The sequence below is a fragment of the Primulina huaijiensis genome, chromosome 1, assembly GCF_012295235.1.
Source record: "Primulina huaijiensis isolate GDHJ02 chromosome 1, ASM1229523v2, whole genome shotgun sequence".
Lineage (NCBI taxonomy): Eukaryota > Viridiplantae > Streptophyta > Magnoliopsida > Lamiales > Gesneriaceae > Primulina > Primulina huaijiensis.
The window spans coordinates 940,115-1,007,850 of NC_133306.1; the positions used below are offsets into that span (position 1 = coordinate 940,115).

Below are 67,736 nucleotides of genomic sequence, written 5' to 3' on the forward strand. Positions count from 1 at the left end.
AGTGCCTCCACGAGTAAATACATATCCAGTTTGAGAACGTGCTTTGTGTGGATCAGATAAGTATCCAGCATCGGCATAACCAATTATACTTGGATTAGCATCTTTTGAATACAAAAGTCCCAAGTCTGTCGTTCCTCGTAGATAACGGAATATATGTTTAATTCCGTTCCAATGTCTCTTTGTTGGATATGTGCTAAATCTTGCCAATAAATTTACGGCAAAAGATATATCAGGCCTTGTACAATTTGTAAGATACATAAGGGCACCGATAGCACTTAGATATGGTACTTCTGGACCAAGAATATCTTCATCATCTTCACATGGACGGAATGGATCCTTTTCTATGTTTAATGATCTAACAACCATTGGAGTACTTAAAGGATTTGATTTGTCCATATTAAAACGTTTAAGGATCTTTTCTGTATAATTTGTCTGGTGAACAAATATTCCACATTCTTTTTGTTCAATTTGTAAACCCAGACAATACTTGGTTTTTCCAAGATCCTTCATTTCAAATTCTTCTTTCAAGTATGACACAACTTCTTGAATTTCCTTATTTGTTCCAATGATGTTTAAATCATCAACATATACAGCAATAATTACGCATCCGGATGTTGTTTTCTTAATGAAAACACAAGGGCATANAATGAACCCTTCTTGTCTTTGGGTATTAATATTATTTACTAGATCTTACTTTTATCATTAGATGGGAAATACATCATATATTAGTCGACGCGTACAACTGTTATAAAAAAATTGGACAAAATAAATTAATTGGCGGCCATGATTCGACAAAGTCAACTTCAAATATATAAATATATAAAAAGAACATGCAAACACGCATATGGTACGTATAAATAAAGCTGGAAGCTAAATATCAAATTTGACCACGTCTGTTAATAATTCGGACGATACTTTTTCGATGAGTACTATCTCTATATAAGAACCTCCCACCCATTTCTCTCAAATTTTCAGAGCTTAAAAGCCAAATGGGTCAATTCAGATTTCTAATCAAGCTATTGTTACCTCTTTGTCTGAGTATTATTTTATTCTCGAGCTCCATTTCAGCACAGCTGAGGCCAAATTTCTACTCAAACACTTGTCCTGACGTTGAGAAAATTGTCCGAACAGCTGTGAAGGCCAAATTCCGACAAACATTTGTTACAGTTCCCGCAACCCTTCGTCTATTCTTTCACGATTGTTTTGTTTCGGTACGTCCAATTTGAGTTAATGTTTCTTTAAACTTCAATATTTATAGACGCATTAGCATTTAAATCCGATACGTGTTTATGAATGTATAGGGGTGTGATGCATCGGTTATTGTAGCGTCTACACCGGGGAATAAGGCTGAAAAGGATCACCCGGACAATTTATCATTGGCCGGAGACGGATTCGACACAGTGATCAAAGCCAAAGCTGCCGTGGATAAAGTTGCTAGATGCAAAAATAGGGTATCTTGTGCTGATGTTCTTGCATTAGCCACTCGTGACGTCATTGTCCTGGTTCGTAAAATTGGAGCATTGTTATTACTGTTACTATTACTACTCTAGATGTTATATACATTTAGATTCAATAATATTCTAAATTTTTGCTAATTTTATTCTGATATATGAATAATCATTTCTAAAATTTGTAAAACATAGGCTGGTGGGCCTTCATATACTGTGGAGTTGGGGAGATTGGATGGTTTGAGTTCAACTGAAGCAAGTGTTAATGGAAATTTGCCTCAGCCAACTTTCAATCTGAACCAGCTAACTTCCATGTTTGCGACAAGAGGCCTAAATCAGACAGATATGATTGCTCTCTCAGGTAATCAATTTCCCATGTAGAATAATTAATCAATGAACGAACAAGCATCATAAATCTGTCTTTATTACATTAGAGTAGTAAATGGTCAAAGTTTTGGAAATATTTCAAGACTAAGTTATTTTATGATATTCACTATTGTTCCGTGCAGCTGCCCACACACTAGGATTTTCCCACTGCAGTATATTTTCCAACCGGATATACAGTTTCAACCGGACCAACCCTATCGATCCAACCCTTAACCGGCAGTATGCGACCCAGTTGCAAGGAATGTGTCCCAAAAACGTTGACCCGACGATTGCAATTGACATGGATCCGACAACACCAAGAACATTCGACAACGCGTACTACAAAAATCTTCAGATTGGAAAGGGCCTATTCACTTCGGACCAAGTCCTTTTTACTGACACGAGATCCAGACCCACTGTTAACACATGGGCCTCCAATACTCGGGCCTTCAATGCTTCTTTCATTCAGGCCATAACTAAATTGGGACGGGTCGGAATCAAGACCGGGAGAAATGGGAATATTCGGTTTGACTGTGGAAGATTTAACTGAGAATTAGGGCTTCCTATATGGGTTGGATTTTTTTTTATATATCGGGTTTCATTGATTAAATGTATAGGGAGTTATAATGATTTAATAAGCTGAATGGGTCTGTGTTCATTTTTCTAATTATTATTAATAAGGGTTTTTCAATAGAACTCATGGCGTGTAGATTCAATTATGAAAAGAAATAATGATTTAGTGATATTGTGCAATACCTTGTAACTAAATTTTTTTTCTTTTTGACCCTTTCCTATACTTGAGCCTGAGGTGATTGATTCACTCGACCCATACGAGAATATATGATATACACATTTCTTTTTGCCTTTACTTTTTCGTCGACAATTAAGAAATAAAAAAGGGATATTGGAAAATAATTGTTCGAATCTTTTGCCAAGGTAAAAAAAATATCAAGTTACGGATATAAAATGAGTTTATTAAAATTGGAAAACAATTTTCCAAACAAAGCGAGTTGGTAGTCAAGTAATAGTCTCTTTTGTTGGCTGCAAATAAAGAATTTTGCCAAATGCGGAGAATAACAAATTTTAATAAATTGTTCATCATCCATAGCAGCTGTCTAAATACACTGTCAATGGACGGCCTTTCCCCGTAAATCAGCAAATAATCTATATAAGAGCATGCTTCAGCAATTTCATCGCACCAAATTCATCCTATAAAGAGAAATGATATTAAATGAATGCCATAAAAATATGATTGTATCGATGACAGATGACAAGCATTAGACAAAAATTTCTAAATCTTGATCCATTATGCTCAACAATTTCACAAAGATAATGTTGCAGAAAACTTCCACTCTCCATGTCATTAATTGCAGATCGAATAACCATATCAATATTGAACTCAACCAATACATGGATGATTCGGTCTCAGTCACTGACTCGATATCAAGATCTGCTATTTGAAATGAGTTTGGAGAGTAAACAATAAACTTTCGTTTGTTCGCAATCAGTCGATCAATCTTGAAACCAGTCCATCACAGGATCTATATTGATAATCGATCCCATATCAAGATCCTGCTCCTTTTCATCAGGAATTTGACACGAATTTGTAGTAGGATAGCCGGTGCTGTTCTTCATGTTATTGAGTGAATCCTCCCCCAATCCATTATCCAGCTTCTGATCAGAAAATGTGAAGAGCTCAGAGCTGAATAGATCGGAAAAGAACTTGTCGTCCAGTTTGAAATCCACCATGCCAAACTGATCAGATTCTAACTTTGCCGCCTTATGATTTTCAACTTGTGACTGTCCAAATGCAGGTGTGGATTCAACATTTTCAACATTTTGGGACGGATTCGTTATGACGAAAGCCTCAGAAGTCCTTTTCGCCTTCGTACGAATTACATGTGATACTACGCTGTTGGGAAGTTGAGGTTGGCTTGCTGATGGATTTTCTTTCTTCGTTGTGGATTGTTTAGCCAGTTTAGGATCAGCCATAGCTCGCTTCTTGGCAATGTTGGTGTTCCAGTAATTCTTGATTTCATTGTCTGTTCGCCCCGGAAGCCTTCCAGCTATTAAAGACCATCTATATAAAATTAAAAGCACATTCAAGAATGCGACACAATAAAGCTTCTATATAAGAAACAAAATGAGGTAAACAACGACCTGTTTCCAAGGAGCTTGTGAAGTCTGATAATAAGATCCTCTTCATCTGTACTTAGTTGTCCTCTCTTGATATCCGGTCGTAAATAATTCAACCAACGAAGCCTACAACTTTTTCCGCATCTATTAAGGCCTACATTTTCACCAAAAATGGTTACTTCAGTTATAAAGAAAATCATATTTGATAAAGTTGAATTCCAATTTTTACCAGCTTTCTTGGGTAGCTTTCGCCATTTTCCTTGGCCATGTATCTTAACATAATCTGTGAGAATTTTGTCTTCCATGGCAGTCCATGCCCCTTTGTTTAAGCCTTCTTTGGAACAACAAGGACTTCTCCCCATTCCTTATTTCAAAAATCTTGATAGTGTGTGTTCCAAGTTTGAATGTGTCTCTTCTATGCCATGAGACAACACAAATTGTCCCTTTAAAGGTGTTGAAGACTTGTGGGGACTTGTTATTTTCTGGTGGGGTGTGAACTAGATGTCATTTGGACATCCTTTTCATGTAGCAATTTGGGAAATGCTAGACACATAAAGTTGTTTCACACACGAATTTGTTACATATACGGGAAATTGGCCTTCAGTTCACAGCCGTCGATTTTTTTTATGTTCAGTCCCTGGGTACTTTTTTAGTACCACATTTCCACATGAAGTGTACCACATTTTGTATGACATAGTACCACAATTTTGTGGGTAGGGAGTGAACTTAAAAAAATATTTTGATTGGGGATTTTTCACCAACTTCCCCTTACATATATCATTTGATTAGATTATATTGAGTAGCGTAAACGTAAAAAGTAATAGAAAAAATCGTTCTATGGAGTCATAGGTCAGTGCATCGAATCAATATGATGGAAAAATATTGGAAGTCTTAGATGGATCGAGATTAGGGTTTGCCAACATTGGTAGGGAGTTTGGAAAACTAACTGAAAAAATCACAGAGAAACTGCAACCTTCCAAGGCTATGTGTGGTAAGTCGCACAAATTGGGCACGATGAAAAGTTGGATCAATTTTAGCAGCAGTATCCTCTGTATCATATGTTCATACAATCATACACAACATTTACATACGTGCATACATGAAACTAAATTTACTCATAAAAATTAACCAAAAGGCAAGCAACAAACCTAGAAAAGGAAAAAAGCATATGAGATCGAGATTTTAACAAAGTAGACTGTATGCTTAAAGAATTGCAAAAAATGCCCTTATGGTGCATTTGAATAAGTAAATACCGAGATTCGACTAATCAAAAAGCTATTTTCTCATTTTTATGATATATATTGCACAAATTAAAATCCCTTATGATTAATTTAAAGGGGTTTGATTTCAAAATGGATCGATTCAAATTTCTATTCAAGCTATTGTTACCTCTTTATCTGAGTTTTTTTTTTATCCTTGAACTCCATTTCAGCATAATTGAGACTAACTTTCTACGTAAACACTTGTCCTGACGTTGAGAATGTCCAAAAAGTCGTGATGACCAAATTCCGACAAACATTTGTTACAGTTCCTGCAATCCTTCGTCTCTTCTTCCACGATTCATTTGTTTCGTAACCCGAATTTTAGTTGATGTTACTGTTTCTTTAAACTTCAATACAGACGCACTAACATTTAAATCTAATACATGTTTATGTATGTGTACGGGTGCGATGCATCGGCTATGGTAGCGTTCACATCGGGCCGGAATAAGGCTGCAAAGGATCACGCGGACAATTTATCATCGGCCGGAGACGGATTCGACACAGTGATCAAAGCCAAAGCTGCCGTAGATAAAGTTGCAAGATGCAAAAATAGAGGGTATCCTGTGCTGATATTCTTGTAAATTTAAAGTTCTAAGCAATGTATTGGATCAGTCAATTTGTTTGAATAAGCCGATTTTTTTTGGTTCAATTTGTGTATGCAAAAACACATTATTTCAAGAATTCAGTGAAATCAACTAGCAAAGTAAACGCGTTGATTTGAGAGTGTTCAATTTATATGATAAATATTTTACATAATTAATATTATCAAAAACGAAGTACGTACTAATTATTTGAGAAGATATTATTACATTATAATACTATTAATAACATATAATAAAACTAAATAAATCCGTATACAAATTCAAGATTGACGCGAGTTATTACCTTGCCAACCTCTAGCACCGAATATTCATTGGAATACTTTCTGGAACAGGAAGAAAATATAAAATAGGATTAATTTTCTCATGAGAATATTACTCACATGACTTCCAAAGCAAATTTTACAGTTTCTTTTTCGTTATTGAAGAAAAAAATTCTTTAGTTCTCGATGAAAATTATGAAATGTTGGTAATGTCCTGTCGCAGTTAAGCTAACTAATTATTGGGTTCTAGATATTGGTACTGGTACTTGAGATTCCTTTTTCTTTTTCTTTTTCTTTTTCTTTCCCCCCTCTCTTTTCAATAAAAATATTCTTTCTTTTTAATTTTTCTTTAAGAAAAAAAGCAGATCGAGATCATGCATTGCCTAATTGAGGACAGCTCCAAATGATGTTGAAAAATAGGAGGACACGTGAAGTTCATGTGTTGCTGACCCCTTCCTGTCGGGGTTTTCGAACGCTTTAGTCATTACTTTTATTCTAATAAATCTATCGATTTTATTCTTCCATAATTTATAAGGGATAAGTCATTTATCATACTATATATAATCTTTTATGAGACAATCTATATTTATAAAAAAAATATTTTTGACAAAAAAATTATATTTTTTTTCTTGAAACAGGTCGGATTAGAGTTTTTTTATCACAAAATTGATTTTATTTCCGTTTATGATTCCCTAGCTTCCTGTTCGTCTATATCTTCGTTTAAAAATATATTCAAATCAAAATTATTATCTCATGTTTAAATAATTTAAAGGTTATTTATTTCCATCAAAATTAGTTGAGCTTCGGCCAAGCATAAAATAATATCATGTTATTTATTTTTGAGTCCCCACCAATTTCAAATCTGACATGTTTTTCATATTATAAAATATCTTTAAACCATTCGATATATATATATATATACACACACACACACACATGGGGAGGGGCAGAACCCGAGATTAAACGACCTTGAAATCTATCGAAAAGGCACGTTCCTCCCAAGTCTGAGACAAAACTTTTCGACTCTTAAGTGCCCATAAATTTAATAATTTTAAAGCTAAATTAATATATTTATATAATAATAATAATTAGCAGGCAAAGGACGCCCAGACATTGAGAATCTCAAAACTCCGCCATAGCATAGAAAATTATGACGATGATAACGTCACACCATTCAATTTTGTGCAGCCAACTTGCCTTAAAGCAACTTGCAAAAATAAAATACGAATCGTACATAAATTGTCACAAATAGAATGGGCCCCGTCAAGTACTACTTTCTGATATTCTTAAATTAAAATAACATTTCAAGATAATTCAAAATTTCAATGATTTGAAATCAATTTTCAGTTCAATTTACAATAGACAATCGGGACCCAACTACGTTCCCCAATTCGCGTCGTATTGATAACAGAAATTGAATTAAAAAAAGTGAAAAAAAAAACGCAAATTTCAATTTATACGAGTTAAAAGTACATCGGATTGTATTTTTTAAAAAGAATACACACATTTTTTATATTATATACTGTTTTTAATTAATTATTTAATTGTTATTGCCAAGAAGAATGGAAAATTTGTCGTCATTGGCCGAGTTCAACGAAAAGGAGCGTGGTGAAACCCTCGTCACACTTGCCACTTGTCTTGATTTAATATTACAATATACAATGATTTCATTCTCATGATCATACATCCCGGGTTTTTTTAAAAAATATTATAAAATAATAAAACTATTGTAGAAATGTGACAATTTCTAAAAGTTTGTAAAACTAGTACAATCCGGGACTTACTGTCCCGGATTCAAATTTATTATTATTATTATTTTTTTAACTTTTTTAAAAAAAAAATAAAAGNACTAGCAAAATAAACGCGTTGATTTGAGAGTGTTCAATTTATATGATAAATATTTTACATAATTAATATTATCAAAAACGAAGTACGTACTAATTATTTGAGAAGATATTATTACATTATAATACTATTAATAACATATAATAAAATTACATAAATCCGTATACAAATTCAAGATTGACGCGAGTTATTACCTTGCCAACCTCTAGCACCGAATATTCATTGGAATACTTTCTGGAACAGGAAGAAAATATAAAATAGGATTAATTTTCTCATGAGAATATTACTCACATGACTTCCAAAGCAAATTTTACAGTTTCTTCTTCGTTATTGAAGAAAAAAATTCTTTAGTTCTCGATGAAAATTATGAAATGTTGGTAATGTCCTGTCGCAGTTAAGCTAACTAATTATTGGGTTCTAGATATTGGTACTAGTACTTGAGATTCCTTTTTCTTTTTCTTTTTCTTTCCCCCCTCTCTTTTCAATAAAAATATTCTTTCTTTTTAATTTTTCTTTAAGAAAAAAAGCAGATCGAGATTATGCATTGCCTAATTGAGGACAGCTCCAAATGATGTTGAAAAATAGGAGGACACGTGAAGTTCATGTGTTGCTGACCCCTTCCTGTCGGGGTTTTCGAACGCTTTAGTCATTACTTTTATTCTAATAAATCTATCGATTTTATTCTTCCATAATTTATAAGGGATAAGTCATTTATCATACGATATATAATCTTTTATGAGACAATCTATATTTATAAAAAAAATATTTTTGACAAAAAAATTATATTTTTTTCTTGAAACAGGTCGGATTAGAGTTTTTTTATCACAAAATTGATTTTATTTCCGTTTATGATTCCCTAGCTTCCTGTTCGTCTATATCTTCGTTTAAAAATATATTCAAATCAAAATTATTATCTCATGTTTAAATAATTTAAAGGTTATTTATTTCCATCAAAATTAGTTGAGCTTCGGCCAAGCATAAAATAATATCATGTTATTTATTTTTGAGTCCCCACCAATTTCAAATCTGACATGTTTTTCATATTATAAAATATCTTTAAACCATTCGATATATATATATATATACACACACACACACACATGGGGAGGGGCAGAACCCGAGATTAAACGACCTTGAAATCTATCGAAAAGGCACGTTCCTCCCAAGTCTGAGACAAAACTTTTCGACTCTTAAGTGCCCATAAATTTAATAATTTTAAAGCTAAATTAATATATTTATATAATAATAATAATTAGCAGGCAAAGGACGCCCAGACATTGAGAATCTCAAAACTCCGCCATAGCATAGAAAATTATGACGATGATAACGTCACACCATTCAATTTTGTGCAGCCAACTTGCCTTAAAGCAACTTGCAAAAATAAAATACGAATCGTACATAAATTGTCACAAATAGAATGGGCCCCGTCAAGTACTACTTTCTGATATTCTTAAATTAAAATAACATTTCAAGATAATTCAAAATTTCAATGATTTGAAATCAATTTTCAGTTCAATTTACAATAGACAATCGGGACCCAACTACGTTCCCCAATTCGCGTCGTATTGATAACAGAAATTGAATTAAAAAAAGTGAAAAAAAAAACGCAAATTTCAATTTATACGAGTTAAAAGTACATCGGATTGTATTTTTTAAAAAGAATACACACATTTTTTATATTATATACTGTTTTTAATTAATTATTTAATTGTTATTGCCAAGAAGAATGGAAAATTTGTCGTCATTGGCCGAGTTCAACGAAAAGGAGCGTGGTGAAACCCTCGTCACACTTGCCACTTGTCTTGATTTAATATTACAATATACAATGATTTCATTCCCAGGATCATACATCCCACTTCCCAACCATGCGTATGTTTTCTAAAAAAATTAAATAAACCGACCACATCGTTAAAAAAAAATTAATGCTTTAATTGCCATTACATTTTTTTCCTGTCACAATTTTACCATTGCATTTCATTCCTAAAACAATTTTAATTTCTCTATAACTATATTATTATACACGAACGAGCAACTTACGTGCTCCCATTTTGTAGATGATGCTCAACATTTTCAACGAAAAGTGATAATATATATGTTTATAGGATTCAAGTAGAATCGATCCTAACAAATTTTAGACATGAGTCTAACTTTAAAAGAGTTCTCTAAATCATAACGTAAATTCATATTTTTTTAGACTCATAACAATTTTTTTTCGTATTAAATCATTATCTTCTCGGGAAAAAGAAGGAATGAAACATGGATTCTAAGAGTTAAACTACACCATTTTGGTGGGTCCACACAATAACAATTAAGTAATCCCTCATTAAATTTGTGTGTGTGTGTGTGTCTATATATATATAGACACACACACACACACAAATTTACTGAAATAAATTTATATCATATTTATTGTACTTCACAAGTTACAATGTCCACATTNCCTAACAATTTGCAACTGTGTCTGGCCCTTTAGCTGTTGTATAAACCGAAAGGTCCACAAATTTACCCACCCGTTATTAATTACAAAAGCCAACGAAGCCCATACCCATTGATGCATTAAAACTAAGAGTAAGTCTAATGTGAGACCGTTTCACGGATCTTAATCCGTGAGACGGGTCAACCCTACCCCATAGTCACAATAAAAAGTAATACTCTTAGCATAAAAAGTAATACTTTTTCATGGATGACCCAAATAAGAGATCTATCTCACAAATACGACCCGTGAGACCGTCTCATACAAGTTTTTGTCTAAAACTAAATATATATTTCATAAAAATACAATATATTCCAAACAACATTCTTGTTATGTGGATAAGTTCGAATGATACATATTAATAACACTCCCTTTATTGAATAATCGCATTGAGTACTCTAATATTAGCTATTAAGAAGTTATATATATTTTTAAACTTGTAACCTATGCCCAGAAAAATTAATTTAACATGAATTGATAGATAAATTAACTATTGCCACGTAATTTAAATAACCACCATGGGTGAAAATTTTAAATTAAGTCAAAGTTTGACCCCAAGCAAGTAGGAACTGGCTTCCCTCCAATGTGATTGGAGTTTTGAGATTCCTTTCTTCATTCCTTTGCATCATAAATGTTTATTCAGAACGCAAACCGATAGTCCATTTCACATTTATTACTTGTTTAATTAATTCAATGTCCTTTTCCTTCTAAAAATTATTTTATTTACGAGTAAATTTAATGATCCATTATTCAAAATCACAAAAACACTTTGTGAGAATTTATAATAAGTTAATTTTGTGATATAATTCTTCTATTTGAGTCACAAATGAAAAAAATGATTTTTATGTCAAAAATATTATTTTTATTGCAAATATGAGCATGGTTGACCAGTTTTAAGAATAAAAATCTACGAAACCGTCTCATAAGAGACCTACTCATTGCAAACATTTTGAAATCTTTAAGTCATGTATGTGTGATATAAATAATTCCCTTATATATTACTTGGTGAAAAAAATTAAATATATTATACAGTTTCACATATGTTATAATTAAGTTGATCTATCATCTCATTTCACGAAAGTAAAGAAGGACGCAAATTAGTCATTAATTGGCTCAATTTTGCATATCTAGTCAATCCACATTCATCTATAGCTAAAGTAACCGATGCATTGCAAAAATTGTCCAAATACGTATCTTAATTAATTCCTATACAATGAAACACAATTGGTATTTATAGACCATAAAAATATCTCAATTAACATATTACTCTTATTTTCAGAGTAAAATTCTTTTAGATTTAAGTTTTTATTTATTTATAATGGATGTGTTGAGATTATAATACCATCACTCCCATGTGCAAGAAGCATAATTAGCAAGTAAAATACCACTATCATGTAAATGAATGACATGCATATGAATCAAGATATAGATGTGAACCAATGGAAAAGGGTCAAAATGCTCGTCAGCGTGTGCCAATAATTCAAGTCCAACAGTCATTAGACACGATTCAAGAAATTACATTTATGAGGAAGAAAGTAATCGCTAGCGAAACTTTCTTTTTCCTTACTAAGATAATTACTACGAGGGGAAAGAGGGGAATCTTTCGCCGCCCGTTAGATACAATACCTCGCCGGAGTAAAATTCCCGGAAGAAAACTTACCACTAATACAGGAAAAGAGCTAAAAATAGTTGAAGATGATAACCAGAGTTTACTCCCTCTTTTTTCTCGTTACCTAATTAATTGAACAAGTTCAGAAGTTTTATTTCGTTTTTTGTTTGATGATCTCCACAAGTTGTCGTCAGAGATTCCTCGGAATTCATTGATGGGCTCCCCAGTCGCCGCGTCCTGGGTAAAGGGCTCATCTTTTTGCCATGGAAACCCGGTGTTAAACTGAGATCAAGATCAGATAACTGCATGATCCGAACCGGATCCTCCGGGAGACGGTGGCGCTTCTGCAACTTTGATCGTGAAGTCAGGGATGGATCTCGGAGATTGAACATATTCGTGCAGTCAGACAAGTCGTCGGGATCGGACGCACCGCCGAGGAACTCCGCTATCGGCTTTAACGCGCCACCACGGAGAACGGTCTCAACCGCCGTCTGGCAAACGTGCCAGTTCCCGGTCCAGAGAAGCCCCACCGCCCCGTTTACAGGGTTCACCGTTCTTCCTGCAGCTTCAAACAGCAGAGACTGGAAGAGGGCTGCGCAAGTTTTTCATTTTAGTTTCAATTTAGATTATCAGCTCAAGAATACGGGATGCTAAATTTTGAAAAAAACATATTCACCAGGTCTCTGATTTTCCGGGACGGCGGAGATGAAGGACATGAGGCCGGCGCGGCCGAAGAACTTGGCCACAAAAACGGTGGCGTGGCCTTGTGATTCGGGGCTTTCAATCCACTGTAAACAGTGCCTCAAAATACACGTTTCGCTGCATCCCTTCCGAAGAACCCGGCATCCATTGCAACTCATCTCTCCAGCTAGGTAAAAATAAAATTCTCCTGGTTATTCCTCTGGATTACAACACACGAAGATCTGTTAAGTGCTACCCAGAAGCTTAAGAATCAAGAACCAGAAGCAGCAAGAGAGAGAGATCAAGATTAGGTTGTGAAAAGAGGAAAAGGTTGATATATAAAGAGAAGTGGAGAATGGAAGTAGAGGAAGAGTGGGGTTAAAGTTTAGAGTAGGTTTAACTAGGGTCAGGTCAGTTGAGTGGGTGCGACTGGCGAGTGAAGTCTTGCGTGGTTGGGTTAGATTCCAAAGTGCTGGGCGATAGCGGCTCCGTGTTTCCGCGGATAGGAGTCCCTCAACCGTTGGATTCTGATTGCCTTGCAGATGCTCAGATTCTTGATGATAACCGAACACTTTATTTTTTGTACTCGTACATACTATTATATATACAATACAAAACTCTAGTTCTATATGCTAGTTGTGAAAGGGTCCACCCTTCCAATTTGGAAAATGAGGTCAGCCGTATTTTATTTTTTTATTTATTTTTGTAATAGAGCTTTCATTAACACTTCATCTAATCAAAGTTTATAGTTTTCTTAATACACAGCAGAGTAGCATTCTGATAAAACACATTTCTGCCATTAAGAAAACTATGACGAGTAAGTTCGTGTGCGACTTGGTTGGGATTCCAAGAGCAATGCTGAATCCAAGTTCTTGGTGAGTTGGCACACATCATACGGATGACTTCCACAATATTGTTTTACTCATAAAAAATATCGTGATTAATCGATTAGATTGTCTCGAGAGCATTGGACTCAGGTGCCAACATGGCCATCCCCCGATGTTCGACCATCAATAACCCTTTGTGCGTAGCTATTAAATTCTGCCATTAGAGGAGAATTGACCTGTCAAAATGCGACCTTCAACAAAAAAAAAAAAAGTCCATTGCTCTCTTTTCCCACTATGTCAATCCCAAAATGATCAAGAGTCTCTTAAATAGAAATATCTACATTCACCTTGAAAACACCTGTAGGCGGTTGTTGCCAAAATAACAATTGGGGTTGCCTATTCTTAATCAAAATTTCATAATAATAAATTCAGGGGATAAATGTGTACTCACATCCAAATTTCTTGTTCAGAAAATTATCATCGTCGTTATCCGATTGACTACGGCGGGCGTGGAGTCATCCTTATCCTACAACCTAGCCCTTCCATGGTTCCATTCAACACGCATTATTTAATTTTGTTATCCAATAATCAGATTTTAATGTTTTATAATTTAATCGCCATTTATAAATTATATATATTATCATTTAATCGCCATACTTCATAATTAAAATGCGTAACTGGCCTACATGTTCATCTCTGGGGATACAGTTAACTATTGGGGAAAATATTTAAACTCAGCTCTACGAAATTTCACGTAAAAGATATCCATGACATAAGAATGAATGTCAAATAAAAAGTCCATTACTCCATACCACTAATTTCAACGTGAAAAAAATACATTTGACCAAAATTATTAGTTTTTTTTTTCAAAATTATCCTTTTGACATACTGGTGAAATTACATTCCCTACAGATATCACAAATTGATTAAAAAACCTCGTGTATTAATTGCTATGAAATAAAGGTTGTACGAATTAATTAATAGATTAAGTTGTTTATAAATTGATGTTGTATTTGGATCGATGGATTTGAATTCTTGAATCTATAATAACAAATCAATTGTTTTTTTGTGGACAAATCAACTCCATGATGAATTCAAAGTTTCAAATATTTATTTTTTGAGTTATTGTTGTTGATTTCAAATACATCTCAACATGAGGTCATTTTAAATCATCATTTCAAATATATTTTTAAATCTAAATCATTCACTCCAAAGTTCAAACACAAACTTAATTTCAACATTGACTTTAGATACAAAAGTTTAGTAAATTTTTGTTAAATAAAATTGAACCGATGTCATATGAAATAAATCTATTTTCACGATCTTATTTACATTTTTAGTAAAATATTTAACTTGTTGATTTTAAAAATTTAAGAGATAATTACTATGCAAAAATAAATAACTTTAATATTTATAAAAAAATATATTTAAGGTTCTCACATGAAATTTATATTTTAGACTAAAAATAAAAACTTAATCATAATTCTAAGGAAACTGAAGTTTTAAAATCTCAAGTAACAATTGAAGAAACTATTCACCAAATCTCCATTAAGATATGATGGTATTCAAAATTTTATGCAACTAGTATTCGGTCTTGTGAGCAAAAATTACTCATGATGGTTGGCCTAGACCAAGTGATCTGGGAAAAAAAATCCTGATCGGTAGATGCCGAGCTGAATTCTACGTAGAGGAGTAAACGTTATAGGTCATCGAAAGTACTCGCGACATAACTTTTCTGATGCTTAAGTTGGTCTAGATATTAGAATTTAGTGTGAGTATAGTAGTGTCAGTGATAACAGTATGTGACTGTGTGTAACAATGTGGACTACATGGTATTCATAGATTACACAATAGATATACGGTGCGAGCAATGCTATTTTTTTTAAATGAGATGGGAAATTGGGTCGGTGGTTTTTAAAATTTCGACTTCTTGTTGGGTCCATAAAAAGTGGGCTCGCCTAAAGGCTTTGGACTTATAGTAACTAATACAAAAGCTAAAACACCAGTGAGGTGATAACATGTGAAAGGCTGAAAAGAATAGATGATAAGCTGGGCCTCGTCTTGACACTTTGGATTAGCTGATGGACACAGGTGAGTCCAGAGGCCCAGTAAAATGCCACTGCGTTTATTCGCTGATGTTAAATTTGCTTGGAAAATGTTCAAATTTCCCCCTCGAAGACGAGATTCAAATATTCATCTACAAATGCAAATTCCGCAGTTAGATTCACATAGTTCCATTTATTTATGGAAAAAAGGCTCCGGTCCTCGCCGCAAACCTCCGCCGAGGAATTCCTTTCCTCCGCCGCCAATCTTCCCTACAAATCCTCCAAAACCACCGTCAAAGCCCTAATCAACACCCTTGCTCCCTCATCTAACTTGACGTCCACTCTCCCTGTATTCCTACGCAGTTCAATTTCACAATCCATTGCCAAATTCAAAAACCTAGCTGACTCAACTTCCAATGCATCGCCCAAAACTCCTCCTGCTAAGCGCCTCCGAAGGTCCTCTAGAAATAAGCAAGATGACGAGGCATCTCACGCCACCAACTGCGAAGATGAGAGGCAGTCTATTGCTGAGAAGCTTCGGGTTTTTGCACACATTTTGCGCCTCTGTGTTTTCCATCCTGAAAATGTGTTTTCCGCTTCTGATTTGTTGCCTGCTGCTCAAGAGTTGCATGATAACTTAATTTTTTTCGAGTCTGACTCGGGTTTGCTTTCTGAAATTGCTACTTTATGTGAAGATTGGTGGAAGGGGAATTTATCAGGGAAGGAAACCCTGATAACTCAGTCGCTGCCGGTTATTTTGTCACGATCATTGACTTTGAAAAAGAAGGTGGACGTCCACAGAGTGTACGCGCTTCGGGATGCTTTTGTGTTGTTTGATTTTGAAGATGACAGCATTGAGGACTTGAAGCATTTGTTAATTCGCTGCGTGATTTCACCTTTGTATTTGAAAACAGAGGACGGCCTCAAATTTATAGCTTTTTTGTTCGGACTAAGTGCGCAGCTTGCCAAGGAGGTGTTTGCAATGATTAAGTCTCAGATTCCTTATGGGCGCAAATCAATGGTGCAGGCATATGGTGAAATTATTTTCAGAGCATGGAAAGCAGTGGAGGGGTCAAGTAAGGAAGAGATTGAGAAAGGGTTCTTGCAGGGTTTGATTGAAGATGCGATATGTGCCAGCTCGGGGGCATTAGCTGCATCAGTTAGGCGTATTTTGAGAGTTTTTGTTAGTAACCGAACCATAACTGGTGTGGAAAAACTGATTTTTCATCTGACAGAGCCCGTGATTTTTCGTTCACTTCAGGTATTATTTCTAGCTGGGAGTCTTTACTGAGATGAGAGTACAAGATACTATTCATCCAGATCATGCATTTTTTTTTAGTTTGGTCGGTGTTCGTATATAAATTTTAAGTACCTAAATAGTCCACAGCTATGAAATGCATGAATCAACTTGTTGAATATGTTAGTAGAACCTCTTGAGATTTGAAAGAGAAGTGATTTCTGGAGATCCTCCATTGGTGATAACTTTGTTATCCAACTATATAGAAGCTAAAAAGTGACGTAGAAATTATAAAAAACACGCAATGGGGAAGTTTGTTTGCGATTGATGCCCTTTTGTCATGCTAAAGCATAATTTGCAGCCACATAACCTGCTTTGCATCAAGAAGTCAATTAGTAGCTGTGAACCTTTCATATTCTGTTTATTCACTGATATATGAGGTCAACTAATTAAGCATTTGGCAGGTGCTGTTTTTACTTGTTAAACCTGCTTGTGATGGTTATCAAACATCTTGGAATTGTGGCATGTTCCAGCACTTCGATATTGGACGCTGAATGCCCATTTATCTTCCCAAATCTAGCTTGGACTTTGAATTGCTTATCTTAAAGTGTTACCATTCTACGTGCATTTGGTACCATTATATGAAGGAAACAGAATATAGAACAACAGTAATCTGGAAGCTCCTTGCCCTTGGCCCCTTTAATTCTTTGCATCGTGAAAGATAATAAGGAGCTAGATATTGATGATGAATAGAATAATAGTTTCCGGAAAATTTTATTCACCACAGCCTGTGCAAATTTCAGTATTTTTCCTTCCTTTTATTTGATATAACTAATTCCAGAACCTCGGATCCAAATAGAAAAAAAAATCCAAAAAATGTGAAATTAAATATAAAATGATATTATTATACCTGTTTTGTTCTGCATGGTAACATTATTTGTATCTTTAAGGTGGAATAGTAAACCTTAAGGTTGTGTTTTTAGCATGTTTCTTTTTCGTAGTAAATATGTGGTTCTGGCATTACATGAAGTTGAATCTTGATCAATTACAAAGCGGTGGAAATTATACCTAGCTACCTTTTCTGAACTTTAAATTGAGAATTGAAACATACTTGTTTTGTTTTTCCTAATGGAGTTATTTATGCATTTAATAATTATCGAGATACTCCATGAATTCGAGGAGAATTTTTGACTGCCTTCATTTTTGCAAAATATTCATGACATGAATCACGATCCAATTTACCACCTACAGGTAATTTTGGCTTCTGCAATGCTGTGGATAATTAAATTTTAGATTATGTGTACTGACTTAATGATGTATTTGCATTATATGTTCAAAAACTTTATCGTTCCTGATTATGCAGGCTTCAAACTCAAATGTTCGTCAAAATGCATTGCACTTACTTCTGGACCTGTTTCCGCTTGAGGATCCTAATGCAACTAAGGAGGTCAGGGATACACTACTTGAAAAGCAATTATTTCTGTTGGAGAAACTGCTCGTGGATGAATGCCCAGATGTCAGGGTTGTATCAGTAGAAGGCAGTTGCCGGATTCTTTGTCTGTTTTGGGAAATCATTCCTTCATCAACCATTACAAAGATAATTACAATAATTTTCGACCATATGACACATGATGCTTGCACAGAAGTCAGGCTCTCCACTGTGAATGGTGTTATGTATTTGCTTGGGAATCCTCAATCTCATGAGGTTCTTAAAGTGCTTTTACCTAGATTGGGACATTTGATTTTAGATTCTACATTAGCTGTACGTGGTGCTGTCATTGATCTCCTACTTCTCTTGAAAGACATCCGGAATTTTCATTTCCACAAGGTACAGATCAGACCTTGAAATTCAACCCCATGGTATTTACCCGTCTATGATTCTCTTTCTATGACCTATATTGTTTGCCCCTTCAGGTAGTTTCATTAGATACATTGTTTTACACACTTGCTAATGACCAACCACTGGTAGCAAGGAAAATCACTAAACTTCTTGTTCCGTCATACTTCCCATCTAAGGTTACCGAAGAAGAAGCATGCAAACGTTGTATCACTTTAATTAAAAGGTCACCTACAGCAGGAGCAAGGTTTTGTGAGTTTGTGGCATCAGAAGGAGCATCTCGTAGATCTCTAATGAAACTTTTTAAAGTTTTGATCCGTTTAACTCTGTCATCTGTTAAATTGGAAGAAGAGCAGATTGTGGGTTTACTTCTTGCTGCATCCCACCTATGCAGCAAGCTTGCACATGATGGTTCTTTCCTGACAGCTCTCAAGGAAGCGTTACCAAGTGACAAACTGAAGCGCCTGTTTACTATTGCTTCCACTGCACGAGCTCAATCTTCTGTCTGCAACATGGTCTCAGCCACCTCTCCGGGTGCTGTAGATGACCTTTTTGAGGAGTGCCTGGGTTTGACCACAGAATGCAGTGATTTATCAGGTAATGTTGAGAAGCAAATTGAAGTGAGGTCTGCCCACAAGATGATCTGGTCTTGTGGTTGGTTCAATGACATGTTTGAGGCTCTAGTTGGATTTCTGCAGAAAGCTGCTTACGGATGTCATGTTACCTTTGCTATAGATCTAGGTAAAAATGGTAATCATGCAGCAAAACAGAGGAAGAATAAATCTTCCATTAAAACATCATTACAATCCAGATATAGCAGAGGAAAAAAGTCATCTAACAATGCTAAAAATAATTTTTTTGAGGATTATGCAATTGCTGCTGGAGTGTCATGGCAAATTACAGACTTACTGCAGTCTGAAAATTCAAGACAAGCTATATTAGGATCTCGAAATTTAGAAAACGCATTCAATGCACTGAAGGTCATTTCTGAGGCTAGTATCCTGAATTCCCTGAAAAATGATTGTATGGACACATCTCCTGTTGCTGCTTATACGACTCTTACTCTTTTCATGTCTCTTCATGACATCAGAATAAGCGGGAACAAGGATCCTACACAGGCAAGTGATATTTTCTTCTGCTATGATTTTAACAAAATTCCGTGGGATTTGGTCTTTCGTTTGTTTATATGATCTTTCACTGGTTTTATACAACCCCTAATCATGGTACATTTCCTGACATTCTCTTAGATGTTTAAACTGAATACTTGTAAAGCCCTGAGCCTGTCCTCAGACCCTGCAATCACAGTTCTTGGCACTCAGCTCAGTTTACTTTACTCATTGGACTCCTCCACGCCAGGAAAGTGGAGTTTGTGCCTTCCCAGGATTCGACCCCTCAACCTCCTGGCATATAGGTATATTGGCTACAACTTTCTTGGCGTGGAGGAGTCCGATGAGTAAAGTAAGCTGAGCTGAGTGCCAAGAACTGTGGTTGCAGGGTCTGAGGACAAGCTCAGGGCTTTACAATAAAAGGCGCCTTTTATTGTAAAGCCCTGAGTCTGTCCTCAGACCCTGCAATCACAGTCCTTGGCACTCAGCTCAGCTTACTTTACTCATCCGACTCCTCCACGCCACGCAAGTTGTAGCCAATATACCTATATGCCAGGCGGTTGAGGGGTCGAATCCTGGGAAGGCACAAACTCCACTTTCCTGGCGTTGAGGAGTCCGATGAGTAAAGTAAGCTGAGCTGAGTGCCAAGAACTGTGATTGCAGGGTTTGAGGACAGGCTCAGGGCTTTACAATACTAATGAGTGCTGGATGTATGAGTGAAGGATAAGAAGAAAAATAAAGTTCAAAGAAATAACATGAAGGAATTTTTGTGAGATATTTATTATATTATATATGCATAAGCATGAAACATGTTTTTTAGTTTAACAGCCATATTCATATTATGTACTAAATGGCGCACAAAATTTTGTCATTAGGCTTGGCATTGGTCAATCTTCCTCCGTTAAATTTAGGCCTGAACCTTCAATCATGACGACCTTATAATTTCGAGGTTAAAAAAAGCAGCCTTTTATGTAATTCACAGCCAAAGTGAGATATTAGTGGCCAAAAATATAGACAGTGTCCCCTTATGATTTACCCCAACCATCAGCAGAAAGCCTTTTATGGCTATCATCGCCATTAAACTGGCAAGTACGACATGTGTTATTAAAATGCGTGCAACATTTTGACATTTAAAACCAATTTCTCGTCTGTCTCTTGTTCTATTACAGGCAAGTATCACAGACTTGACAATGGACCATTTGCTTCACTGTGCAAACAAGCTATTCAGAACAAATGAACATAAAAGGCCAGAAAATCCGCTTTCTGTATCAATGAAATCCAGTAAGAGAGCGCCTGTCTGTGAAACAAACACAAGGGAATCTCAAACAGGTACGTCTTACTCGCCTACGACGGCAGCCTTCCTTTTCCTGGTCTTTTCAACTTTTTAAGGCAGATTGTGCAAATTATGGAACATTTTGTCGACTTCTTGGGTAAAAATGGCTTTTTAATTGTGAAAGCTGTTAATTTTGTGAATTATTTGATTTTTATTGACAAGAAAGATGACATGAACACTCTGGGTCTACTTCTGATTGATTACAGTTGTGTTTTCACCTGCATTTTTATGATTCTAGATAGTTTTCCTTTTCCTGATTCCAGAAGCATGCATTGAATCTGTCAGCTTTGATACTTCTGTACAGGTGCCAGTTTAAGCGAACACATGAGGATATTGAATGTGGAGAAGATGCTACTTGCAGTTTTAAAGTTTATCGTTGATGCAAATGCAATGAATCTTGTTCCAAACTGTCAAGAAAGATGCTTGAATTTTGCACTGGAAAAATTGAAATTCATCATCTCCAATTTAAGGCGACACTTCATTGCTCGGACACAGTTCTTAGAAGAAGACCTAAAGGAAAATTTTCATTGCTTAAAAAGCTCGTTTACATATGCAGCAAAGTTACTTAATTTAGTGTTTAAAACTTGTGAACCTTCAACACCACAACCAAGAGCATATGATCTTGTCAATGAAATGTTTAACCTCGTTATTTCGATCGAAGAGTTTTACGGATATGGATACGCTGCTCGTTTTGCTGCCATTGTGGAGCCATGGATTCCTGATCTGATTTTGGCTCTCGGATCCTTCCACTTGAGGAAACAGACTCAAGAAGAGGGTATTGGTTCTGTTCTATCCAGGAATGACACATTACCTCTTTCCTCATGGAAAAACATCCTAGCAGTTATCGAGGTTCAGGAACTTGTAATCTTAGAGGAGGATACTGAGTTTATTCCAAACTCACGGTTTTCTGCTTTCAAGAAACTTGTGGAAACAATGACTCAGATGTTGAGAACAAACAATAATGTGCTAGATGCTGTTGGAGCGATTTTATTAGCTGATTCACTACAGGCACTACAGAGCAAGAATTACAACATCGTCTTGGGTCTTTTGCATTTTGTCTGCGTAAAGTTAGTCAAGTCAGACGACCTTGAACTGAAAGAACTAAAGTTTATGTTGGCGTCCTTTGAACATATACACTCTAAATTGGAGACTGCAACGGAGGAGCTAGGTGATGGTGATCACGACAGACAAAAGTTGCTCAAAGCTATAGCGTTGCTTGAGCCTGTTTTCATGTCTTCGGTGTTTGATTGACAGAGGAGATGCTCAATGGAAGAAATGTAAACATTGTGTGGGTTCACAGTTTACATGACCTAGTATTATTTTCATTAGTTTGTGTAATTGTTTTATATAAATGGATGCTTAAATGTTGTGCAGCCACCGATACATTTTAGTGATGAGCTACAATTCCTTATGACCTATTTTGTAAGACAAGCTTAAGTATTGTTCGTGCACTGAATGAAAACATTTCCTGTGACTGCACAACTGATTTTTTTTACATTTATACTCGTATAGAATAAGTGAAATCAGTTGATTAACTAAAAGACCTACACCATTTGGCAGTTTACATGCCAAAAAGCCAAAGACATCAACTGTTTCACAGACTATTTGAATAAGAATGAACAATTTCCCTACTCCCTTTACCTACACTAACTACTTCCGTGAAATGGTTAGTCACAGGTTTTACTCGATTCCTCTGGGAACTCCATAAAATCCACAAAAAGGGTAGGGAACTTCTCGACTTTCATTACCATATAAGATTTCTTACAGTCCCAGCCGTCAATTCTTATTCTTGGGATGATGTGGCGAGCTATAAGGACCATGTCAAGAATCTTATATCATTCATCTATTAGCTCTCTATAGGAATTCTCTTCAAACCTACAGCAATCGGCATGCCCAAGAATCCAATGAATATGCTGAAAAACCATTGCAAAAAGGTAAGTGGAGTTGTGTTTGCAAATGTGCCAAGGTATTCAACGATTATGATCTGGAATAGCACTGTAGAACCAAGAACTGATGCAAAAACATAGTTATCAAGAATTCCTTCGAGCACATCGATTTTCTCCATTTCTCTGGAGTTCACCTCATTGAAGAGCTGCGGCAAACCAGAAGTGTTTAAGGAATATAGCACAATAAAGAATCTGTGGACATGTTAATGGACACCGTTTAAGAAAATTTTAGATATCAACAGATACCTGACAGAAAACAAATGAGTTGAAAATAATCGTGTTGAGGATCAAATCAGAATCAGGGCAACTATGAAGCATGAATATTGTCTTTCCACAAGCTTGAAGAAACCATATGACCAAAAACTGATACAAAGATTGCCCTAGGATGTTCCTCCACATAACAGCATTAATGAAGTTGCCCTTCCTTCCAACAGGAGACCTTTTCATTAGCTCGTCGCTAGGAGGCTCGGTTGCCAGTGCGAGTGCACCTAATGTGTCCATAATCATATTTACCCACAGAAGTTGAACTGCAGTCAGAGGAGCAGTTCCTGAAAATTCCATTTCGAAGTATGAGAAAAAAATATCTTTCCCCAAGTACAAAAGGATGGAATCTTATATTTGCTTAAAAAGGCTTTGTTACCAGTCAAGCAGGCAGAGGAAAAGTTTACGACCAATGCAACAATATTAACAGTCAGCTGGAACTGCACAAACTTCTGTATGTTAACATAAACTGAGCGTCCCCATTTGGCAACAGTCACAATTGTGGAGAAATTATCATCCAAAATTATGACATCTGCACTCTCTTTTGCTACCTGATTTCATCACATTATAATAATTAATCTCATATATGCAAAAAAAATTCATTGGACAAAAGGCACATCATTTTATTCAACCATCTCGTTTTATTAAATTACCTCAGTTCCTGCAATTCCCATTGCAAGTCCAATATCTGCTTCATGTAGTGCAGGAGCATCATTTGTCCCATCACCAGTCACTGCCACAACCTCGTTAAATGTTGTTCTCAAGTGCTTAACCAATGTGTGCTTGTCTAGTGGCGAAGACCGAGCCATAACCTGAGATGCATGCAGATGACCATCAACCAAAAGCTGTGTGTGATCTGACCGTCATGTTTCATGAGGCCTTATTGGAAGGTGACAATTCATATTTCCTAGTTGGGAAAAACTAGTATTTTTCAGACGTAAACGCGTAAGTTACCTGAATCTTGGGAATTAATTCAAGCAATTCCTCCATACTTTTATCGCGAAAAACAGGACCTTCAATGGCTATACCATCATCAGTAAGTATCCCACACTCTCTCGCAATAGCTTTTGCAGTGTTGATGTTGTCTCCTGTAACCATCCGAACCGTCACGCCAGCTGAACGGCAAAGTGCAACAGATTCCCTTACTCCAGGACGTACAGGATCTTTGATTCCCACGATCCCTATACAAGTATAACCAGATGCTGGAATAGCATCGTTTGGGGAGAACCCGTTTTCGAGTTCTACATAGGCAAGACATAGTGTCCTCAGAGCCTCACTCGCAAACTGATCAATGGTTTCTTTAAGACGACAAATGGATGCTTCATTGAGGGGGACAACTTCACCATTCGAATCAATCACCTTTTCACATGCAGCAAGAATAATCTCTGAAGCACCTTTAGTATGAGCTCTAAGTCCGCGTCCTGGAAGCTCCAACACAACACCCATCCTCTTCTTTGTGGAGTTAAATGGTTCGACCTTCACTAATTTATTCGCTTGTCTTTCTTCCCGAAAATCGCCTCCAAGAGACAGTCCAAACTCCAAGATAGCTGTCTCAGTCGGAGTCCCCAAAATCTCTCGTTTTCCTTGCTTGTTAACCACAACTTCTCCACCAGTATTGTTGAAAATTGACTGCAACAGAGTTTTAACAACTGTTTCAGGAAGCTCAGAGCGTAGAGCAGACGTAGTTCTTGGTTCGCTCAGGTCCTTAACCTCCATACAAATACATGATTTCACCACTGTCATGTGATTAGTCGTCAACGTCCCGGTTTTGTCACTACATATGGTTGTGGCCGACCCCATTGTCTCACAGGCAGCCAAGTTTCGTACAAGAGCTTTATCATTCATCATTTTTTTCATGGCAAAAGCAAGGCTCAAAGTCACGGCCAGAGGGAGCCCCTCAGGAACTGCAACGACAACAATGGTAACTGCAATGGCGAAGTATTCTAATAACTCTAAAGCATTGTCTCCTGACAAGCGAAAAATTGTTCCCTCATGCCATTTAAGGCCAACCATTTTCTGAACTAAAACAGCAAATGTCACCACAGCAAAAAAGAGGCCTATCTTTCCGATAATAGTCGCCACCCCATTTAGTTTAACTTGCAATGGTGTTTCCTCGTCCCCTCCTTCACTTAGTGTTGCCATTAACTTCCCCCACTGAGTTCTCATGCCAACAGTGGTAACAAGCATCTTGCACGAGCCATCTTGGACCTTGGTTCCAGAGAGAAGAAATGGATTCTCAGAACCAACCATGACCGGCTCACTTTCTCCGGTCAGACTAGATTCGTCAATCAAAACAGAGAATCCTGAAAGAAAAAGCCCATCTGCAGGGACTTGATCACCGATTGAAAGATGCACAATATCACCTGGAAGAAGCTCGTATATTGATATCTTCTGTCTGTACCCGTTTCTTGTAACCTGGATGGCAATTTTCTTCTTTTCCTTGTCCAAATCCTTGAATTGCAAAGACTGACGATAATCACTTGTAGCTGTCACAAACACGACCAACAAAATACTAGCAACGATCCCGAGTCCATCATGAGCTCCCTTAGGCCATCCCTCAGTGGCAATGCCAACCATCAAAGAAATAAACGCACATACACCAAGGATCATGAGGGTCATATCTTGAAGGGCTTCCCAAACAAACACCCAAAAGCTCCGAATTTCGCTTTCTTGGAACTTATTGATGCCGTAACTCTGTTCTCTTCGACTAAGAGATTCAGTATCAGTAGAAAGCCCATCTGTGGAGCTTGTGGCGAGCTTTTCTACAAGGCCAGATGGCCCCCCATGAAACTTTAGCTTTTTAACATCGTGACCTTCGACTATGGACCCTAGTTCATCAGCACAAATCCGAAAACCAGCAGCTTCAACTTCCTTAGGTACAGTGTAATCACTCGGCTGCACACCTGTACATAATTTAGCAACAGAGGTTCACATTTAAGAATTCATGAAACCAAGAAACCTCTGTTCAAGCAATTTATCAGGAAAGTTACCTTGTATGAATTGGAAGGCAGCTTTTGAGACCAGGACCGCTATTCTCAACTTCTCCTGACACACACACACACACATATAACGAGATATATCTACAATTAGCCACATTTGCAAACTATGTATAAATTATGATCACAGACAAGGACTGGAAAACAACCCGAATTTTATTTGATACAACAGCAAGAGTAAAGGAATTTCACTGAGAAGAGGAACAGATTGACTGCGGGTAATCACATTTTTCATTATCCAATACATTTGAGATTCTCCGACATTTTAAAGATCAATCAATGTTCAAAATTGTGACATTAATTTATGACCAATCAAGAATTCTTGATTAAAAATCCGTCATTCCAAGAAGAATACATCCAGTGCATAGACCGAGAAGAACGAAAATCTAAGAAAGATGTAAAAATAAAAGAAAATGCTGAAAGTGAACAACACATTGAAAAAATATTGGTTAGAAGAAGGGAAACCTGATTAGTTTTGCGCATGGCAGCAGCCTCGTGGCGCTTGGATAAATTAGCAGTGAATCTGAACCGTCGTTTTGGGTTCTTAACGAGCCCACAGAGATCCCTCCATCGCTGCAACGCCTCCGCCGACGCATGCTTCGGCTCCACGTCCCATTTGTCACTCAATAAACTCTCCATTTCCCCTCTCAACGAACTAGCTATCTCTTACACCTTATTATTATTATTATTCCAAAATATTTTGCACTATATTTCTCTTGGACGCTACAAGCTTCTATCTTTTATAACTACTCGTTGCATTTCGAATATTTTAAAGCCAGGGGCCCCATCAAGGGACAAAGCTCTGCATAATTGGTTTCGGAAAGAAACGGGCACATCCAAGAAATTTCCAAGAACTTCCCTGAAAGAAACTTCCCACTAAACTTATACTCAGCATCCGCCAAAAGAAAGAATGATGTTAGAGATAAATTTGTTGGAGTAAAACGATGATCCGATTTCTTGGCAGGGGAAAGTAGAAATCTGTGGTTACAGATTAGCGAAATTTGCAGTAATGCTGCTCCTATTTTCTCGGAAGGTTGAACGAAAAGTGCGAGTCAAGATGATAATTTTCATGTTGACTTCGAGGTTGGTTAATGTTATTATAAATTACGTTGTGTGTCTCTAAACGTGTAATAAAAAAGTATCGTACAAAAGAAATATTAATTCACTAAAGATTGTCTAGCGCGTTACTTTTTCTCGGTCTCTATTCACACGCACACGCGGAAACGAGTTAAAACGTCACTTTGTGTGATATATGATGTCATATTTTATTTTATTTTATTAAAATAATAAGTTTGGTAGAGTCTTATCATTCAACATAAACATTGCTATGATGAGTAGGTCTCTTATGAGATGATCTCACGAATCTTTATGTTTGAAATGGTTCAACCCTATCGATATTCACAATCAAAAGCAATACTCTTAGCATAAAAAGTAATATTTTTTCATAGATGACCCAAATAAGAGATACATCTCACAAAATACGACTCGTGAGATCATCTCACACAAGTTGTTGTCTACTTTGATAATAATTTATTGAATAAATCGGATGGTTCACAAAATATTTAAAATAAAAGGCTTCTGCTTGAGGTCAAATCTAAACCACGTTGCTTAATTTATTTAAAGAAATATATGTTGAGTCTATTCAAAGTTTACTTAAATTGATATATATTTGATTTAGTATAATGCACTCTAAAGATAGATTTATTTTTTTGCCTTACCAATATAAACGCATATAATAAATTTAATACAAATCCATGAAACTTAAATTTTAATGAATTTGGATCGTCAATCATTATACAAATGCCAAGTGAACTCAACTTAAGATTTTAGATAATTTTCTTGATAATAACAAATTATTAAATAAATTTGTATCACAATATTGCTTCAAGTAATTAATTTAACAAATTTCGGGTTATATTTGTATTTCCTTAAACATAATAATAAAAAGTCTAGTACAAGAAATGTTACACACTATATATGTCAAGATTTTTTTAGCGTGCCAAACTAGTATGTTGGAGTGAGTTAATATTTCGTTAATTGAATACATAATATATGAATGATAAATCGATATATAAAAATAACAAAATGATATAAAACTTAACTCTAATTATTTGTAAAATTAAAACAAAACATTTAAGGAAACAAATATATGATACATTTGAAGTCCTGTTGTGTTTAGGGGATACAATATGATGTATTAAACGTAATATTTGTCATCAAAGACAATTTTATGATACTCAATTGATATAATTGAAAGCAAAAGAAATTTTAAAACATGGAAGCAATCATGTGAAAATAGCCACTCGCTTTCAAAATGAAAATAATATACTGAAAACGCTATATCTTCGTTTCTTTCGGGTTTGGGAAATCTTCGAACTCGAACCTGTGGAGATTATATCCATATTCATGTCCACATTCTCAGTTAAAAAATAGTAATGGAGCATGACAGAACGGATTTGAGAAATCATCGAAATTACTATTTTTATTTTTATTTTTATTATTATCACAAGGATGAGTTAAAAAATAAAGATAATATTCTCATATCGTCCTGAACTATTTCGAGAATTAAAAAAAAAATCAACGAATTCAAAAATTAGTCCCCGAACTGGTCGGTCCGTCTCGGATTTTTACCACAGGCCCCAGAACTCTCATCCCTGAACATGGCCCAACCTTGACGAATACCAGATCACAGTATTTTAAATCAACGGTCCAAAACACAAATCCTCTTTTTTTTCTTTTGCTATCATTTTGTGTTGAGTTGTGTGTGTTTCTGTTTCTCTAAAATTCGAGCTTCAAAATGAGCAAGGGACCGGGAATCTTCTCAGATATTGGAAAGAAAGCCAAAGGTAAATGTTCGATCTAAATTTAATTTAGTATCTGTTGTTGTTTAATTTTTAAGATATTTTTGATTAACTTATTTACGTTTTCATTTGTAGATCTGCTGACGAAGGACTACTTTTCCGATCACAAACTCTCTGTATCCACCTGCACTGAATCCGGAGTGGTGCGATTTTCCTCTCCTTTTGTTTTCCGACGCATGAATTTATGGTGTTTGTATGGATATTATGATAAATTTGTGTGTGTGATTTCTATTATTATTTGATTATTCAGGGATATTATGATATATATATTTGTGTGTGGTTTCTGTTATTATTTGATTATTCGTGAAACAATTTGTCATGATTTAATAATTTTCAATTTTTTGATAGTAAAATACTTTTCCCCGTTAACTTAATGACCACTTTCTTTTTTTAATTATGTATCCGCTTTGGATATTCCTGTTAGCTACTCTATATTTAATTATTGGTTTGACTTACCTGTCAGCTTGATTGTCAATGTCCTACCTTCCTCAACAGCCAACTGCTGTCTCCATATGTTGTTTTTTTAATCCTCGTACTGCACCTTTTTTTAACTAGTATTTCCTGAATATATAGGCCTTGACCACGTCCACTGTGAATAAAGGAGGCTACTCCTCTGGCGATGTGGCAGCACAATACAAGTATAACAATATCTTTGCTGATGTCAAAGTCGACACGGAGTCAAATGTTGGATCCTTAAATCTTTATCTCATCGAAACATGCTTATCCCATTTGTCACTCATATAATCCCTCTTCTTTACACAGATCTCAGCAACTCTGACTTTTTCTGATATCGTCCCCTCATCAAGGACCATTGCCATCCTAAAATATCCCAATTATGAATCCGGCAAGGTATACATTCTTTATATTTTCTGAACAATTTTAATCTCTCACTGGCCCTTCTTTATCTCACCCACTGACATTTTGCTTCTGCAGCTGGAAATTCAGTACTTCCACCCTCATGCATCCCTCACTGCAGCAGTTGGTATGAATCAAACCCCTCCAATTGATGTTTCATTGACCCTCGGTACCCCCATGATTGCTTTGGGTGCTGAGGCTGGTTATGACACCACTTCTGGTAATTTAACAAAATACACAGCTGGCATCTCTCTGAATAAACCCGATTCTTGTGCTTCAATACTTCTGTAAGTCCGAACATCGTTATATCATCCAATACATATATTAGATTAAAAACACTCGTATTTCTTGTTTTGCTTGTTATCTCGCTGACTTGCTGTCGTATTCTTTTAAGATGAAAGATTTAGACCCTTGTTCAATTCTTGATAGGAGTGACAAAGGAGACACCATAAAGGCATCGTACGTACACTACATCGATCAGTTGAAGAAGAGTGCTGCTGTGGGAGAGATTGCCAGAAATTCTCAACGAATGAGAACACATTTGCATTTGGAGGATCCTACGCCATTGACAGCCTGACTCTTCTGAAAATGAAGTTTAACAATCATGGCAAATTGGGTACCGTTTTGCACCATGAGTTCATTCGCAAATCTTTGGTGACTGTATCCAGTGAATTTGACACCAAGTCTTTGGATAGAACTCCAAGATTTGGTTTATCACTGGCTCTGAAGCCTTGAGAACATCTTACCAAAGTATGCTGCTTCTTTTATGTGGAAGTTGCGCTGGAAGGAAACGCAGAATAATTAGTTGCAGAATGAAACTGTTTACAGATTTACCTCCTTTGTGATTCTTGTCGAGGGTTTTTTTATATGAAATATTCTTTAGAGTTCTTCGGTGCACGTAGAACTCATTTTGTGATTAAATTTTACTCATACCGAGCAGAATGCGTGTATTTCTTTGTGCCAGTTGCCATCAACTCTGTATGCATGCATGGGAGGTGCTTTTCCAGTTTGTCTATTTTTCTTAATTTTGACCACATCGCATTTGCCTTCGCCGTGTCTAATATTTTCCAACTCTACCAACCGCAAGATTCAATGATAGACTTCGTCGTTGCCATAACTAGCATTTCGTGCATTTTTTTACATAAATTTATATATTTTATTTTCAAACATTTAAAAAATGCGATTTCACTATCTGAGTTTCCAATTTTCGTCTTGCCCCCTATGCCTAATTCATCGGATCTTTGTCTCTTCTCTACTTCCAGTACTGTTTAATTCCGATCTCGTGCAACTACGAGGCATCACAAACAGACGGGTACTATTTATCGAGACTAATAGAAAGGGTTCAGTGAAAGAAATGCATGTGATGACATGATCACAATCTTCCCTGTTAGTCAGATATTTGGATTAAAAGTGGTGAGTAGAACAAAATAGCGTGGCAGCAACCCTACATATTGCGAACCATGGGTAAATCCATCCCAATTAATTTATTTGTGGAATGCCAACGAAACTTGAGACATTGTTCCTTTTTCACACGTCTAACCAACTCCAAAATTAAGATAAAATTTAAGATTGAACTGATGTTTGTAAAATTTAAAGGATGATTCATAGAAAAAACAATGATAATCATGTTCTTAATATTTTATTCGATTTGAACAAAAAAAGGCCATGGGAACCAGAACCCCGAAACCTCTTCCCACAGCACCTAGCGTGTAGTAGAGTCCAAATGAGTCGCATTGGGGGCTTTGGCGTGTACTTTGAAGGATCGTAAGTTGAATATCAATTAAGCAAATGAGAAAACATGCACGTTAAAAAAACTGAGAAAACATCCATGGAAATCCAACTGAGCACACCAAATGTACGGTCCCGTCGAAGGCCTCGTAAGTCGTAAACATAGAATTTCAGATGAAACAAGATTTAAGAGACAAAATCAAAATACCACGAAAACATACATAGTCAGCGACAAAAATTTTCCCTCTGATAAATCCAACAATTAAAATAAAACATAATAAAATAGAAAAAAAACATCAACGGATTCACCTATTAATCGATGGTTTGCATAATATCTTCAGCTGTGAACTTAGTGCCCTTATCCTTATCGGCGGCGGCGCGTCCCTTTGCCTTGCGATCGAGGAGCGACTTGCGGTCCTTGTCGATCCGTAGCTTGGTAATAACAACCTTCGAAGGGTGAATTCCGACATTGACTGTGGATCCATTTACCTTCTCACGGGTAATCCGCTCCACGTGGATGACCCATTTCTTACGGTAGACCTGGACAACTTTACCCTCGCGACCCTTGTAGGTGCCACGTACAACCTGAACTTCGTCGTCCTTGCGGACAGGCATAGACCGTACGTTGTGCTTGGTTCTGAGGTCGCCGGAGAGCGGCGCGCTCATGATGACACGGCGGAGGCTGGACGGCGCAGAGAAGTGAGCCTTTCGGCTCTTGCGCCGCGAGGAAGACACTCGGGGATTGAATTTCATCGTTAGGCACTTCTTCTCTGGCTCTCCCGCGTGAGCAGCGGCTGATATAGATTAGAAATGGTTAGGGTTTGATTTTTATATAGTGGGCTTTATTATAGCTTCTAAGGTTCAAGTTTCTTATGGGCCTGAAGGTTTGGTCCAGTTTGTTTGTTAATTTATATTGGGCGAATTTTTGGGCCCAAAATGATGTAATTTTAATATGTGCTCAGTTCTTCAAAATATATGTCATTTCATTCTAAAAAATGTTATTTACAAATATTTATAATATAATTAAATAATAAAACCAATATATTCAAAATAATAACTAGGAGTGGCAAAATACAACGAGACCTGTTAATCCGACACGACCCAACACAAAAAAAAAATCAGGTTCGGGTCGTGTTCGGGTTGGGTGGGTTTGGGTTAGTGTCGGGTTAGACGGGTTTCGGGTTGGATCACGTGTTTACGCAAAAACTTTTTTTTTGAAAATATTACCTATATTTTTATATATTGTATGTTTGAACAAAATTTATTGTATATTTATATGATAAATTTCATCATTTGATATTTATTTTGTATATTTTTTTATATTTTTAACAATTGTTTATTTGATTTAGTAAATATACTTTTAATTTTCTACAATTAAACTTTAAAATTTAAATCAGAAATTTTGTTATTATGTGTTTAAATTAAAATATTATTATTATTATTTATTTTTTATTTTTTCGAATTTTTTTCATTAATTTTTTTAAAAAAAATAAATAAAATTCGGTTTAGGCGGGTTAGATGGGTTTGTGTTTGGGTTGGGGGTTTTTGGGTTGGTTCGGGTTCAATACGAAGTAAAATTTCGCGGGTTGACCCGAAACCCGACCTGTGATACTTTTGTCTCACATCAAAAAAATCAAAGATTTTAAAATGAGTTTATAATGGCTTACAATGAATTTCTATAGCAACTTGGGTTAATCATTTTCGTAAAGCGAGGACGAATACGAAGTAGTTGCTATAGGGGCCCATTGTCCAGTCACGCAGGCGCGGGCCCGGGCTCGGAGCGTGACAGAATGGTATCAGAGCCGGTCACCGGCATGGAACACCGGGAAATAAGTGCTATGCAGGGCAAAGTGCTACGTGCATGAGAGCCACCTCTTGAACCTGTGGGGCAAAGTGCTACATGACGAGAGCAACCTCTTGAACCTATAGGAACCACCTATAGATTCTCGGTGCTGGTGGATCGAGGGGTCAGGCCGCGACGAGGACGTCGCGTTCTGAAAGAGGGGTGATTGTGATACCCTTGTCCCACATCAAAAAAATCAAAGATTTAAAATGAGTTTATAATGGCTTACAATGGACTTCTATAGCAACTTGGGTTAATCATTTTCGTAAAGCGAGGACGAATACGAAGTAGTTGCTATAGAGGTCCATTGTGCAGTCACGCAGGCGCGGGCCCGAGCTCGGGGCGTGACACGACCCGATTGACATCCCTATATTAATAACTTAAAAATTGATATTGCCTCGTTGAATCGAGTCGAATATATTGAAAAATTTAAAGCTCATATTCGGCTCGAAACAGATATCTTTAAGCTCGACCTCGATCCAAAACTCAAAAATTTAAATTTTTTTGTTTGAGTTCGGATCGAAGTAAAACTCGGATTCGAGCTTGGATCGAAAGATTCGAACATGTTCACGTCCTATTCAGATTGTTGCTCGAAATCTATTTATGTAACATACATTATGCTAATAAAATATCAAAACTCGCGAACGGCTCATGAAATATCAAAAAATATAATTTGGGCTCGAGTTTGATTTGGAAAAAAAGTTCGAACATGTTCGAGTTCAGGTCGAATTCGACAAATTGGAATATAAATCAAATATTTTTCAAGCCGACTCGAAAAATTCTCTAACCGGTTCGGTTCTTTTATACGACCCAACGTGGTTTTGAGTTCAAATATAATTTATGTAGATAGTAGTAATATTAGATAAGAAATTTTCTCACCCCATTGTATATAAAAAATTAGAGGAAAACTTTTTTTTTTTTTGGGCTTATGTTAATACTAATTTGATGCCCAATAAAATCTATTATTAACTTGTTTTTGGATCCTGAATTTTTCGGGAACTAGGTTTATTTTTTCAGTTTGAAATTAATTTATTTTTCTATATTTATTTAATTAAATATAAAAATAAATAAATTTTTGAACAGTATTAGGAAAAGTTGTAAATAACATGTGATTCATCATATGACACACTTATTATCATACTTACAAGGTTCAAATTTTAATTTAAATCGACAAAAAAAAAATTGAAGCTTGTCATTGTAAACCTTAAAACTTTGGTTCTTTATTTTTTTTTAGTTAAAAGCTTGTACATATAAATACATGGTAATTACTTGTCACAGACAATTTTCGAGAAAATGAATGAAGTTCCATTTTCTTGGTTTTCCGTTAATGCTTCTTAAACCAAGTTACTTTAAATAAATAAAAATAATATTAATGTAGTTCTCATTTTTAGAAGATGGGAATGTTACTTTAACAATATTAATATTCATGTATCAAGTCGATGTTTAATAATAAATAATAGGTCTTTACTGTGAAGTGATATCACATATCTTTATCTGTTAGACCGGTCGATAAACGTTGCTCATATTTACAATATTAATAAATAATATTATTGACATAAAAAATAACATTTTTTCGGAGGTGACTTAAATAAGAGACAAGTCTCATAAAATCGACTGATTTGGGTGTTTCACAAAATTTTTTGTGAATAATAAAATTATAATTGTTCAAATGCTATTACTAAGCTAACACGTGAAACGTAAAATTATCTATAAATATATGTATGCATGTATTTATTAAGAAAAGTCCGATAAAATATTTGCATGTCTTAAATGCATTGCTCGCTGCATTATCGATATGCCTTATCTCCTGTAGAAAATGACTAATCCAATAATTTGGACGAAATTGTACTTTTTTTAAAAAATCGATGAAATATTTATTTGAAAAGAAAAAGAACAAGAGAGTAAACAAACTGCATGCTTGGCAATTTATTTTAAATGATGTATTTATTTTATATATGCATCATATACGTACATATATTTGATAAATGATGTACGTATACACAACAAATGCTTTAAAAGGGGAATTAAAAAATATAATCTGACAATTAATTTATCTACATGTATAACTACAGAAAAATCTCCCAAAATGGATGGCCTCTTGAATAGCCAATTGATATAGCATTCGATTTTCCCGTGAATGCATGTCTTAATGACGAATATAATATCAGTTGAGTAATTCGATTTTCTACTCTTTTCACCATTATATATATATACACACATGCGCGCACACCCACACACACACAATGTGAATGAATGAAATGTATCACAAAACGCAGCATTTATGATTCTTCACATGCCCACCAATTAATGCACCAACCCCAGCTCCCCAATCTAAACCAAACAGGCGCTCAATATCTTCTTCACGCTCTCTCATAAACCCTTCAAAAAATACATATACATTCTGTTATCAAAATCTCTCTCTCTCTCTCTCTCTCTCTATATATATNAGATGCAGATTCGACTATACCTTCTCAGGAAACTACCCCTTCGCCTATCCTACATGTTTCTACCCAGAAACCTTGGTAAAACAAAGTCAAAACAACGAATAATTTGTCCCTTTCACTTCTTGAGCCTCACTTTTCGATGATTTGTTATATTTTTTCTTGTTTACTGTGTTTTGTTTTTGTGTCAGCTCATTTGGTAGGGTGAATCAGCATCCGGATGTAGTCATACATGTCCAGGATTCTTCTTTCCGCCTCCATAAGGTGTGTTTTTATTACATCCACCAATTAACAAAGGGAGTAATTTTTTTGGGTTAAATTGTAATGAATTAAATCATTGTGATCTTTTGAGGTTGTGTTTAGATGGATTTATTTGAATTTGTGATGAAAAAGTTTTATACTACATTATATTTATTAAGTAATTAATAAATTAACTAAATGAAGGGAAACATTTTGAATTTAACAAGTCAAATTTTTTTAAACAACTTCAATGAATGAATTTATATTGCAGATTTGAAATCAGTCCTTCCCTTTATTTATTTTTTGACGACATATATTGATTTTATGACATGATGTAAAGGTCAAATTATTTATTTACGTAAAATGTGATATTAATTTAATATAAATTAGAGTTGTATAAATAAATAAATAACCCTATGTAAAATAAATTAATAACGTAGAAAAATTGGTTCGTTAACCTAAGTAAGTGTGCCATTAATTGTCTTATATCGAATTAAATGCGGCATATTTACTCTTACTTCCCCGATGGCAGCGAGTCCTGATACTGAGGAGTGGCTACTTGAAACGGCAGCTCGGCAAATTGACGGAAATAACCCTCAATCCGCCGTTAAACATAACGCCCGAATGCTTCGCCTTGGTAACGGACTTCTGTTACGGATCTTACATAGCCATAACGCCCTTCAACGTCGCCGCACTCCGTACCGCCGCGGAGTTGCTGGAGATGACGGAGGTTTACGGCCCGAGGGACGAGAATTTGCAGCAGAAAACGGAAGCCTATTTCTGCCGTGCTGTTGCCGTTAACAAAGAGTACGCCTCCATCGTGTTGCGGTCATGCTTTCCGCTGCTTCCGGAGGTGGAGATGACGGCGGCTCTTGTTAGCAGATGCATTGAGGCGTTGAGTTTGATCGGTGAAGTTGACGGCGAAGAGGCATATTTGGATCACGTTACTAGATTGCATGTTGAGGATTTGCAGTTGGTTTTGGAGTCCATGAGTCAACGCTTGACTGAAAGTCACGATCTTCTTTACACAATCATTGACCTTTATATCAAGGTATAGTTACAATAATTTATTTTAAATTTTAAAGAATATTTAGTTCTAATTCCTCTCGAGAAACAGTGAAACAAATTTAAATTGCCCCCATAGATGTTTGCCGTGCATCATTTTTCTCACAGCCTAAGCTCTGCAAACAACAGTAACCGCTTTAGTCGTACATTATTGTTTGCATGTGAAGTAACTTAATGCGAAGTCCCGAGCTTGAACTAGTAGTTTACCACGCAGGAGAAGGATAGAACAGCATCGGAGGACCAGAAAACCCGGATGTGCAACTACATAGACTGTAGCATCCTATCCCACCGAGTCCTCATGAACGCAGTCCAGAATCCCAGAATGCCGCTCAGATTTGTCGTCCAAGCCATGTTCGTCGAGCAGCTGAACACTCGGCGCTCCATCTTATCCAACCAAACACATAAAAGTCACCAACCAAAAGACCCAGTCACGCTTGGCGCCATCCTTAAACGCGATGTGGCACTCCGCCAAGTGACACAGCTCAAGAACGCAATGACCACGACAACTTCGAGAATCCAGTTCTTGGAGAAAGAGCTGAGTGGCATGAGGAAGCTGTTGAGTGATGCGGAGAATATGAATATTATTAATTCGGGTCGGTCTGCCAGTTTTCGTTTCAGTTTGGAGGGAAACAAGGTGGATAGGGGACAAATTGGTTCCGTATCTGCATCAAGTGTTCGAAATGTCGGCAGTAAAATCGGGGCAGAAGGGTCTTCTTCATCAGAGGAGTCGTCTGGGGGGGCTCGAAGTGCCGAAAAGAACCTCCGTCAGAGATTAATGCATGGATTGAAGAGTGCATTTGGGTTACAAAGTTTGGTTTCCAAGAAGAAGTGTGACAGTACTAAAGGGTCTCTGAAATTCGGAAGAAATGTTGAAAATTCAGGTAATGGAGATGGTGGAAACGAGGAAATTGTTATCATAAGAAAGGATCAAGCTTTTCACAGGCGTTCTCGTTCTAATTCTTCTGTGTAAGAAATCTGGTAATGGCAGTTGTAGGTTAATTTAGACCAGCCTTGTGTGAATTCAGTGTGCATAAACCACAAAACTGTATTTGTTTACTTGAATTGACGGTTTGATTCATCCCAAGGACCATCTTGACATCTCGAGGAGTTCATTTTCTATAAAATCTTTTTCCAAACCTCATCTTCAAATCTTCAAAAATATATACATAGCTTTAAATGATTTGTCAGTTGGGCACAAGTTTACTCCATGTAAGTTAATGCATGAGTCGAGCTCTGCATTGCTCAAGCAGCTAATTGCAAAGGAGCGTCGCTTTCTGCACTAAATTCTTGAAAAGGAGATGCAGTTAGATATGGCTGTCTGCTTCGTGGTTCGGTTTCCAGTTCTTGGATCATGCAATTATTATCGAAAATGATACGAGTGAGTGACTCCTCATGACTCATTCATTGTGATCACGTGAATTACTCAATTAACAATCATGTCTACCGTCCTTTAAGTTACATGCCAAAATTGTATCTATTTTTTCAGTATACTCGATTTATTTTACATCGACTGTAATAAAGGACACTCGTCAGAAATTGTGAGTTGCGCCAACCAGAATGCATGCAAATAGAATGCTATTTGAGAATATGGAACCAAAGTAAGATGAATGAGCTGTTTTTCAGGTGTACCCCAGCATTTTTTTGTTTGTTTTAAGTAGCTTATTTTTCTCAATCGAGAGGATTAGGCTCACAACACACACAGGAGGGGGTCGGAATAGACTTATATTTAACAAATAAAATTTGGAGATATTTTTTAAAATAAAGATCATCCATCAATAGGTCCATGTTCAGATTCAGGGTGCTTACTTGAAGTGAAAACGAGAGAATATCTGAGAAAATCGACACCCATTCCACTTCAGTCAAAGTTAGAACACAAACCATAACAGCCATGATGAACGACCTAGCAAAGGAACTCAAAGCATGAAAATGGCAGCAGAACAATAATCTTGCCAACTACCTACATTTCCTATGCTGCGCTCCGGACGATCCACAGCTTGGCTAGCAACCCCGCCCTTGTAAAAGGCTGAACAGCTTAATCTACCACCTGAGCCACGATTTCTGAATGCTTAGAACTGAAGTAAGAGCAAAAGGAAAAGAATGTCATGGACACTATTCAACACTCAACATCTTGAATTAGGTTGAAGATGGAGGAGAATGTGATGAATAACCACGAGAAACATCAGTTGCATATAAGGTCAAAAAGCTTACATCCCACGACTTTCTTTACCTGTATTCAGCTTTATCCTAAATTAGAACCCCATCACAAATGGTGTCTCTCATTTACATTTTGTATAAATATAGTTGTGTCAACACAACAATCATGCAAAGCTTGTTTTGGTTTAATGAATTACAAGAATACTTGAACCAAACTTTAGCCTGGCATAAGCTTCAACATTCTTTTCTCATTCCGAAACCTGGTTAGGAAAAATCTTGAACAAGGACTAGGTACTGCGACCATTAAAGTATGCTATCTCCCATTTTGGGCGTTCCCTCTCGTCTCCCTGGTTACCAATGGAAGCCATCTTTCTCCTCTAATCCTTTTCAGCTCTGCTACCCGTTCTTCCTCTCTTTTTGTGGCTGCCTTAGCTGCTGCTTCTCTAGCTTCAAGTTTAGACAACGACTTCTGGCATGCAACCCTTGATGCGATAACAATATCATCCCCATTGACAACCGCAGACTGCAGTTGCTTCTTAAAATACAAAAAAATAATGAAAAAAATAGGCCGAACAAAATGAAAATTTTCACCTGGAGTTGGGCTGTTACTCGTTGTAAAGCATCAATTAATTGTTTTCACCACCTCCCAAAAATTTGAGCTTTCGGGGAAAAAATGATTCCAAACATATACAAAACTCTAGAATGTAAAAGTTCAAGACCCTACCGCACAATCCCCTTCATATTTGATTAAGATGGTATTAGGGGTAGGTAATTTTATGGGCCTTTCTTACCCAATACTAAACCACATGAACTTGTATACGTTGGATAATTATTCTGGACATATTTTTCGGTTTCAGATCTACATACAAGGAGGCATGTTAAAACAAAAACCTTTTGTTGTCAAAATTTCTATTGAGCTCAAACATTTGGGGGAAGCGAACTTCTGAAAATTGTTGCCAAATCAGAGAAAGCTCACCTTCTTTGATTTTTCATTGAGCTCTTCTCCAGGGAGAATTTTTGGTTTTTTTTTTGGGGTCCATGAAGCTCATCTGGTCACACAAACAACTTCTAATATCAAACACAAGTCAACAACGACAAAAACAATTCACAATTCCTAAAAGAAAATGATCAAGGAGTGCACTTCAAAGAGCCAGTAAGCATCTCTAGGTAGACAAATTTAAGGTTCTGTAATGAAACGTTAGCAGAAACCAACAGCAGAATTTATTGTCAGGCAGCTCTTTACCTATGTAATAAAAAAACTATCCCAGGAGGAGCATTTTTAAAAAGTCGAACTCCAGCATCACTCGGAGTGGAAATTTTGTCCGGAGTATTATGAGTTGTAATTGCCACCACTTCGAGAGTCTTATATAATATCTCATCCAGTAACTTTCGCGCCTGTAACATAGATAAACAAAGAGACGCCAAAGGCATAACTATATAAAGAGAATTATGCAATTTGGCACACCCTAAAGATGCACTTTCTAAGGGTTCCATGGTATAATTATAGATGGCAACAATATTCAAACATTTTTGAGAAACGGTCGACCACAATTTTCAACAAATTTTGAAATGTTACTCAGAAGTCATACCCATAATATTAGTAGTTTATTAAGACCGGACAAAACAGCTGAATTATATAAATTATCATGGAATCATAATATTAAGCAAAATTGGAAATATCTTACACATTGAAAAAAATCACACCCCTGCAATCTTCAAGAAAACATCAGTAATCTCTTGGTATCACGACGTAAATAACAACGAGACTTCAAGGTGATGAAGCCATGAAGATTATATTAAACCTCTGAGGTGGATCTAAAAATATTTCAAAAAATATAGTTAAGCAATAATAAATATTTGATTGAATGAAACACTATCAAATGTGCTGTTTTTAACTAAATATGCACGGGGATCTTGTCCATATATAATGCTATTGCTCTCCACTCGCAAACACTGAGGCAAATAAAGGTTTATGCCCATTCTCATAGAACCAAAACAAGAATCAAACACTTGAACGACATTCTCATTAAAATAAGGCAATGGGTAAAAAAAAAAAAAANTTCTGGTTTGCCAAAGGTGGCGACGGAAGCTACAGAATCTATGGCAGCTCTCCACTCGGCGTCTCCGTCTTCCTCTCCACTGCTGCAGTGCTGCTCCCTACAGCCGCTCATTATTACTACAATTGCATTATAACATATTAGACGACCCAAAAAAATGCAAATTTTCTTTTTTTCAATTCTTTAAAATAATTTAATATTTATAATTTTATTTTATGTTTTTCAGTATTTTTTCAATTTAGTTAATATATATAACTAAAATTTTAATACCCAAAATTTATTTTAGAAGGTATATTAAGGTATGTGCAAAAATACTAATAAACATACTGTTAATTATCATAAAGAGTATGTTTTTTTAGAAGGTATATTAAGGTATGTGCAAAAATACTAATAAACATACTGTTAATTATCATAAAGAGTATGTTTTTTAAACATACAAGGCTACGTTTGGTTGGAGGATAAAATAATGAAATGATTAAGAGATAAATGATAAAAATAATGATTAAAGTAGATAAAGATAAAATAATATTATGTTTGGTATGATTTTTAAGAATGTGTGATGATTTTTAAGAATGTGATAAATAATAATCTTTTGATGAATTGATAAAATTGGCCTTCCAGTTTTGTGGCGGTGTTCGGCGGCGGCGGTCGACGATGGTTGGCCGGCCGGAAGCGACGACGGCGACGGCGGTCCGGCTTTCGGCCAGAGGTTGGCCGACAGGAGGAGGGGGTGGTCGGCGGCAGCGGGGGTCGGAGGTCGGCGACGATCGGCGAGAGGCGGCAGCGGTCGGTGTCGGCGGCGGTCGGTGTAGGGAAGTGGTGGTGAGTTTGAATTTAAGAGAAAGGTAAAATTGAAAAAATATGATGGATTAAGAGTGAGATAAATAATCCTAAGAGGTGAGGGGTGATTATTTTATCACACATAATATAACCTAATCATTCATAAGAGTGATAGATTTAGTTAAATAATCACTCCTACCAAACATATGATTAGATGGATTAAAAAAAATAAACCCACCTAATCATCCCTACCAAACGCACCGCGAGTCTTTTGTAATAACCACGGATATGGAAAATGTTAATTTTTAAATTATATTAATTATTTAATTTAATGGTATAAAAATATACAAAATAATATATTGATACACTCGTTCTTTTGTGTGTAATTGTGTGTAATAATGGTATACGATATCACCGCATTATTCCAAAATTAAACCTAAATCCTCTCAGCTTTGAACCATCCTCTCTCCCGTAAAACCCTAATCTAATCTGATTCTATCCAATTTTCTGGGAAACCGAAGTATTGCCAGAGATGGGTAAGAAGCAACACAGCAAAGACCGGATGTTCATAACGAAAACGGAGTGGGCCACCGAGTGGGGTGGCGCCAAATCCAAAGAAACCGGAATCCCCTTCAAACGCCTTCCTTTCTATTGCTGCGCGCAAGTATCCTTTTCTTTTTGGCCTCCCAATTGCATAGCTTGCGTGATTTTAGTGGTGCTTAGTGATTAACTAATTGATTGATTATTGCAGTCTCACGTTTACCCCGTTTGAAGACCCTGTTTGCACAGCAGATGGCAGTGTATTTGAGATGATGTTAGTTATTTACTTCGGTGGAGCTTCTGCTTTCTCTTGCTTTTTGTTTTTTGTTTTTTGAATTTGAAGTTGAGGAACTTTGGTGTTGATATTTTCAATTGTATTTAGGTATATAATTCCGTACATCATGAAGTATGGGAAACATCCGGTAACTGGATCTCCGCTCAAGCAGGAGGATTTGATTCCTCTCACTTTTCACAGGAATTCTGAAGGTAAATTATGTGTTATGTCATTGGTTTTGAGTTTTCCTTCTTATTAAAGTTTGAAATTTTTGCAGAGGAGATTGTGGTTGAAATATGTCCGGTTCTTGGTCATTTGAATGAAATACGGACAGTTTAAATCTTGTAATTTTATTTGATAATGTTAGCTATCCCCTCTGTTTTTTAGAGTTGTAAATGACTTATATATGAAAAATAATTGAAAAAGAAGTTTTAGCATGGACTTATCTGTAAAGTTATTTTTCACTTCTCTGCTGCTTGAACGTTGAGTTATTTGAGTTTAAATTTTATGTTCCTATTAAAATCATTGTATGTTGCTATCTATCTCTGGTACTTTATCTTTCTTTCCTCGATTTGGCATTTTTATGGTCCTTTGAGGACCCTGCTCTGGTTTGAGATGGGGGTTTCTGTATTAGTGGCTAGTGGTGATGGTGGTATATATCTGAGAAGAAAGGAGAATGGAGGACACAGTAAGAGATTTTGGGCGACGAGAGCAAAAGATATATGGGTTTGCGGATTGGTGAAGTGGGTGGAGTTGGATCACAAGCTTGCTGAGTTGACAAGATTCAAGCTTGACTGCTCGAGTATTTTGAAGATGCAACTTTGAGCTCAAACTTAGTGGTTGTTTGTGAGCTTATTTGTAAGCCTTTTAGTTTTTTAACACAAGTTTCTATTTAATCAGGACTTTATAATAAATTTTTATCCATAAACTCATGACCATGCTCATGGACTAAGCTAAAGTATTGATATTTGCACCTTCTGATTGCAAGCTAAGTATCAATACTTGAGCCTTTTAAGCTCTAGCTCCTGCTCAAATTTGGAAGTCGAGCTCAAGCTCATAGTTCCATGGTTTCAACTTGTTTACACTACGGTGGTGGATGGACATAGTATCAAAACCTCGGTGGGAAGCATAATTAGTATGGTTGCTAGGCACAGTGCATGGATATGTTCTGTAGGTTTGAATATAGCCAAGTTTGCTCCTGCTATTGTTGTAGATAATAAGCTCAAGAAAAGATTACATGAGCCAAACTATCTAATCTAGTAGGACCTCGAGGAAATTTCAACTTTGATTTTCTAATATTAGAATTTCAGGTTTCTTCAAGTTTTAAACTTCATATTTATTATAGTGGGTTTAATACTATTCTCTTTTCGCAGGAGAGTATCATTGCCCTGTCCTGAACAAGGTTTTTACTGAGTTCACACATATAATTGCTGTGAAGACCACTGGAAATGTGTACTGTCATGAGGTACACCTGTTGTTGGATTTTCACGAAATTTCACTTTTCCCTGTTAATATGTTCATTCATTAAGTCATTGTTGCTGCCTAGGCTATCAAGGAATTGAATCTCAAAACCAAGAACTGGAAGGAACTTCTTACTGATGAACCATTCACCAAGCAAGACCTTATAACCATTCAGGTGGAATATGTTGCACCATGTCTTTTTCACCAGATTGATAAAATCTTTAATTAAATTGAAATATTGATTGAAGTTGCTAACAGTATGTGTCTGATTTTCATGAGTAGAATCCCAATTCACTTGATATCAAGACTCTGGTGGATTTTGATCACGTCAAGAAAAATTTAAAAATCGACGATGAAGGTTAGTTTCTGTTGTTTTTTTTGTTGTTGTTAAAACGCCTGCCTTCCCTGTTTCTTGGTTGCTGCCACATTATATTAAACCATCATGTTTCTCCTGTGGTAGAATTGAAGAAAATGGAGTCCGATCCGTCTTATAACATAAACATTAATGAGGATATCAAACAAATGCTTAAAGAACTCGGAACCGAGAAAGCAAAGGAAATTGCATTACATGGTGGCGGCGGAAACAAAGCAAAAAATGAAAGGGCGGCGGCCCTTGCTGCCATTTTAGCTGCAAGATCACGTATCAAGGACAACGCTGACTCAAAGAGCGGTGAATTGCCCAAGCAGACATACAGTATAGTAGATGCGGCTTCTGCTGCTGTTCATGGAAGAAGTGCGGCTGCTGCGAAATCTGATGCCGGTGATAAAACTGCTGCTCGAATAGCCATGCACATGGCTGGTGAAAGAGCACCAGTAAATGCAAAGCTGGTTAGTTTTGGTTTTTGATAATCATTTATATTATGTTCTCTTTGCGTCTCAAAGATGACGATGATAAGGTGGATGTGTGGACATACAAAAATGGATAGACTAAGAAACAAGTATCTTCGCCTATTGAAGAAAAATTGATGGAGACATGTCTGATATGGATAGACTAAGAAACGAGTATATTAGAGAAAGGGTTGGAGTTGCGTCTATCGAAGAAAAATTGAGGGAGGCACGCCTGAGATGGTATAGGCTCTTACAAATGCGACCGATAGAGTTAGGAGATGTGAGACCATGACTAGTACCCATAGACGAAGAAGACTACAAAAAAAGACTTGGATAATAACGATTGAGCATGATATGCATTATCTTAATATGGATGATGAAATAATGAGAGATATAGCACAATAACGAAGTAGGATCCATATACCTGACCTCATTCAATGAGATAATAGATTGTGTGTTGTTATTGTTGTTTTCTCTTTGCGCTAAAAAAACATATGTATATGTCTGATCTAAAATCTTGGCTGATTCTATGAACAACCATTTAATTTGTGTGGGAAAGAGTTGGGTTCTTTAGTTATGCTTGCTGTTTGGGTTCTTACTTTTTATTTTTAAGATGCTGCCTTTTCTGATTATTTATATGCAAACATGTAAAAAGATGAAGACCGAAGGAAGAAGTTAGAAGTGTTAAATGCGGCTCTTGTTATATCTTCCTTTTTACACATAAAATTCAAAACGTTACAAGTACTTTCCTGGATCCGAGAACGCTGTAATTAAGAAGAATGGAAGGATCGTATAGGTTAGTGAATATTGCATCTGACGTTGTGCATAGGGAAATCAGAGATCAAGATGAAAAGTAATAAATGTTGTTTTTCATCTATGCATGGGCACTGTCAAGCTATCAAAACATTCTATCTTGAGTTTTGACTTGATTGTTCATCAATAACCAGATATTTTAAAATGTTAATTTTCTTCTTTCTTTGTTGATGAGGTTACTTATTTGATATTTCTTACCATCAGTAGAGTTCCATTTCTTTGGTATCCTCTTATGTAGTTTGCTTGCACTGTCTCAAGAGGAGGTATGATTAACTTTGATACTTCTTGAAAATATTCCAGGTTAAAAGTCGCTTCACAAGTGGCGCTGCTTCACGATCTTTCACCTCTACCTCGTATGATCCCGTGACTCAAAATGAGTATGAATATGTTAAAGTTGAGAAAAATCCCAAGAAGAAAGGTTATGCCCGGGTTCAAACTACACATGGTGATTTGAACATTGAGCTGCATTGTGATATTACTCCAAGGACATGTGAGAACTTCATCACTCTGTGTGAACGTGGTTATTACAATGGAGTAGTTTTTCACAGAAATATTAGGTACTTGAAATAATCATTCAACAACCCTTCTAAATTTTCCTTTTACTCTTAGGACTTTAATATTAACTAATGCTGTACACAATGAGTAGGAACTTCATGATTCAGGGCGGTGATCCTACTGGGACTGGGAGAGGAGGCGAGTCAATTTGGGGAAAGCCCTTCAAAGATGAACTTAACTCCAAATTAGTTCATTCTGGGAGAGGTGTTGTTAGTATGGCAAACTCTGGTCCTCACACAAATGGTTCACAGTTTTTTATATTGTACAAATCTGCAAATCATTTGAACTTCAAGCACACAGTTTTTGGAATGGTCGTTGGAGGCTTGACTACCCTTTCAGCATTGGAAAAAGTACCTGTTGATGATGATGACCGTCCTTTGGTTTGTAATCTTCCTTTGTTATTATCTGTTCTCGCCTTCAGTCCCTAATTTGCTGTTTTTAACCTTTGTGTGGATGCTCAACGTTAATTTTTCAGGTTATTAGGTTCTTGGTTTTGAGCTTCTATTTCCACTTTTACTGTTGCCTTTTCAGGAAGAAATCAAGATTATAGGTGTTGAAGTATATGTTAATCCTTACACAGAATCTGATGATGAGGAGGAAAACGCCGGTAAAGAGAAGACTGCTGCTGATGACGAAGAAAATGTTAGTCTATGATTGTCTTGTTGCAGTGATTGTCATTTCGTGATGAAATGACTTTTTCTTCAATTTTCAAATGACAACTTTTTTGTTTTGTTTTCAACATGTTTTTTTGGAATACTTTCAGGATAAGATAGGCTCATGGTACAGTAATCCTGGTACGAGAACAGCAGAAACTCCTGCTGCGGGTGACGGTGTTGGAAAGTACTTGAAGGCAGTGATTGCTCCAGCTGCATCTGTCACCACCCTAGATAGTGATGTGCTTGCTGGGTCTGCTGTAAAGAAGAGAAAATTTGGCAAGTCAACTGGAGAACTTAAAGATTTTTCTGCTTGGTAGGATTTCCTTAATTTGTGTTATTTATCTGTCTCCATTGACTTTAAAAAATGTGACTTGGAAGAGAAGCTAGAGAAAAGGGTTGATAGCATAGATTTTAGTCATTGCGCTGCATTTAAAATAACAGTTTTGAGATATTGTAATATCTCTCTAGTGACCTTTTCATTACCGAATAAAATTTGTGTAATTTGTCACTGTGAACTTTTGATGAGTTACCTCAGAACGCGAACTCCATGATGGTCACTGGTGCTGTTTAGGTACTAAGATGTGGTTTTGCTTAATACCACGACTTACCCTTCCTTGCGTAATCTTGGTGATATAATGCAGAATTCAATAACAGGAAAAATATATAGCACCGAGAAAATCCATGTTTTTGACTCTCTACTTTGATTTGATAGGATACTTTTAAGCATATTTGAACTTTGGATAGAGCGGACTGACATCATTTCCCTATTGTATTGTGTCTCCTCACATTGCGAACCTCTAATTTCCTTATTCCGTCATTTATCGAGAACATGGTTTCTATGTTCCTGTAATTGCTCAATCACACATTCAACTCTCAGGCTATAATTGGTTGTTGAAATTAGTATATGCCTGGTCTTTAACATCATTTTCTTGCTGAAATCTGTCAGAAAAATCTGTAGTGTTCTGGTTTTAGAGTTATATGTGGTCCATTGCTTTATTAATATGCTTCCCCCATTTGGCATAGATCACCGAAAGGTGGTTCTGTTTAGCTCCCTTTGCAAGTTAAAGTAGTGACCACGTGAATGCTAATATGCTTGATTCCAGAACGGCCAGAAAAAGAACGATATTTTTAAGCTGGAGATTCCAGTTTCTTGTTGCTATAAAATCTTATTTTTATCGATCATTAATGATATCCTAGCGATTTCAGAGCACGAGTTGTGTGACTAATTTTTAATTGTGATAAAATTTAGTAAGTTAAGATTCATTTTATTTATTTATTGATTTTGCAATTTTTTTACGAGTTTATTTAAATTTATAGGAGGTAGTCATTCTTCTATTAAATGATGATAAATATATGTTCTCACACCATCACATAGTTAGCCTGAGTCTAATTGACGTCACAAAATAAATAAAAAAATATCAAGGTTCTAAAAAGTGTGAAGCGTCCCAAAGCGCCGATGTCGAGCTTCAAGCTTTTCAATCTTAAACGAGATTAGAACATGCTTAAGCGTGAAAAAGCGTTTTTTATTTTTAGTATAATTGTAATTATCTCAAACCAATAAATAGATAAAATAATACATAAATATGATAAATTTAAGTCTGATGCATTAATTCTCATATTTATAGAAGCATAAAAATCTAAAAATTATAATCTTTATTTGTTTTTGTAACTAGAACACATTAAAAATGTTAAATATTTGTCAAATCATTATCAGACACGCTTAATCATAATTAAAATTAAAAAATAAACATCTAAATTATAAATTTAATTTATTATTTTAAAATAAAAAGGCATACCTTCAAAATAAAAAAATTAAAAATAAATAGATGTGATTAATTGTGCTTAAGTACGTTTAATTAATCGCTTAAATTACGTTTAATTCGGTCAAAATGTAGTTTGACCGTTTTTTTCCGCTTTTTCCGAAGCTGGGCGTTTTTGCCGAGCTTCAAACTTAAGTGCTTTAAGTGGGGCTTAAGCGGATTTTTTTAGAATACTGAAAAATATTACTGCTACAAATACCAGGAATATAAGAAGAGATTGGCGGCTTACGTTCGACGACGGTTGGTGGCAACAACTGACGGTATTTGGTTGCATAAACAATTAATTAAAGAATGTAATGTACTATTAAGTGTGAATGAATGTATATGTAGAATCTCTAAGACGACATGAATGAATCATAATTGAAATTGGGTTCGGTTTAAAACTTGTTTGCAATTGTTCATTAAAGTTATCGAGCTCGAGATTATAGATATTCAACTCGTGAAGTCCGTGAGCTTGAACTCGGCTAATTTGTTGAACTTTGAATGTACAATTGTCCCACGTTGGTCGAGTTAGTGAAATGGAAAGTGTTAGAATTTTAAAAATCTGTAATGCTTTAATGTATTACGAAAACAATTAAGAAAATAACCCAAAACCACTTAATTGATTCCCAAAATAAGGGAAAAAAATTAGACAAACTTAGACGAGATTTGTACACAACTAGCACGATATATTACCCTCAATTTGATGCATTTATCACCAAACCTAAAAAGAAAATATCTATAATCAAACCTACAAAAACTACTAAAACTAAATATCTATTTTCCAAAGGGACAAATGCATGACAAAGTTATAACAAAGACAAAAAAACTTGAGGACTGGGTTATTTTTTCCAGGATTCCATTCTCCTCGTCCTCTGATTTTGATCAACCCCATCGAAACATTTAGACCTTAATTCGTCTCTATTTACGTTTCGGAAGTGGAACAGACGCGGCTCTGCCGGTGGCTGTGAAGGAAGCCATGTATCCTCCTTTTCCATGTCTAACAAGGCAAATTGATTTTGGAAAGTCTTTTGAACGCCTTGTTTCAACTTCTGCTCATTGATCATCTTCCGCTGCTTGGCCAAATACAGCTGCTGAGAGGATATTTCTCCGCTTCTTTCAATTTGAACTGGAGGTGGTGATGCCAATTGTGGCGGGACCATGCAATCTCGATTCTGTTGTTTGATGGGAATAAAAGAAAGATGTCATGGATTAGAACTTGACACGCGAGTCAACGGGAAATGCTTGCAAGAGACTAAGTTACATGATCTATCATGTTCTAGCCCACATGAAGTAAGAAAAGTTTAGAAGGTTCCGAAACACTCATTAGTTTGGTAGAAGCAAGTGAATTCGTCTAGGTTGTTCGTGAAGGATCTTGATCATCCTAGAATCGTGTTGCAGGATCCAAAATATTCATGAGTATTTTGTGATTGTATTAATCTAGAGTATTGTAGCAACTTGGAATGATCTAGAATCATGTAGTTGTGCATAGAGTAAAGCATTGTAGAATCTTCCTATTGTACATTAGAAACTATATATTCTTTCCAAACCCGTGTTGATTTGTCTTGTACTCTTGTTTGACTAAGGCTTACCATGGTGCTCAGATATAAAGATATTGATTTCTCTTGTACTCTTATTTGATTAAGACTTACTCGAGCATCTTTTGGAGAAGATTGCCCGAGTGTTGGACGGTGTCGGATATAAAGAAACAGCACGTGACAAAAAGGTGGTGATGGTTGCGTTCCCTTGATGATGCTCTGTCGCTGAGACAAGCACACAGCAGTAGAAACCTTCGCAAAAAGTTCCATACTTCCTACACTTTTTGCCCCAGAAAGGGGAAGATATGGCAGCGGTAACATCCCCTGCATGCTACTTCGTGGGGACAAGAGGGTGCACCCACACATCCTTCAGCGTTGCTTCTCCGTTATTAGTTTCAGAAAGTGGAAGAGGAAGAAGCGACAGCGACCAGGGGCGGATCTAGAATTTCGACTCTGTGGGGGCTGCTTATAAAATACGGACAAAATATTAAAAGAGCAAAAACAAAAATTTCATCGGTTATATTCAACTAAACATAAACAATAAGTTTTAAAAAGAAAATTTCTAACTAAAAAGAATTCGAGTTTCTTAAAATTTTCAAACTTTTCAATAATAACATCTATACAAATATTTTAAGCAATTTCTCTTTTAATAAATATCATCAATATAACCAAGAGAAAATCATCATCCATTTTGCTCTGAAGTCTAGTTTTGACGATATTTATAGTTGAGAATGACCGTTTTGTATTAACGGTAGCAGACTCAGCATCTGATAGTAGAAAATGCTTTTCATAAATGATAAATTTAAAAGTAATAAAGTATTAAAAAAATTAAAAAGAAATCAATTATTAAAAAAAGGAAAAAAAAACCTAAGATTCGAACCTGGGTTTATAGGTACAAAAACTTTTGCCTTGCCATAGAGATACATGCTCTTTAATTTATTGTGATGATATATATATATAATTTATTTTGATTTTTCAAAAATTAATATCAACTAAAAAAAATTAAAAAATTTGGGGGGACCGTGGCCTCGTGGGCTTTAATGTAAATCCCACCGGCAGCGGCGGTGACATCTTCTCGAGTTTGCTCTGCTCTTCCACCACTTATGGCGGCATAGGAGACAGCTCATCCTCCACTTCCACGCATACAGAAAAAGGATCTTGATTTTGTTATTCAGTGCAATAATCCCGTTTTCTCTCTCAAAAAGTGGACTAAGATGATGAGTTTGCAGCGACGGTGACATATGCTGGATGGGCCGTCCAGCCGCTCCTCCTCTGCCACTGGTGGCGAGAAAGGGGATGGCTCATCCTCCACTTCTGTGACTATAGAAAATGATTTGTCCGTATGTAATGTGGAAGAAGTGGTTGTGATGACCCGTTCTCGGTGGTTCTCTGCAAGCTCGTCGGCCTATGCTCATCCTCATCGGCCAATTCGACCCAAGAAGCAAAAGATTTTCCCAGATTCAATGCCATTGTTTCCACTTTTAATACTCTGTGATGCATGAAACTAAAATCTTTTAGATAGAGAAAGTATGGTGGAGACTTGCATATTCAGAAAAATGGTGGTTAATTATCTTGAATTATACCAGGAAAGGAAACTTTCTAGTATGGTAAACACATAGGATAAATAAACATTTAAAAATATAAATCATTGTTACATGATTTTGGTTTTTTATAATATTTTTTAAAGAAGATATGACATCATCATTAAATTTTTTTTTAAAAAAAATTATTGTTATATGATTTTGGTTTTTTTATTATAAATTTAAAATAAGATATGATATCATCATGTAAAATACTAAAACTACCTTGATATAGATGATAAAGCCGAATTTGGAATTCAACTAATACCCTACACTAATAACATAACAGCGTGCTTAGTTGGATGTATGGATGTAATGAGTCAAGAATGAAATGAACGTATAGCTTTTGGAATGAGAACATCATATTCACTGATTTGTTCAATTTTGAATTTTACTTTACTAAGTTTTCAATTTTTGTTTTTGGACATTAAATTTTATTTTTAGCTATTTTGGTCAAATTACTGACATATAATCGAAAATTCATCAAGTTTCGGTGTCATGTCAATATTTATAAAGTCACATCAGCATTTTCTCATTTTACATGAGCATTTATACGAAATATGATTGAAACAAAAAAAAATCAAAATTAGTATATCAAAACCAAAATTTGAAAGCTCCGTGAACCAAATCTAAAATATGTAAAGTTAGTGTAGCAAAAAAAATTGTTAACCTCGCTAGTCTATATATCCCTACCTCTAAACTCTAAATAGTAGGTCTTTTGAGACGGTCTCACGAATCTTTATCTTTGAGACATGTCAATCCTACTGATATTCACAATAAAAAGTAATACTTTTAGCATAAAAAGTAATACTTTTTCATGCATGACCCCAATAAGATATATGTCTCACAAAATACGACCAGTGATACCGTCTTACACAAGTTTTTGTCAACTCTAAATTATTGGATTTATTACTCCCTCCATCCAAAATCTCAGCTAGTTAACCAGATTCCAAAAAAAAAAAAAAGGGATTCCAAATTCTTCAAGATCCTCCTACTTGATTCAAACCCTCAATATATACACATTTCAAAGTTAAGAAAAAGCAAACAACTGCATATATATCTCTCGCTTCCACTTTAACAAGCACGTACAATTACCAATTGAAACAAAGATTCAATTTTTATTTTCATGTTAATTAGGTCTCTACATTAGATGGATACTTAGAAAGCCTCCAATCTGATCGATCCTTCAACTCCAGCAGAACTTTCAGTGCCTCTAGATCTTCTAAACAACACCTACATGCATCATCAAGATCAAGAAGAAGAATGCTATAACATTTTCATGGATGATGAAGATTTCTCCTCCTTTTCTTCCAGATACTACGATCCTTATAACCACCACCAACAACAGCAGCAAACGTCCAACACCACCATGCCAACCACGTCCACTGGCGGTGCCACCCCTTCTGAAAACCATGCGTACGGCCGACTCACTGATAAACTCTCTTACAGTTACTCTGCGGCACGTGATTTAAGTCTTGAATTTGCAGCCTCACTTTCTGGGCAAAATGGTAAGTGGGCTTCTGATATTCTCTTGGAAACAGCGAAAGCTGTTGCACATAGAAACACTGGTCGAGTGCAGCAACTCATGTGGATGCTCAACGAGCTTAGCTCGCCATACGGTGATGTCGATCAAAAGCTGGCTTTTTACTTTCTCCATGCCTTGTTCTGCCGCATGACGGATTCCGGCAAGCGTACGTATCGGACAATGATATCGGCATTGGAAAAGAATTGTTCTTTCGAGTCTACAAGAAAAGTGGTCTTAAAATTTCAAGAAGTTAGCCCTTGGACTACGTTCGGCCATGTCTTTTGTAACGGTGCCATAATTAACACTTTTGAAGGTGAAAGCAAATTTCACATAATTGACATAAGCAACACCTTCAGCACGCAGTGGCCTACTCTTCTTGAAGCCATAGCCACGCGCACACAAGAAACTCCACATCTGAGGCTTACCACCATCGTGGCTACAAAATCTGGCGGCGCAGGGGTGCAGAGGGTGATGAAGGAGATAAGAAGCAGGATGGAAAAGTTCGCGAGAATCATGGGCGTGCCCTTTGAGTTCAACGTCGTACATCTTGCAGGCGACTTATCCGAACTGAATTTAGCAGAATTAGAAGTCAAAGAAGACGAAGCCCTAGCCGTAAATTGTGTGGGTAAATTACATTCTGTAACAACAGGTGATAATCATAGGGATTTTTTAATGTCCATGTTCAGGATGCTGCATCCTAGAATTGTTACAGTTGTTGAAGAAGAAGCTGATCTTGATGTGGATGTAGATGAGGATGATTTTCCAAGGAGTTTTCAAGAAATTTTACGTTTTTTTAGGGTTTACTTTGAGGCCTTGGATGAGAGCTTCCCAAGAACAAGTAACGAACGTTTGAGGCTGGAACAGGCAGCTGGGACAGCCGTAATGGACCTGATAGCTTGTCCACCGACGGAGTCAGTGGAGAGGCGGGATACGGCTGCTCGGTGGTCACACCGCCTGCAACGCGGTGATTTTAGACCGGTTTCATTCAATGACGAAATTTGTGCTGATGTGCGCGCATCGTTGAAGAGGTACAGAGAGGGATGGTCGATAGTTCCGTGCTCGGATTCCCCCGGAATATTCCTCTCTTGGAAGGATCAGCCGGTGGTGTGGGCTAGTGCTTGGAAGCCTTGATGACTATCAGAAATAGCACGTGTAAATGTAATAAGTTGTTTTGAGCAAATGCCCCGTGGGAGGAATTAAGTGCATGCAATCGATGAAAATATTTTCTTGTAGAAAAACAGGAAGATGGAACAGTTTTCTCGTAAGTGATCCTTTGTTTGTCTTTGCCACAATATTAATTAGTTTAGTTAATGCTAGTGTCTTAACTAATTGATTAAATGGAAGTGGTCTTAGGATTGTTGAGAAGATGTAAAAAAAGGAAAAAAAACATTTGTGAAGATCAGTGAAATAGACGAGCGTTTTTGCAAATGTTATTTACTTCTTGCCTTCCTTCTTTTAATGGTTCACATCTTTATCTTCTGATGAGACTTGCCCCCTCCTTGTCTGCATTTTTCCACCCACTATCTCTTTCATCCTTTTTTCAGATTGTAGAATAACTTCTTTATAAAAATATTACAGTTCCCTTTATGGGGATTCTTCGATATTTTGATTTCAGTCTTTGATTTCTTGTATTCGAACGTCGACAGGTTTCCCACATTGTTTGTGGAAGCAAGTTGACAAGAACCTGTTATTGTATCTTTCCAGTTATTTTGCTTGTGGAAAAAGTGCACTTCCGCAGTAGACTACGGATTGGGGCCATATAATATCTTATTGTATATTTTCGAAATTTTAATTTTTGCATGCCCTTGTCGCCAGATTTCACGAGATGGACGTGACCAAGTTGTAATTGGGACAAAAATAAAAGATTGTTCAGAAAAGTTGATTAAACATTAAATTATAAATTATCATAACTTTGATTATATTTTATAAATAATAACTTCACAGTTATTTAACTAAATTGAAAAATATCATTTCAATATATTTTTTTAACCTCCATCAGCAGAATTTCCTACCATCTACACAAATTAAGATTTGAACCCCATAACATTTGGATATTAGGTTCTGAATTTCAAATATATGAATTTCAAATATATTTAAATATTTTTTTAAAAAATAAGACAATAATTTTTAAAATCACTTTTATATCATATTTTAAATTAATTATCATAAATTTCAAAATCAATCTATTTTAATTTATTTAACACATAACTAATGTGTTAAGTAATCTAAATATATAATTTCGATTCATCCATTGTAAATGAGGTATTTGGCAAACCATTTCGAAATTTTTTGATGGTTAATTGTGATTAGCAAAAGAATTGATCCAACCCAAATCTGCTTCTTCTTCTTTAAAACCCTCATAAATCTTCTCCGTCGCTCCAATCTTTTTCAGATGCTACTCTAGATAACGCATCCAACACTATCTTACCATTATGTCCTCCGTCGTCTCGAAAATACATTCCAAGCCCCTTGCCCGAACACTCTTCTTTCGTACACTCTGTGCCGCCACTGAATCACGGACCCAGAAGCTCGAACGAATCGCCGACGAGCTCTTGGATCTCGACAAGATCGAGCGTCATGATTACGTCATCCTGTTACGCCACAAAATGGGTTTACATCGATACGGCCCGGCGCCATCCGCATCCGGATTGCAGTCCCCTTCGGCGGCCGCTGGTGGATCATCCGCCGCCACTGATGCGGCTAAAGAGAAAACAGCTTTCGATGTGAAATTGGAGAAATTTGACCCCGCGGCAAAGCTTAAGGTGATTAAGGAGGTAAGAGGGTTTACTGATTTGGGTCTTAAAGAGGCTAAGGATTTGGTCGAGAAGTCCCCGGTGGTGGTTAAGAAGGGGGTTTCCAAAGAGGAGGCTGAGAAGATTGTGGAGAAGCTCAAAGAAGTTGGTGCCACCGTGGTATTGGAATGAAATTAAACGATATCCTTCGCAGTTTAGGTATAAAGGTGTTAACTTTGTTGTCCCGCTAATGTAGAATTAGACGGGTTGTGTTTCATAAAGCAATTGAAATTTTTTTGAATGAATTATGAGGCGTGCACTAATGATAAGAGAAAGCTGGTGGAATATATATTGAGTTTCTTTGGTTGCTAAATATTGTATCTTGGTTCTTTTTTCCTCTTGAGACTCTAATGATGCATTTACGGATTTGATAATCTGTATCGTGAAACTGTTCTATTGCCATGAAAATTTCGACATCTCATGTTCCCACATTGGGATATGGTTTCATTCACTTATACAGGATGGAGAATATTTGGCTTTCCTGCTTAATCATTTTAGTGTTTTTGAGTCGGTTAGCGTGATTAGGGAAGCCCATTGTTCATGTTGCAGTATGAGGTAATTCCCAGTTGTTTTCTTTTTCTTACGTTTGACTCTTTTAGAACATCCAAGAGCATCATGAAAGGGGTCGACAGGTATAACATTGGGGGAATGTAGAGTTCTGATCCAATGTTCTTGCTCTCTGTTTTCATTTTCTTTTTACCAAGCTAGTCTTTGACAAGATGAGGTATTTCTATGTATATCTTGGGCGTCATGGTAAACTATGTTGCACACTATGTGAATGTCCTGTACAGAAAGTTGTGTGATAGAATTATCCTACTTTTCTGCTCCGCCTGACAGCGGCAGACTTGTCCAACCGGATCATTCTCAAGGAGTACGTCCATTTATTTCCGAAAATTGGAAACTGAGATTTTGAGAGCTGATGAACAAAAATGTTTTCACATGCACAGCTAATTCAGATCATGGTCACGAAACCATGACCTTCTCCATGATTGTCAAACTAGGTAACTTGTTTAGGTTTTAACAATTAGATTCATGTGAAAGTGAAATTTTGATGCCAAAAATAAACTATTTTCCTAAGAAACATAAGGTCGATAGAAGTTGAACATGTGAGATAGTTTAGCACCCTTTCTTTGTGCTGACAGCATATTTTTATGAATTTACGATAGCATCTGGATGCAATATTTTGCCCTGCTTATACGTTGATCACTAACATAATGTGATTTTCTGCTACTATTCATAATTATTCAAATAGCATTCGCCAATTCTGAGATTGCAAAGAGTCAATGGCGCACGACTAGCTGTATATAGTTCTTTTTATTCGAAAAAATCATGCAGCTGACGATAATGGCTTGTTCTATCTAGAGGTGGTCGCCTAATTTTGATAAAGGCGGTACTTTGGGCAATGCCGTCTTATTTCATGTCCCTTTTCAGAGTTCCTAGCAAAGAGGCTGAAAAAATGGAGAGAGATTTTTTGTGGGATGGTGACGAAGGGGAGAAACATTGCCACGTGGTCGGTTGGAAGCAAGTGTGTAAACCAAAGGAAAAAGGTGGTTTGGGAATGGGGAATATTTGTCTCAGAAATAAGGCTCTTCTCGGTAAATGGTGGTGGAGATGTTCGGTGGAGAGGGAGATGCTGTGGAAAAAAGTCATCAAAAACATATATGGGTTACAGGAAAACGGGTGGGATCTGGGGTTGGCGGAGAGGAAAACTTTTAGAAGTCCTTGGAAATTTATCTCTCGGTCTTACCAGACTTTTCATCAACTTATTAGGGTGGTGCCAAATCAGGGAAACATCATTCGTTTCTGGGAGGAAGGGGTGTCGTTTAGGTCTAGATTTCCTGCCTTGTTTCGTGTTTGTACCTCAAGAAACAAACCTATCTGCCATTTTGTTCATGTCGCTAATCTTGGGGGTTCGTCTTCTTTCACTTGGGATGTGAGGTTTAGGAGGGATTTATCAGAGGAAGAGTTAGGTGAGTTTACCATTCTGTTAGGAGTCTTAGAGAGAGTTAGACTGCAGTTGGGTTCTCAGGATTATAGGGTTTGGTTGGGGGATTCGTCAGGGCTTTTTTCTGTTAAATCTTTTTATAACTCCTTTTTCCATTCATCTGATTTTCCACAATTCAATTACTTCCAAAAAATCTGGAAAGTGCACGTCCCGCATAAGGTAAAGATTTTCTCGTGGATTGTGGCATTGGGAAACCTGCCTACGTGTGACAGCGTGCAAAAAAGGTGGAGGGACTGCGTTCTAAGGCCTCAGTGGTGTTGTTTTTGTCGTCAGGATGAAGAGCATCAGGATCACATTCTTCTGCATTGCTCATACTCCAGAAGCATTTGGATTAAAGTTCAAAGAGAAATGGGAGTTCAATGGGTCCTTCCATGCCAGGCTAAAGAACTATTCTGTTCCGATTCAGAATGCCCCTTACCACCGAGATATAAGGAATTCTGGTACATGATACTTCACGGCGTATTCTGGTCCTTATGGGTGGAAAGGAATAGAAGAATCTTTGAAGATGCGCACGACTCAGTTGATCAAATATGGGAGAAAATAAAATTCAGGATTGCATCATGGACGTCGAGCTTCAAAGAATTTAATTTAATCATTTAAGTATATCAGACTTAGTTAGGGACTGAAAATTTGTATTGTCGGAGTAGTAGTTCGAAAATCACGCATCCGTGTAATTGATCGCGGATTACTCATCCGCATTATCTTGTAATCTCTAATTATTATAATAAAATTAGTCTTTTATCAAAAAAAATAAAACAAGACTAACAAGGTACTCTATTATCAACCTTGGTAGGCATAAATTTGATGAACTCAAACTATTTACGAGACAAATGTAATTTCGATTTACATTTCTGCTACTTAATTACATTGTAGGAACATGGTCGCAAAAGACTAGCACAATGATATCAAGACTTAACTGAGTGAATTGCCCTGCCTCATATCGGGAATGCAATAATTACACTGCCTCATATCGGGAATGCAATCAGTAATTATTGCCACTTGATCTCTGCACATGAAAGAAAAAAGGGCTATCAGATAAAGTAATAGTTTACACTTCACAGGAGAAGATGCAAACCAAACTTGCCAAAAATTGCAGTAGTTACGACTTACAAACTGAATGTCGCACGAAATGTTCTTTCCCAGAGATCAGGGAAACAAATTTTACAATTTTTTTTAAACTAATGGTAGAACCCGAAGGTCACACTCTAGGAAAGGGATAGATTGAGTTCAGTTCCAAGAATCAGAAATTGAAAACAGTCAATCGGCCAGCCTTTTGAACATTTGAACTTGTATTCATGCCAACATGATTTTAAAAAGCCCAGAGTGCTACAAACTACCTCCAAATGTGTTATCGATCAGTGTAAATTGGGCCCAAAGTCATACATGCTATGAATTAAGTTTATGATAGCATATAGAGTATCATAGCAAGTGCTCAAATTCAAGTATTGACTTTACCAAACCCGGATATGTCACAATTCAGCGCCTTTTGAGCTGCATCAGCAACACAGTGTGCTGCCTCCGCCTCAGCCTCTGCCTCTTCTGCTTCCACGACAGCTGCCTCAGCTACTGCAATTGCAGCTTCTGCTTCCGCAACAGCTTGTGCGGCAGCTGCAGCTGCCTCTTTAGCAGTCATGCTCTTCATCTTCTCCAGCTCCACGTCAATCTGGGCTTTAGTAAGAATCACAAGACCATCTTTACCAGCATCCGAAAGATTCTTCTTTGCTCCATTTGCATGCATCAAAGTAGGGTCTTTCCCTGACGACCACGGTGCGATTCTGTAGAGATGCCTCACCTGTCCAATATTAGATTATGATTTGAAACAAGAAAACTGGCCAAATCTTTTCTTGAAAGAAATACCTTAACCAACTGTCTATTTTCAGTCAAAAGTTTCAAATGTGTAGCCAAGGTACTTTCAAAGTCTGGAGGCGTCCAGTGATGCTCCTATCACACAAACATAATATCAGAATTTGAAAGAGGCACATGAACCATAGTGGATAGAGAGAACTATCTTGAAAAATCATGTTTTGGGAGGCATTGTGTTAGCGAGGGTGAAGAGCATAGTCCACGTCCAAAAAGACTATTCTACTAGGTGGGAACCTTATAAGCCATAATAGACTTGGGATTGCAATATATTGACACAAAATTCAGAAGGGTGATACGAGCCAAAACTTCAATTCTCCTAAAACTTTAGCTAATAGAAATCAAGCAACAATTCCATTTACTGCCATCTTATTTTTTTATTCATCGGATGACAATAATACCTCTATGTAATCAGCAATTGAATGTCGACTAGATCCTCGAGGTTCCTTCAACTTTGTTACAGCCTCCAATATAAGATCATCCAGCCTTGACATCTGTTTTGTGGAATCAGAAACCTGGAATTTTTCTTGACATTGTGTGACGGGAGTTCCATAAAGCCCTCCATAATCCTTCTCAATCACCAAGCTTTGACTGGTGCCTTCTTCTTCTTCTTCACGCTTGGGAATCAATTGATTCTTTTTATGTGTAGTCCTAGCCCTATGCCTAGACCCCAATCCATTTGTCATACAATTCAAATTTCTCCATTTGTCCTGCTCCACAAGTGAACACGGACATAAAAAATTATGAACAAATAGAGAGAATAATGCAATGTTATTCATAACAAATAATAAACCTAGGTAATTACGGTTCTTGTTATTTCACGGTTCACACGCTACACCAGACAACAATAGGCATTTTTGTCATCCAAACTAAGAGTTTTCTAGCTCAATAATGATCTTTCTTAAATTGACAAAACAGGTGGATGCAACAAGGGCGATAAGACAATCGCTCTTGCAACGAAAAAAAATTAAATAAATTTTTATGCGTAACTTCAAATTTCACGCGCAATGCTTGAGATCATCCTTCATTTTCTGCCCAGCCCCTCTCTCCTCAATTCTGAGGTCCGCCCTTGATTGCCACGTAGCAGAAAAGGAAGTATTTTCTTACCTTCAAGTCCACATTGGAACGAGATCTCAAGACTCTACTAAATTCAACATCTTTAAGGATGATACTCCATTTTCCTACCCCATACTGTTGAATGCCAGCTTTAAGAGCCGCTTCTTCTTCTGATGTCCATTTCTGCTTCGGAGCACCCATTACCAGAAGCCAAGAACTTTCACAAACAAATCGTCTGTAGTATCGCACCCGTTTGTTACACCTGAAACATGAAGACACATACCAAGACCCATTTTTTTGTACCAGAAACATATATCTGCTAAAACTTGCAAATATCAAACATAAAGGATAGCTGCTTTCAAATTAAATTAAACGGTAGTGACATTCTATATAACTTCCGAAGTTGCACAGGTTGGATATTATATAAGCTGACTCCTTCAAATGGTCAAAATCTTGATTTCTCAAGAAGGATATCTCAGGGAGCAAAGAAGCAAGCAATCCAACAACAAAAAAAAGTTAACAAGAAGTTGAAAACAACGCACAATTCACCCCATTAAGTCGGGCTTCTAAGCAAAAAACATTGGAATGATGATTAATCCCACTCTTATTTATCACTAATCGAACAACAAACAAGGACCCGACGAAATATGAAAGCAAATGATTAAAAAATTTAAAATAAAATGTGCTCGAAAATCTAATGGGAATTCGCCGATTTGTATTAAAATCCAAAAGAAGCCCCCGAAAATAAAATTGATCAGTTTTCATGCGTGGTCAAGAGATTTAGATTACCTTTCCCGAACAAGGAGGAGAATTTCGGTCCATCTGAAAGACAGACACGCACGAATTTATCGAATCAGTACTCTTGGAAACGACGATGAGTGGAAGCAATAACAGTGTGAGCTATATATATATTCTTTTCCATTTGCCATTCTCCTTCCCTCCACATACTTCCTTTGTCAACCTGGCTTGGATTAATATAATTATTTTTAAAATAAATATACGGGAAATTAAGCACAGAGAGTTTTATTTTTTTATTTTTGAAATGACACAGAGAGTTTTATTAAAAACAAAATAGTAGTTACATTTGGGTTTTCTTAAAATGTTGTCCAATGTATTTATAGAATACACAAAAAAAAAAAATAAATAATAGTTAAGGATCTCTTGGACTAATGTCCATGTTAAGAATATGGTCAACAGTAGGGGTGTCAAAATGCGACACGACCTGTCAACCCGACACGACCCAACACGAAAAAAATCAGGTTCGGGTTGGGGTTTTTCGGGTTCGGGTTGGGTGGATTCGGGTTAGTGCCATGTTAGACGGGTTTCGGGTTGGGTCGCGGGTTGACCCGCGAACTTTTTTTTTTTAAAATATTACCTATATTTTTATATATTGTATGTTTGAACAAAATTTATTGTATATTTATATGATAAATTTTCATAATTTAATATTTATTTTGCATATTTTTATTTTTTTAACAATTTTTTATTTGCTTTAGTAAATATGCTTTTAATTTTCTACGATTAAAATTTCAAATTTAAATCGAAAATTTNAACCCGAAATCTGACCCAACCCACCCGATTGACACCCCTAGTCAACCGTTAGATTGTCTCATAAATATATATTTATGATATGAATAAATTTGATTTATTTATGAAGGAAAAATTTAATATTTTAATATTAAAAAAATATTTTCATGTAGGAATAAGATGATAAATATATATCACAAAATTGATCATTTTCATAAAATTTTTTGTGTAATATAAATTCCATTTGTGTAGGTGATTTAAATTATATAGATAGAAAGCCGTCACTTAAAAAAAATGATATTTTTGATATATTCCTTTTTTTTTTTGGAAAAAATAGAATTATTCAATTAGCAGACCAAAATAACTTATTTTCAATCAATTGAGTACGATTGGCTGATTTAGTCAGTTCAATCGATAATGAAATTGACAGATTGCACAAATTTCGCATAAAAAAATATACAAATATCAAATTGAACGCATTCTGAGCCACACTACATGTATTTATTCAAAATTAAATAAATTTAATCCACCCATATTCAAGGGAACACTGCAACTTCGGTTGCAATTTTAGTACTTCATCTTAAGCAGGGCCTCTTTGATAATAGATATGCTGCATACTTTGGATCTTCAGTGAAACAAACAAATTCGAACTTGGTGAAGTTGTGCTGCAAGGTACAGCCATTCTCAACCTCCCTATAGAGCAGATAATATTTATTCGAGTCAGTTACAATGAACTATAGCTTCTATGTCATCGTATCATCCTGTGTGTATTGCAATGTATAGTTGAGGACAGAGTTCACGTCATGTGAAAGAACTGTTAAAGCGTATTCCGATCATATCAGGTGATATTCTCTTCGTGTAATACTTTGATCTACGTGTTAAATTTATCATTTTCCTTCTGTGCTCTGGTATGTAATCGATGGAACACTCGCAGAAGCCTCGCCTTACAAACCTGTCAAAGATGAAGTGAGAACACAAATGATATTAGGCAACCTGAATCAGGAATGCATACCAATCTTCGGTTCGTGTGGTCAGTAGGAAAAGCATTTGCAGTCCAAGGGAAGATGCTTTCTTCTCGATATAATCTGCACATTCATGTCATGCCATCAAAATGATTGAACAATGTCAACTCGATATGAAATGAAATATAAGGAGTTTTACCGAGTAATTTGTCTCCTTGTCCCTGCCCACGGCACTCGGGAGAAACAGCAATAGCAGCTACCTCTCCACACATTTCTTCAAAGAAAGGGAAAAGAGCAGCACAAGCTATAACGTGACCTTCTCTTTCCACAACTATAAATGAATCCAATGCTCTGAGTAGCTGACATGCAATGAAAACAATTATCAAAGTATACGAGGGCTACTTACTTTAAATTGTTTCAAAATAATATAAAGATCACAATCATTAACCTCTTCTTGAGACCTTTTTATCAATACGCCAGAATCCTCTAAAGGTTCCAAAAGCCGCTTGATTCCTTGAAGATCAGCAACCTTAGCCGTTCGCATCCCTTCATAAAGATCGCTGACAAATTAACACCAAGTGTTAGCAGATCATATCAACAACATATTTGATCCCAACTTTAACTGTGATACACTTTTTTCTATAGTTTACCGAGTAAAAGGTTCCTTTCAAAAGCATCCCCTAAAGAATACAAATGGTATCCAAAATGTGGTTTACCTTGCCACCATTGTGCCTACACCATCTCTTTGAAACAATTCCTTCAGTAACACTCCACCAATTGTACCATCCAGAAGATGGACTCGTTGTACACCTCCCTGGTAACACACAGAATCATAATTATAATAAAAAAAGTTAATAAAAATCAATAGGATAAGTTAAAATGTAGAGCAAACAAAGGCTGCAGCAGCTAATTCTGGAGGCTTACTCGACAAACAAAGGCTGCAGCAGCTAATTCTGAAAAGTAACCATTTAAGCGACTCAACCTTTCTTGCCCTCCAATAGCGAAACCTTGTTCACTGGTCCAAATTCCATTCCCATTGTCAAAGCCAACACCATTCTGAAATTTTGGAGCTTGATCAAAAGCCCTCCCATTTGGAAAAGAAAACATATTGTTTGAATAGTCGTGCACACTGACACCACATGCCGAGTCTTCCTGAGCAACAGCTTTTACATAATTTGCAGCTGTCTCGCTTTGTTTAGCTCGTTTACGTATTAACATGTCTGCATCTTGAAGAGTTAAAAAGCGTATAAGCCTTCCTTGTTCATCCAGAATTGGTCCATCTATGATGCAAATAAGTTTCTCCGCTCCGAGAGCCAAGGCAGATGCAGTAGCAACTTCATAAGTACTGCAATGTTGAGAAGCAGGTACCGTTGGATATTAGGACTCACTTGCTCATTGGCATCACCAAAAACTACGTACCAATTATTATTAACTCAAACGACAGTCAAAGTCAAGAAAAAGAACCAGCGAAAGTGTTACAAGAGCACATATTTAAATAACTGGGCGTTTCAGTGAAAAAATTAATCAATGAAGAAAAATGTTTATAACTCAATCAACCACCAAAATAAAAGCATAGGCAAAATATAAAAAAGCCAACCCAACATTGAAACCAAGCTATCTATCATGGATATAAAATTAAAAAAATCAATAAAGACAAGTGAAAGAAATAAGCCTACGAACAAATTATGCAGAAGTAAATAAAAATCCTATCAAAAGCCATATGATATAGCATACTTGCAATTTAATACTTCTCCAGAGCTTGAATAACCAAGATTGTTCAACAGCACTATGCAGTCTTGATCAAGACTCTCACGAATGCGAGGGACGTCTATTTTCTTAACTTCACCAGTTGAAAGATAATCAGTTCCCTCCACAACTCCTCGTCTCTGCCAAAGGAAGAATGTCAAATGCCATCAATACAAAAAGAAGGAAACCCAAGTTGAAGACTTCCTCTAAAAGAAATTTAACCAGATTATGGTATACACATAACTTATTATTCAATACAAGAATACAAGTCGGAAGCTGGAGAGTGGAGACCCAATATCCTCACCTTAGCTGCCAGAAAATTACCACTAGCAACACTGACACCATCATACCACCGGCTATTGTCACCATGCCGTCGGATACCGCTCAATGAAGGTCCAGGAGATAGCTTAGCTTCAATCATACTACAAATCCTTCCAGCTGCATCCATTGCAGCCCTGAGAGACTCAGGTTCGGTTATCCTGTAGCTACCGACATACTTGGGTTCCGATCCTAAGACAAAACATGCATATTTATATTAACAGAAAGCCAAAACAAATAGTATTTGCACATCAGCATGAACCATTTAAAAGAAATTTAAAGATGATTGAAGTCAAAAAGCTTTTCATGCTTCGAAGTAAATGAAGTCCAGCATTATGAAAAGGTAGCATCTTAATTTTAATTAGGATATATGATAAAATGTAAACTTCGCTGACCTCTTTCAGCCAGAAGCCTGTCGATTTGGACATGGGTCCCAGGAACAAGAACAAACTTTATCCCTAACCCATGAAGGAGAGAAATATCCTACAAACAAGGCTTCATCGATCAGATTACCCACCATCCCAAAGCCAAAACCTAATCCAGCTTACTACTAAACAAAGTTGCAGCAGCCTTAGCGAATTAAGATAACACCATGTAAAGTCTCCAAAATTCAATCTTTTGTCCCATGAAGTTATGAATTAACGGCATACATCAACAGCTCTTTTGAAATAATAAAAAAAAAGAAAGAAAATATATCGTGCCATGAGAATAGGGTCCAAATGTGGGCTATCGACAATTTCAGCAGATATCAAAACAACGAAAGTACTCCCTCCGAAAGCTATAAAGTACGGCCACGCCTCTCGAAAGAAGCTCACGACCAGCTCATCTTTAACCGAACTACTCGCTTCGATTCCCGAGCTCTCTGTTTCTCCTAACTCGTTAATCTTCTTTCCTCGGCCATTCTCCCCAGAAGACGAGATTTTCGCCAATTGAATTCCGGCAAACTTCTTAATGATCCTACCATTGTCAAATCTCAGCCCCCAAATCGAGCAAGGAGACAAGAATGGCTTTCCAAGGTGGTGATAGTTTTGAAGTGAACCCGTGGAGGGGCTCGCAAATGATGCTGACATGCTATACGATCCTACTTGAAATGGATTGAAACCCTAATTTAAACTATGAATTGAGCTAAGTTGTTAGCATCTCCAAACAATGTGCCTGGATTTTTAGTTACGTGTTCATTAAACTTTATAAATAATAATAACATATAATTTGAAAGGAAATAAAAAGAGAAGAAGTTGCACAGATATGTAATATATTGTTAGGGATGGTAATTTCATCCGATCTCGAGAGAAAATCCGATACTCGATTCGAACGGAAGAGGGTAAGAAGAAGATTTTTTACCCATCAAATAAATGTGTAATCGGTTATGAAGATTTTCGGAATATTAATTCTAATTTACTTTTGAATGATAATAGTTAGATGAAATGAATAAAATTATCAGTATAAAACTAATGTTATTTTTATAGAATAATNCTTAAGAATTTGGTAAACAAATATAGTTTTATCAATGTATATTCAAATTTGAAAAAATGTAATTGTAAGTGGTAATAGGATGTTTGGGTATTATATGAATATTCGGTCATCCGACAATTATGGAGATGAAGATG

The 67,736-nt window shown here is 36.3% G+C and overlaps 13 protein-coding genes across 19 annotated transcripts in view; 7 read left to right on the forward strand and 6 right to left on the reverse strand.

Annotated features, from left to right (window-relative positions):
• Positions 1-884: 884 nt before the first annotated feature.
• On the forward strand, positions 885-2,551 carry LOC140978462 (peroxidase 73-like). Its single transcript, XM_073443575.1, has 4 exons — positions 885-1,211; positions 1,302-1,502; positions 1,644-1,809; positions 1,958-2,551. Exons 1-4 carry the CDS (start codon positions 990-992, stop codon positions 2,362-2,364), a joined length of 996 nt encoding a protein of 331 aa, XP_073299676.1. The 5' UTR covers positions 885-989; the 3' UTR covers positions 2,365-2,551.
• A 493-nt stretch (positions 2,552-3,044) lies between these two features.
• Positions 3,045-4,460, reverse strand: LOC140978526 (transcription factor MYB1-like). The gene is made up of 3 exons (XM_073443699.1): positions 4,180-4,460; positions 3,975-4,104; positions 3,045-3,894 (listed from the first exon to the last, which is right to left on the reverse strand). Exons 1-3 carry the CDS (start codon positions 4,310-4,312, stop codon positions 3,327-3,329), a joined length of 831 nt encoding a protein of 276 aa, XP_073299800.1. The 5' UTR covers positions 4,313-4,460; the 3' UTR covers positions 3,045-3,326.
• A 7,411-nt stretch (positions 4,461-11,871) lies between these two features.
• Positions 11,872-13,004, reverse strand: LOC140974343 (LOB domain-containing protein 37-like). The gene is made up of 2 exons (XM_073437736.1): positions 12,678-13,004; positions 11,872-12,593 (listed from the first exon to the last, which is right to left on the reverse strand). Exons 1-2 carry the CDS (start codon positions 12,859-12,861, stop codon positions 12,130-12,132), a joined length of 648 nt encoding a protein of 215 aa, XP_073293837.1. The 5' UTR covers positions 12,862-13,004; the 3' UTR covers positions 11,872-12,129.
• Positions 13,005-15,681: 2,677 nt separating this feature from the next.
• LOC140974359 (uncharacterized) lies at positions 15,682-22,972 on the forward strand. The gene is made up of 5 exons (XM_073437758.1): positions 15,682-16,815; positions 18,155-18,619; positions 18,706-19,754; positions 20,906-21,063; positions 21,372-22,972. Exons 1-5 carry the CDS (start codon positions 15,754-15,756, stop codon positions 22,316-22,318), a joined length of 3,681 nt encoding a protein of 1,226 aa, XP_073293859.1. The 5' UTR covers positions 15,682-15,753; the 3' UTR covers positions 22,319-22,972.
• LOC140974350 (calcium-transporting ATPase 2, plasma membrane-type-like) lies at positions 22,577-27,344 on the reverse strand. The gene is made up of 7 exons (XM_073437747.1): positions 26,736-27,344; positions 26,265-26,319; positions 24,229-26,177; positions 23,928-24,086; positions 23,654-23,825; positions 23,260-23,561; positions 22,577-23,159 (listed from the first exon to the last, which is right to left on the reverse strand). Exons 1-7 carry the CDS (start codon positions 26,907-26,909, stop codon positions 22,914-22,916), a joined length of 3,057 nt encoding a protein of 1,018 aa, XP_073293848.1. The 5' UTR covers positions 26,910-27,344; the 3' UTR covers positions 22,577-22,913.
• A 1,565-nt stretch (positions 27,345-28,909) lies between these two features.
• Positions 28,910-31,020, forward strand: LOC140974371 (mitochondrial outer membrane protein porin 2). Its single transcript, XM_073437770.1, is given in 7 exon segments — positions 28,910-29,116; positions 29,207-29,274; positions 29,705-29,815; positions 29,894-29,980; positions 30,065-30,273; positions 30,416-30,495; positions 30,498-31,020. Coding segments are annotated over 7 exon segments (828 nt in total). The 5' UTR covers positions 28,910-29,067; the 3' UTR covers positions 30,722-31,020.
• A 746-nt stretch (positions 31,021-31,766) lies between these two features.
• LOC140978599 (large ribosomal subunit protein uL24z-like) lies at positions 31,767-32,525 on the reverse strand. The gene has a single exon (XM_073443817.1). The coding sequence runs from the start codon at positions 32,465-32,467 to the stop codon at positions 32,027-32,029; it is 441 nt and encodes a 146-aa protein (XP_073299918.1). The 5' UTR covers positions 32,468-32,525; the 3' UTR covers positions 31,767-32,026.
• A 3,285-nt stretch (positions 32,526-35,810) lies between these two features.
• LOC140988114 (BTB/POZ domain-containing protein At3g49900-like) lies at positions 35,811-38,381 on the forward strand. Its single transcript, XM_073457383.1, has 5 exons — positions 35,811-35,817; positions 36,007-36,079; positions 36,190-36,262; positions 36,771-37,289; positions 37,518-38,381. Exons 1-5 carry the CDS (start codon positions 35,811-35,813, stop codon positions 38,271-38,273), a joined length of 1,428 nt encoding a protein of 475 aa, XP_073313484.1. The 3' UTR covers positions 38,274-38,381.
• Positions 38,382-42,697: 4,316 nt separating this feature from the next.
• On the forward strand, positions 42,698-47,964 carry LOC140974374 (peptidyl-prolyl cis-trans isomerase CYP65). Of its 3 annotated transcripts, none has more exons than XM_073437783.1 (11): positions 42,698-42,954; positions 43,046-43,108; positions 43,217-43,320; positions 44,482-44,573; positions 44,655-44,744; positions 44,852-44,927; positions 45,030-45,397; positions 46,511-46,767; positions 46,857-47,145; positions 47,297-47,407; positions 47,529-47,964. In XM_073437783.1, exons 1-11 carry the CDS (start codon positions 42,827-42,829, stop codon positions 47,736-47,738), a joined length of 1,788 nt encoding a protein of 595 aa, XP_073293884.1. In that variant the 5' UTR covers positions 42,698-42,826; the 3' UTR covers positions 47,739-47,964. The 3 variants fall into 3 exon arrangements, with proteins under 3 accessions (XP_073293884.1, XP_073293901.1, XP_073293893.1); XM_073437800.1 differs by having other exon boundaries at positions 42,817-42,958; positions 43,046-43,125; XM_073437792.1 differs by having other exon boundaries at positions 42,817-42,958.
• A 5,468-nt stretch (positions 47,965-53,432) lies between these two features.
• Positions 53,433-55,073, forward strand: LOC140978691 (protein SHORT-ROOT-like). The gene has a single exon (XM_073443925.1). The coding sequence runs from the start codon at positions 53,576-53,578 to the stop codon at positions 54,992-54,994; it is 1,419 nt and encodes a 472-aa protein (XP_073300026.1). The 5' UTR covers positions 53,433-53,575; the 3' UTR covers positions 54,995-55,073.
• A 1,072-nt stretch (positions 55,074-56,145) lies between these two features.
• Positions 56,146-56,942, forward strand: LOC140974388 (uncharacterized). The gene has a single exon (XM_073437813.1). The coding sequence runs from the start codon at positions 56,296-56,298 to the stop codon at positions 56,785-56,787; it is 492 nt and encodes a 163-aa protein (XP_073293914.1). The 5' UTR covers positions 56,146-56,295; the 3' UTR covers positions 56,788-56,942.
• Positions 56,943-59,420: 2,478 nt separating this feature from the next.
• On the reverse strand, positions 59,421-62,550 carry LOC140974393 (single myb histone 5-like). 4 transcript variants are annotated; one of them, XM_073437833.1, is made up of 6 exons: positions 62,366-62,550; positions 61,628-61,811; positions 60,922-61,230; positions 60,518-60,601; positions 60,116-60,452; positions 59,421-59,666 (listed from the first exon to the last, which is right to left on the reverse strand). In XM_073437833.1, exons 2-6 carry the CDS (start codon positions 61,775-61,777, stop codon positions 59,650-59,652), a joined length of 897 nt encoding a protein of 298 aa, XP_073293934.1. In that variant the 5' UTR covers positions 61,778-61,811; positions 62,366-62,550; the 3' UTR covers positions 59,421-59,649. The 4 variants fall into 4 exon arrangements, with proteins under 4 accessions (XP_073293934.1, XP_073293925.1, XP_073293942.1 ...); XM_073437824.1 differs by lacking the exon at positions 62,366-62,550 and having other exon boundaries at positions 59,421-59,594; positions 59,625-59,666; positions 61,628-61,803; XM_073437841.1 differs by lacking the exon at positions 62,366-62,550 and having other exon boundaries at positions 59,421-59,590; positions 59,622-59,666; positions 61,628-61,803.
• Positions 62,551-63,516: 966 nt separating this feature from the next.
• LOC140974416 (probable amino-acid acetyltransferase NAGS1, chloroplastic) overlaps positions 63,517-67,736 on the reverse strand; it is a 6,290-nt gene continuing 2,070 nt past the window's right edge. Inside the window, exons 1-10 of one of the 2 annotated variants that reach the window (XM_073437861.1) lie at positions 66,831-67,292; positions 66,525-66,612; positions 66,116-66,321; positions 65,800-65,951; positions 64,990-65,410; positions 64,782-64,879; positions 64,514-64,625; positions 64,265-64,424; positions 64,116-64,188; positions 63,517-64,055 (exon numbers count right to left, since the gene is read on the reverse strand). In XM_073437861.1, the coding sequence (XP_073293962.1) occupies positions 63,905-64,055; positions 64,116-64,188; positions 64,265-64,424; positions 64,514-64,625; positions 64,782-64,879; positions 64,990-65,410; positions 65,800-65,951; positions 66,116-66,321; positions 66,525-66,612; positions 66,831-67,199 (1,830 nt within the window). In that variant the 5' untranslated portion in view covers positions 67,200-67,292 and the 3' untranslated portion in view covers positions 63,517-63,904. Of the gene's footprint in view, positions 64,056-64,115; positions 64,189-64,264; positions 64,425-64,513; positions 64,626-64,781; positions 64,880-64,989; positions 65,411-65,799; positions 65,952-66,115; positions 66,322-66,524; positions 66,613-66,830; positions 67,293-67,736 lie in introns of those variants that run through there. The other variant, XM_073437869.1, reaches the window with a different exon arrangement.

Excerpts from the sequence above, each read along its gene's own strand:
- LOC140978462 (XM_073443575.1), top strand. The coding sequence starts at position 990 with ATGGGTCAATTCAGATTTCTAATCAAGCTATTGTTACCTCTTTGTCTG. Across the intron at positions 1,212-1,301 it reads TTCACGATTGTTTTGTTTCG|GGGTGTGATGCATCGGTTAT; the intron begins GTACGTCCAATT and ends ATGAATGTATAG. Across the intron at positions 1,810-1,957 it reads AGATATGATTGCTCTCTCAG|CTGCCCACACACTAGGATTT; the intron begins GTAATCAATTTC and ends TGTTCCGTGCAG.
- LOC140978526 (XM_073443699.1), bottom strand. The coding sequence starts at position 4,312 with ATGGGGAGAAGTCCTTGTTGTTCCAAAGAAGGCTTAAACAAAGGGGCA. Across the intron at positions 4,105-4,179 it reads AAAGCTACCCAAGAAAGCTG|GCCTTAATAGATGCGGAAAA; the intron begins GTAAAAATTGGA and ends GTGAAAATGTAG. Across the intron at positions 3,895-3,974 it reads CACAAGCTCCTTGGAAACAG|ATGGTCTTTAATAGCTGGAA; the intron begins GTCGTTGTTTAC and ends AATTTTATATAG.
- LOC140974343 (XM_073437736.1), bottom strand. The coding sequence starts at position 12,861 with ATGAGTTGCAATGGATGCCGGGTTCTTCGGAAGGGATGCAGCGAAACG. Across the intron at positions 12,594-12,677 it reads CCCGGAAAATCAGAGACCTG|CCCTCTTCCAGTCTCTGCTG; the intron begins GTGAATATGTTT and ends AAACTTGCGCAG.
- LOC140974359 (XM_073437758.1), top strand. The coding sequence starts at position 15,754 with ATGGAAAAAAGGCTCCGGTCCTCGCCGCAAACCTCCGCCGAGGAATTC. Across the intron at positions 16,816-18,154 it reads TGATTTTTCGTTCACTTCAG|GCTTCAAACTCAAATGTTCG; the intron begins GTATTATTTCTA and ends CTGATTATGCAG. Across the intron at positions 19,755-20,905 it reads GATCCTACACAGGCAAGTGA|AAGTATCACAGACTTGACAA; the intron begins TATTTTCTTCTG and ends TCTATTACAGGC.
- LOC140974350 (XM_073437747.1), bottom strand. The coding sequence starts at position 26,909 with ATGGAGAGTTTATTGAGTGACAAATGGGACGTGGAGCCGAAGCATGCG. Across the intron at positions 26,320-26,735 it reads CCATGCGCAAAACTAATCAG|GAGAAGTTGAGAATAGCGGT; the intron begins GTTTCCCTTCTT and ends TGTGTGTGTCAG. Across the intron at positions 26,178-26,264 it reads TGCCTTCCAATTCATACAAG|GTGTGCAGCCGAGTGATTAC; the intron begins GTAACTTTCCTG and ends AATTATGTACAG.
- LOC140978599 (XM_073443817.1), bottom strand. The coding sequence starts at position 32,467 with ATGAAATTCAATCCCCGAGTGTCTTCCTCGCGGCGCAAGAGCCGAAAG.
- LOC140988114 (XM_073457383.1), top strand. Across the intron at positions 36,080-36,189 it reads GTTTCTACCCAGAAACCTTG|CTCATTTGGTAGGGTGAATC; the intron begins GTAAAACAAAGT and ends TTTTTGTGTCAG. Across the intron at positions 37,290-37,517 it reads TCATTGACCTTTATATCAAG|GAGAAGGATAGAACAGCATC; the intron begins GTATAGTTACAA and ends TTTACCACGCAG.
- LOC140974374 (XM_073437783.1), top strand. The coding sequence starts at position 42,827 with ATGGGTAAGAAGCAACACAGCAAAGACCGGATGTTCATAACGAAAACG. Across the intron at positions 43,109-43,216 it reads GGCAGTGTATTTGAGATGAT|GTATATAATTCCGTACATCA; the intron begins GTTAGTTATTTA and ends AATTGTATTTAG. Across the intron at positions 43,321-44,481 it reads TTTTCACAGGAATTCTGAAG|GAGAGTATCATTGCCCTGTC; the intron begins GTAAATTATGTG and ends CTCTTTTCGCAG.
- LOC140978691 (XM_073443925.1), top strand. The coding sequence starts at position 53,576 with ATGCATCATCAAGATCAAGAAGAAGAATGCTATAACATTTTCATGGAT.
- LOC140974388 (XM_073437813.1), top strand. The coding sequence starts at position 56,296 with ATGTCCTCCGTCGTCTCGAAAATACATTCCAAGCCCCTTGCCCGAACA.
- LOC140974393 (XM_073437833.1), bottom strand. The coding sequence starts at position 61,777 with ATGGGTGCTCCGAAGCAGAAATGGACATCAGAAGAAGAAGCGGCTCTT. Across the intron at positions 60,602-60,921 it reads CAATTGCTGATTACATAGAG|GAGCATCACTGGACGCCTCC; the intron begins GTATTATTGTCA and ends TTTGTGTGATAG. Across the intron at positions 60,453-60,517 it reads AAAATAGACAGTTGGTTAAG|GTGAGGCATCTCTACAGAAT; the intron begins GTATTTCTTTCA and ends AATATTGGACAG.